Raw genomic sequence first — 69233 nt, 5'->3', positions numbered from 1 at the left:
TACACCACATTTTCTTACTAAATTCTTTATATCTACGAGTCAAAAATAGAGAAATATATTATTCTAGGCTATTGGATTGAATCAATTCTCCTTCATTTTGAATCTCTCATAACTTCTGCCACCAGTGGTTTGCTGATGGTCTCCATCCCATTGTAAATCCCAGGTACCTTCACCAAACTGGAAAGCCAAGCCCATATATCTGAGATGACTTGCATATCCACATGAATATAGTCTTTGTCAAGGTATTATCATCACAGTGAGTGTTTTGGATAACGTACTGGTGCAGTTAATGCAGATTTTCTGTGAATTTGACCTCAAGCTTTCTTCCATCAAAAGACTGCACTGAAGAGAGCTACATTAATGCAACATCAGGCTTGACATTTGCCATCTGTTCAACCAGGAGACCCTAAATTTAAGTTCACTATAAGATCCAGTGCTTGGCTGCTGTACAGTTGCTATCTGTAGTATTTTACACTACTGTTTATTCTATTAAATTTATGCCTTAGTGTGTAAAAATGTCCACCAACCATAAAAGCAAATGAGCAATGTGAGAGTTCTGTGTAGTAAGGACAATACCTTTAAAATTATCAGATTTTGTAGACGTAAAAATCTCAAGGCTTAAACTTACATAAGCTTTTGGTTTTTGAATTTAAGATATTCATGCTTAGTATTTGAAATCTTGCAATATCTTTATTTCTTCTGACTGCACTTTCAGCACTTTGGCTTAACTCTCATTTTAGACTAAGAAAGCACCATGTGTTTGAGAGCTCTTTGTTCAGAATAGATTATTCTCTCTGTTGTGGAAGATACTACTACTTGGTATTAATTGCTTCTATAGCTGTTTTTAGGTCAGCACAAAGTATACTGGAAAAAAAACATGCAATAAGATTTGGTTCTCAGCTCCATGTGCTCTCAATCTCAAATTCAACCATCATATGAACAAAGAAAAATGTTTGGGAAATGTACAGGGATGGAAAAATCTCTATATTTGATCATTTGGTGGTGACAATTAAAAAATAAAAATAAAAGTGAAATGACCTAATGTAAGAGGGAGCAAACTTTCGTTTGACTCATTTAATAAATGAATACTACAACGCATTTGCTTCCACAAAGATTTCTTTTCTGGTAGGTTGCAACTGAAGGATTTTTTCCCCTTGTCCACAACTTCCAGTGATTCATACCAAGCAAGGAGAGCTCTAAAAACCATAGATATGTCTCCTGCAGTAACAGAGATCAAATGAACAGACCCTTTAGAGCCAGCCCAGTGCCTCTGGGCCATGCCAGACCAACTGCTCGTGCCTTGTGCAGCTGGGCCGGAGACGTGCGACCAGTCGGGAACATCCCACGCCGCCTGAACCGGCTGCGCCCTCGCAGATCACCCACAGACAGGATGTCTGAGCCTTCCTGGAAGCTCGCGGCTCCCTGGGCGTGGGGCTGTCCCCAGACATGATCCCGGCTTTGCTCTATCTTACAGTGCAAGACCGAAATCGTGTGCAGCCCTGGCCAAGCCGTGGTGAAGCTGCACTGGCACGTCCTGGCAGCAGTTCAGGTAGGTAAGGCAGCTCTGCTGGCATACAAACGGTAGGGAAGAACGATCAGAAAGGATATGGAAAGCTGCTAGGATGAGACGATGCAGAACTGTCTAGAAAGGCTGCCGTAGCACCGTTGGCTGCTGTAGCACCATTGCTATTTCTCTTCTGGATCGAAAAAGAAATGTCAGTCTGACCCGTATGCTGGGATTCCTGCAGAACCCCCAAAGACCTGTATACCTGCTGGCAGAGAAATGCACATATGGTGTCTTCATTCAGTCACGGCAGTGCTGATAGGCAGCAGAACCACCTCGGGGAAGAATTGGGGCTGAGTAGATATTTTTAGTAAAACAGACTACGCTGAACTGTAAAAGAAAATAACCATTTTTTTACTGTACCATGGTTACTGCTAACTTTATTAATATTCATTTTCATTTGCACCAGTGCAAAGTCATTAAAGTGATAAGAGTGTTATCTTTATAACACTAAGTATTTATTAAATGTGTGTACAGTGACAACTGGTAATATGACAAAGCACTGCAAAGTAGAATGCAATGAATCCCTTAGGAAGAGTAATAAATATTCCTGAATCTTTTTATTCCTCCCAACAATTTTGCAGTATAAAAAAGGCAAGATAACAATGAAGGCTTGAACTCACTTAGCAGAATTTGCAAGTGCTGCAATTGTTTATCCTCAGCGAGAGCTTGAGGAGTCCATTTCTAGAAAATGATTATGGTCTGCCCTTTTAGCAAGAAAGTGCCTTGCTGTTTTTGTTTAATTAAACTGCCACTGTCAATTACGACCTGCAAGTAGCAGAGAAGTATTGACGCTGAACTTCGCGGGGCACTCTGCAGTCACCAGGGCATTGCGAACTCGCTCTGCACTCTGTGCACATTGCTTGAAGGCAGGAGTTGTGCTGCAAGATAAAACTCTCTGCTCCTCTCCATCTTCCACTTCTTTCAAGGAAACAACAATGATCCGTAGCTGATGTGACAACATTGATTGAAATATCGCCATTTCCGTCCCGAGTTGCAATATTTGCTTTCCTCTCCAACATTTCATGTTTGTCAGCCGTTTCCTGTTGTCATAGCAAGGGCTTCCTCCGGGGCTGCAGCAGGATGCTTCCTGCTCGCACTGGGCTGCCTGCGATGGGGACTTCCACCCACGGCTGGGTCAGCGCCCCGGGCACGTCCTGCCAAGATCAGGCGCTCCTCTTCCTCATTTCCAGTTTTGCAGCAAAATCTGGGTTTATCCCTGTTTGGTTTTTTTTTTCAGAAGTGGCTAGCTGTGTGCTCAGCTGCTTACCCAGCCTCCAGAGCCTGCAGCTATACAAAAGCATGGCGTTGCCAACACAAAGGAACACAAAGAGCTGTCCTGTCCTTTCCGCCGGGGCTGTCCGCAGCAGTGAGCGCACACCGTGTCCCCACGGCACGGCTGGAGACTTCCCACCGCCGGGCTGCCGCCGGGCCCGGCAGCTGCTGCTGCAGGTCACGCGGTGGGCTGGTTTCCTCTCCAACTGGCCACCGGCTGAGCCACGGCTCCTGGTGCTTTCTGCTGTAGGCAAGATATAAAGGTGAGCTCTGGTCAACTTTTGGGGCCAACACTGTCTTACACACGCTGCAACTAGGGGATGCAGCTGGGGGATGCAGCTTGGTTATTAGCTGCTCCAGATGTCACCTCTCTCTCTCAAAGTCTCCCCTTTTCTGGCCCAATGCTAGGAAAAAAAAAAAAAAAAAAAAAAAAAGCATGAGGACAAGTATTAGTCGCCCTAATTGGCCTTAATATGATCTTAGATTATTTGGATACAATCTCTGGCCAAAGTAGCTGAATTGTCAGGAAGATGCAAGCTCCACTGACCAGTCTTCAACTTTTTTGGAGCATAACTTTTCTGTAGGGAACCTTTTTCAGTGGAGTTGAAGGCTGTGTCCACTCTCCAGTGGACATTCATAACATCATTGCTCCCATTGTTCACAGAGGGTATTTTGGCAAGTGTTCACCAAAATACTCCTTTCTGCCGCTTCCTGCCCTGAGATGAGCAGTCCCCAGTGACACCTCGTGAGTGGGATATAGAGCTGGGAGGAGATGGGACGGTAAACACTCCTAAGGCTGCACTTGATATGGGACATGATGATATGGTCCTAGACACAGGGAGAGGCTCAGCCCAACCGGTTGGTCATAACTGCATTTCCAGCACTGCCATCCACACCATTTGCATATGTACCTTGAAAACACTGCTCCACTAAATATTTTCTAAATTATATTAACTGTACTTTTAAGGTTCTGAATAGCTTTTCTGGCCTTTTTGCCATTTCAGGTATTATGCTTATTTTAAATCTGAGATGTTATTTCAAATAATAAGAACATGAACACAATAAAACAGAGGTGAAAGAGCCACAGCTAAAATGACACGTTTATTTTGTGTCCCAGGTGCCTTCACTTTTTCCTTACTATTTGAATTCTCTCTTCTCTTCATATTACAGATTTAGCTTTCATCCATTCTGGCAGAATCAACAATCTTTTGTAAAAGTTCTTTTCAGAGTGAGCCATTTTTGTGATAAGAACTAAAATGGTATGGAGAGAGGATTTGGATTATATTTGTGTGTGACTAGACTATTGAACTCCCAGCCTAGAAAACGAAAAATATAATGAAATGAGTGTGATTTATAAACTTGACCAAGTGGAAGGGGGGTCAGGATGACGCCAAGCACAGGTCAAAAATGTATGTGATTCTGCAGGGACTCCAACCATCTCAGAAAATCAAGTTCAGGCATTTGTAGGACATAAATTCAGCTTCTTGAACTCACTGGAGACATGTTTTTCTACAGGGAACATTCTCAGCATTTGTAATTTACCTCACTGAGATCACCTACAAGATGGCACTGCATTCTGGCTTGCAAAGGGCAATTCCTGCCTTGAACACCTCCATCCATAGCCCTTGCTCCCCAAAACCCAGTTTTGTTTCCGACTTTTTGACCAGGCCCCTTCCCTCAAGGAGGGTGGAGGAGTCACGGCAGTTTCTGATCTGAACTTCATGTGAGCTGGGAATTTTTTCTTCCTTTTTCTACTCAAAAGCATCCTTCCTTCCTTAAGAATCTAATTAGTGGCCTAATTACTACCCCCATTTTATGCCCTAGCTGGCCTTTGCTGGCTCGTTCTCTGGGTCTGCCTTCCCTTGTCAATATAATTTTGTGCCTTGGGTCTGCAAGGTCTGCGCTACTTCCTCTGTGCATTGAAACATCTCCACCGTCTAGTCAATGGTTATTTTTATTCTGTACTCTGACAAAATTGAACTGTGAAAGGACTGTAAATTTTCAACCTCAAGAGGCTCTTCATTAAGCAACAAATAACTCTCGGCACCTACTTGATATTATCCTCCTGTTAGCTGTTTGTCACGCGATGTGCCTTCCTCCCTACCCAGCCTGGTGTGCCAGTTCCACTCAGCTGACGGAGCTGCTGCATGCCAAATAACTGTAAATTATATCATGTTTTCCAATCCTCTGACTTTAATATGACAGCAACAGCACTGTTCTTATCCTCGTTGAATTTGGTTCAAAGTCTTGTGCTATCTCATCATTTTCAGAAGTCAACAAGCGATGTTCCACAGGACCAAATCCCTATACTACCGTATAGGAATAGCTTTTAATGGCTTAAACACCACTGCTCTTGCTAATGGCATTTCCACACCAGGAGACGCTGTCCAAAATAATGAATTTCATTTGATGCTTGTGCTCATGCTCCACTTCTGATGTTGTCCCACCAGGATGTCCGCCAGCCAGGGTGCCCTGAGCCTTGGGATCTACCCAGTCAGTTTGAGCTCCAGCTCCACAAATCCTGCCTGCCCTTGTGGCAAGTGACTTCCGAGCTCTCTGATATGTGCATTATCAATTTTCAAGACACAGTGTGTCTAAAAGCCAACCACCACACTGGAAAGTATGTCATAAAACAAATATTCCTTTCCTGCTGAAATGCATTATTAAAGCCTCTACTCCATAAATCCCAAGTAGATAACACTCTCCATGGCACCTTGTAAAATAAGCAATTTTCTGCTACCAAGGAAACAAATTCTTTTTCTCAGTCATATCTAAACTCCACCAACATGGTGACAGACATAACATTGCTTCTGAGTTTGTTTTTGACAGCCTCATACATTTCTAACTCTGTCAGCAAGAACAAATGCATGAAGCTTTTCACGTAAAAGAGCTCTGAAGCAAAATGGGCTTTCTGGGACCTGTTTCACCCTTGTTGTTATCAGACATTATTCCCTAATGTTTCTCACCATTTCTACTACTGCTTCATTGCAAGAGCAAGGTAGAATTTAAGCGGCGAGATCACTTGCTTGCCAATGCAGAGAGAGCTGTATTTTGAACAAGGGAGTGAGGCTAGGATTAGAAAGTAGACACCCTAGGCTCCCAGAAATATGCTTTTTCTCTAATAGAACATCAGCATGAAGCTGACTGTGTATCATATCCCGCGGACACTGCTGGGGCAGAAACAAGGAACATCTGCCTGCTCTACCAAACAGCTTGTTCTTGCACGGGATACCGTGGCACAAGGGCTTTAAATACCAGCAGACCCAACAGTATTCACAGAAAATTCTCTTAAAAAATGCTGTTAATGCATGAGAAAAGCAAGCTGCAGGACACAGTCACAGCTGTGTGTAATGCAGCTATTACAGCCCTTGCTAAGACAGGCATGGAGCAGAACCTGGAGAACTGCAGTTTTGCAGCAGCAAGCTGAGATGGCATATCAATTTTTACTATACTTACTAGTTTCCTAATGAAACTGTCAATATTTTCAATATTTTATTTTAATAAGACGTTAGCCTCATTGTTTCTTTTTTTTTTTTACTACAGTACTATAGTACAGTTTCTTGATGATTATTGCATCAGCAAATGTTAACTTTTTATTCCAGTTTGAAGTGAGAAGAAATAAAGGAATTCCAACATTTGCCTAAAAAATGAAACTGCTATTTTCTAAATAGCTCTAATCGGCTACCAAGACATCTGAAAATAAAATCTTATTTTCACCCATTATGAGTCTATGCAGGTAAACAAATCCATTTCTCAGAGTGAGAGATCTTTGAGATCATTCATTTCAGAGAGCTATGTAATATCTCTCTCTTATGCTCATACCTAGCACAATCACGAGAGTTAACTTAGCAGTTCATTGTTATTCTTCTGTTCTTCAGTGCATAGAGTGTATCTCCCAGGTATTGAGCAGCTGCCAGCACAGTATTCAACATCAACAGACCTTACCGGGGTCCATATGTGACCACAGATTTTAAATACAGACATTTCCTTTTTCTTTTAAAGTTGAAGTTAAAATTCAAGAAACCCTTGTCTGCATTATCATGCATTCAAGAAGCAGCCTGAAGCCAAAAATGAATTTGTTTCATATTATGGGTGAAAAACAGCTTGTTCTACAGCTCAGCTAAGACAGATTGCTCAGCATAAATTCCCTATATTAAAGCCTCTGTTTCTTGCTACTGGTACAGAATTCTCAATAAGAGGAAAATATTCTTTCCTCTTCCTCCTCATTCCCACATTTCACACGAGGCGATGCCTAAGCATTTAAAAGCATTTCTATTTCAATATTCAAAAGGAAAGATTAAATGAATAGCTATTGCAGCAGGTTTCTGCAGTGGTGAAAATGCTGAACTAGAACCGCGCTGCTTAATTACACTTGGATATATTCACATCCTGCCCATCAGAGCTGTATAAATATTTGAGTAAGATCTTCAGTGAGTTGACCTAGCCACTGAGAGGGTGATGCCAAAGAGCTTATCACTGGTATATATCCATGGAGTATCTTCAGCCATGGGTCTGAAAAATCGTACAAGGGACTGCACTAACACCGAGATGAAAAGGAAGCTGTCTAAGTAGCTAGGGCAAGGCAATGAAGTATTCTAGGTCTCAGGATTGACCTCTCTTTAGTGCTGCTTTTCGTCTGATAAAACTTGCAACAGGTTACTTCCCCTGGGTCTAAAGATGAAGGAAACACAGGCCCAGTGCTCATGAGAAAGGACCTACAGTGTCACCGAGTCCTGTCATGAAAACCAATTAAAATTCCTTCATTGGGAAAACAACTTTGGGTTGTTGTGGCTTTGCTTTGTTTTTTTTTGTTTGTTTGTTTGTTTTTGTTTTGTTTTGTTTTAGAGTACTATTATAAATAAGAGCAAGGAAAAACAAAGTTTTTAATTTGTGCAAATGCTTTGACAAAGTTGTGCTTCATCTTTGTATAAATATTTTTGCTGTAACACTGCCAAGGAATGGCCTTGAGCGTCTGCAGCCAAAAAACCCAGACCAGCTCCCATCCAAGTCCACGAGACCTACAGATAATTCGTGTTTATGGCTGGCATTCCAGCTCTTCAAAAATTGTCTATGAGCGCTTCCTGACAGGGAACCCAAACTGCTGTTCCCTGACTTCTGTGTAGCATTTCAGGGGTGGCTAAGGCAAGTCTGGCAAGGAAAAGTACTTTCCTTAGACAAATTGACCAAGCTGGAGAGAAAGGACAAGCTTTCAAATGAGCAATTCCTTTCTGAACATTTGGCCTTGCGTGCCTGGGTGCTTATCTGTTCTTTTACAGTGATCCAATAGGAGATAAACTTTCTCCTTCTAAAAGCTATTGCCTCACTTAAACCCTAGATGATCATGGTTATAAAATACCATAGCTAACTGCAAAGATGATGACCAAGACAAGAAGGGAATGCGTTTAACCGAAGAGGACTAACTTTATACAGAATGATGAGAAATGCCATAGCTCTATCATATAACCTGGCTGTAGTCTTCATTTCCAGTTGGCTGCAGACTGCATTCAAGTGGTGGAGGGACAAAAGCTACAGGAAAAGTCCAGTTGGAGGTGGTATCTGTAGGAGGTGTCTCAACTTTGAAGTTTCCATTAGAGCTCTAGCCCTTGTATCTCATTCAATATGAACCCTCACTCATAGGCACAAGGCTTTTTCTGATGCTTCTGGAAATTCTTTGAGTGAGGGTTCAAGTAGCTCTCATGAAAGGTGATGTGAGAATAAACAAAAGTCAGATGGTGCTGGAAAATCACAGGCTGAAGCTTGAAAAGCTGTAGGCATTTTATGATTTTCCCATTTCATTACTCATGAGTTTTAGATTTGCAGATAAAATTACAGGTGGAGTTGAAATTAAAAATCCCATTGGACTAGCTCCTTGTTTTTGATGAAGTGTGAGCCCAGATGAGACTTTTCATTTCAAGCTAATGTTTAGTTACACTCTAATCTAAAATTTGGAAAGCTACACAAAGGGTGAACTGCCAAAGAACTACCTATTTTCCCAAGCAGGAGAACTACTTTCCTGTACACATCAGCAGGCCAAGGAGAAATCTCCAATAAAGCAAAAATATCTTCTAAGTGGGGCTCCTGAGTATGCAGTGTATGGTTTGGACAGTTCTCCAGCTTACCATTACATTTAAAAGCATGCTTTTGTACAGCAGATACATGCAAGCAGTTCATCACTCTTAGAGATATCTGCAGAGGGTTTTGTGATCATAAAATCTTGAACATAGGAAGTTTCTGAACATGCCTTCTGGTGCCAAGGAAGGTAAATGCTTGGGAGCACTGTCTGCCAAGGAATCTGTAGATGCTCTGTTATAGCCAGTGCTTTTAGTATATCTGTTAAATAAATCAATAGATGTTTTAATGAGCAGAGTTGGCATTACTGCATCCTCCTGCATAGAAAAGTCTGTAGGCTTGTAATGATGTGTTGTTTTGTTTTTGTTTGGTTTTATTTTGCTTGTTTGTTTTTGTTTTGTTTTGTTTTGTTTTGTTCTTTTCCAAATCTCTATTGTCCAGCTACAGGGAAAACAAAAAAAAAAAAAAAAAAGGAAAAACAGAGGAAAAAAACTGTTATGGCTCACTGTAACACTAGATGAAATACTCCTGAGTTATCTACAAATTCTTGTAGTCAAAACTAAAACAGGGAGAGAAAGAGGGGAGAGAGAGAACTATTTCTAGCTCTCAGGAAATCTGTAGCCCACAGGATATCTGTACTTACAAGAGAAAATATCTTAAAAGACAAGGTATGGTAGGTAAAATGTCCACCTATTTATTTGATTTCATATGCAACCCAGTCTCACTCATGAGTTCTGTGATATCCCAAACAATCACTCCCCAGAAACCAGGAAGGAAGGTTTCATAGCTATTGTCCTTGAACTTGTTTTCTGTGGTAGTCACCGATTTCTGCAATAGCAGGAGAGCATACACAGGGCTCATCCCACAATCACTTCCACGATTCACATGTATAATTTTCTGATGTCGGCTGCAGCTGGGGGAAATAAGAACTGTCAGGTTAAAGGAGTTAACTTTTCTCAGGTTAAAATGAGCAGTAAGTAAAGTCTGTACGAAGTGGAAATTCTTATCCATGTACAATAGACTAGGATGAGTAAGGATATAAAAGCCAGTTTGAGATCTGAGTCCTGTGCCTAATCCAAGCACTTCTGTGTCCCATCAATGGCTTTGCCGTTTAGACTTGCTCCTCACCATGCTCTGTAGGCACATTCTCCATCACTGGTAAAACTTGACACTCGTGGTGGATTGAGGTGACACAGAATACAGCAGTTTCACACAGAGAGGTGTGTTCTGGTGCCGGAGCCACACGACAGCGACATCTTTCTCTCAAGTCAAGTATTTAAAAAAGAAAAAAGATTGAAATTTTGGCAACATGAACAACAACGACAACAACAACAACAAAAAGGCCTGGATCACAGGTGTTTAGACACTGATATTGTATTTCTGAGCGTGTGAGGAACAGAGGCATGGGATTTTTCTCTGTCCTGTATGAGCATACCTTCCTCTGCAATCCTCAAGCACTGAGACAGCAGTTCTGTTCACACAAATGACTCGATGTACTACTACATGTCTGACATATATCTGCCATTAAAAGCATTTGCTGGTAAAAGCTAGAATTACCAGTGAGAGAGCCGTGCTGAAAAGCTTTAAGTGTGGGCAAGCTCTTAGCTCCAAGTTATCAGTAGACATCACTACGGTAAACCCATTGAAATAGTTAAATTATTCTGATTTTCAAGGTCAGGAAACGGTGAAACAGTGGAACTGTTGCAGGAAAGCATATTTTACATAATGCTCTTCTCAGCCCTGAACCAAAACCTCTCAGAATAGCCTGGAGGAGATCAGAGTCTTTCATCCGCTTCCAAGAGAGTCTGGAAACACTCACATTTAAATTTGCTAACCATCCTTTAACCTTTATTCCTGTTTCATTCCATCGACTGTGGTCTCTCCACATGCAATTCCTTCCTGTTTATTGGTTTTCTTTCTTTTAATAAAAGTTGGGGATGGCTGTGATGCCTTCCCCCGGACTCAGTCACTTGATAAAGGATTTGCTATGAGCCCAAGCACACCGCTGCTAGCTGCCACTGGTACTGCTCCTATTGACATAGGAACCTGCTACGCATTTCTCAGTAGGTGTGAAATCCTCTCATGTCACGCTTATTGCCTATATTAGTTATTGCTTATTGCCTATACCTGCTGCCCCGGGAGCACGATCCTCGCTTTGCCTCCTCTCTCCCTGCGCAGCCTCGGGCAGGACTCCTATTGCCTCAGAACAATAAAAACACAAAACTGACAAAACCTTCTGTCTTCATAAAGCCTTCATAAAGTCTCAGCTTTTGGTCCCTCATGCAATTTCAATTCCAGCCTTAAAAGTGGGGAAGGGAGCTGGTTTTAGAGCAGTATTGATCCTCCAGGGCAGGGGACAGGTCTGCAGTGGGACAGAGGTGACAAGCGCTGGCAGGTCCCCAGGGTGTCCCTACACCCAGAGGTGCCAACGCCACCTTCAACCTGTCTGCTCTGTTTGCCCATTTCACTGAAATGCCCTGAAATGGTTTTCCTCTCCTGCTTTGCAGCATCACAGCAATGGGGAGCATGACTCCAAAAACACGCCAATAATCACAGATTTCTCCCTGCAGTGTTGATGGGGAAACCAGTGGTAAGATCAAGAGAGGTACCCGGGTATCGGTAAAATAAAAGAGGAGCTGGTACATCTGTGAGCCACACAGCTAACCCAGGAGAGGGAATGATTTCAGAGCACTTCCCAAGTGAAAAAAAAATATTTTAATATGAGCGGTACATTTTTGACGCTTGACTGGTATTTGCAGTCTTTAAACCTTTTAATAGAAAAGTGCTTAATCTTCTTAATGAAGTCATTACTTGCTGAGACCCTAAGTTTACTACTGGAAAACAAGAAGATAGTGAAGAGAAAGTCTTGTCCTGTCCCCTCCCCAGGGTACGACCAGGCACCGAGGGGCGGCCGAGCTCCCATCCCCGCAGCTGGCACAGCGCTGGTCAGCAGTGTGCCCAGCTCACGAAGCAAGCTGCCAGGCAGCACGCCAGGAGGCATTCGGCTTGGTTTTCTTTCTCAGGTAGCACTGCCCTGCCAGGCTAACAGAAGTAAAAAATAATTAAAGGGCAGCGGGATATTTGATGGCTGAGCTGCCACTGAATGTGTACGAGGCGCATCGCTCTGCAGAAAGGGTTGCCACCTCTTAACACGGCTGCTGCTTCTGGTTAACCAGCTTTTCAAGCATGCTGGCACTGTTGCTGTTGCCAGTGCACTTCAGTTCCGCTCGTAATGTTTTGCACGTTCGCGCACACACAGGGACACTGCCCTGTGGTGCTCACCGCAGGAAAGGATGAAAGAAGGCAAGATGGTGACAGGGAGCGGGAGAAAGCGTTTCCTTGTGGAATCAGGCAAACAGCAGCAATGTCATGTACCCTGTAATTAGCAGCGCTCCCTCTCACTTGGGTGTGCTCGTCGGTTCTGCAGCCTGGGTTTGTCCAGCAGGTGGGAAAGCAAGAGTGAGGAAGGAAAGGGCAGGCAGGGTCCAGCTCAGACCCGCTGTGACCCAGCACCCATCAGCAGCCACGTCCCACGGCATGCAAAAAGAGGGGCACCCAGTTCAGGGAGCTCTGGGGCTGGGCTGGGAAAACCCAGCCTTATTTCAGTGCCTCTCCCCCGATCAGGCAGGGACTGCTGTTGTGTCCTGTGTTTGCCGTGGGAAGCTCTGGGAGCTGGATGTGCCCGTTGTAAGCTGTGTTTGCCATGGGAAGCTGAAAGCCAGGAGGGAACCAGCTCCAGCTCCTGCCCAGGCACTTTCCAAGGTCGCCCCAGGCAGCAGAGGCTTTGCTTTCAGTCGAGCCAAGCACACTGTCTGCAGGCTGACCTATAATTAAAGACCTGCAGTTTCCTACTTACCTACTCTTAAAACATCTGTAAGCATAATTACAGTGCACCATTTAAACAGCTTAATATGAGGCAGGCACTCTTCTTCACTGGGAGATGGCTTTTAAGGGCTGGCTGCAGGGTAGGCTCTGCAGAGAAGGCCAGGAGTGCACCCAATTATCTCTCTGCTGGCAGCTGCTGTACTTAAACTTACATTTTCATAGGGGGACACGAGGCTTTTTGTTTTGCTTCATGATGACTCCCATCCCTATTAATGCTTAATTCTCCATGCACCTCTTTAAAAACTAAGGATCCAGCCTTGAGCTTGGACTCCTGCTACCCAATTAACTGCGAATAATGCTACGGAGCCCAGTGCCGTCTCCTTACGTCTTCCCTCCTCATTACCTTGATGGGTGCTGACAGCACTCTGTGTTAGCTGAGAAGTATATTTAATATCTGTTTTGCAGGAATTACTCCACTTTTGCCAAAACACATGCTGTTTGCACTGATCATGGTGTCTGTGGTGTAGCAAAGGGTATTCAGAAAGAGACTGAGAGTGATTCCTGGCCAAAGCACAGCTCACATGTCCACAGCCTTCAGCTGTCCTGCGCCTTGCTGCACAGTGGTGGTGGGGGCTATGTGATGTCTGCGTTTGCCTGAGACACACTTCTCATTTGGGGGATTTTTCAGACTGGAAAAAGAGATTAAAAAATCAAATCAATGATGTCTAAAAATCTGAGCTGTTTCCCAGGGACTTTATGTTTTTAACTGGTTTTCTTTTTTTTTCTTTCCTGCTTGCCTGAATCAACACCCAATCTCAGCTATGCCTCTCCTGTGGTATTTGCAACCTCCAGAGGCAATCACGGCCTCTGATCTGTGGTGTCTTTGCAATGTAGTGCCCAAAACTGGGGACCCCATGTGGGGATCATTCTGGGGAGGAAGGAACCAAAGTTTCTCAAAATAGGAGTCCAGTTTGAATTCCAAATGGAAGGACTGGATAGCCCACTTATCTGTTGGATAGTCTGGGTGATCCCATGAAGGTTAGAGGCTCTGCAGTGTCCCCCATGTCCCCTTTTCCTAGAGAAGGCACCGAAGGCACTGATATACATGAAAGTAAAATGTGGAACTGAAAAGTTTTCTGCCATTACACACAGTCTGAGAGTTGTTTTTTTTTGTTGTTTTTTTTGTTTTTTTGGGGGGGGGGGAGGGGGTGGTGAGAAAAGAGAAGAGCAACTGCCTGAATAAGGAACTGGCTAGATGGCTAGGAAGAGCAATTTTTATGAACAAAGTATTGCCATGCAAGAAGAGGTCAAATCTGGGCTGGAGAAGAAGTACAGTGAGAATTAAGTTCAGAGATGTTAGATGCTAATATGCACGAGCATAAAAAGGAGAAGACACAGATGGGCAGAGGAGCGAGGCCGCTCACATTTCATGCTGCTCCTTCTCATTTGCCTGCTAGGCGGTGAGTGCTAGAGGAGCTAAACTTTGGGATTGCAGTTCTCCAAGCAGATGAGCACAACATATCCCCCTGCACCCAGGCAGCGTAGGAGCATTGGTTTGGATTTGTGGTTTTTTGTTCGTCTCTCACGATAACAACCCCCCCGGTAATAGCTTATCCCCTGGGGACTGCGCAGACTTCCTGTGATGAGCCCTCTCTTGCATCTGCTTCCCCACGTCACAGCCGAACCCTCATCATCACAAGAACAAATTGCGTAACCCAGTCCCCGGAAAAGTCATTTTTGTCCAGCTGCTCGCTCCTGGCTGCATGTGACCCGGGGATCTTATCGACTACGCACCCACCGCCCACACAACCTCCGCCACCGCAGTCACTGGCCCCGCTTTGAGCAAAGGTCCTGCTGGCACCATCCCCACCAAGTGAGTCATGCCTGAGGTGAGATGGCCTCCTTGCAGCTCTCTGTCGCTAAACCAGAGCCCTCACAGGACAGTATCAGGGATCCTGAGGCTTTCAGCACCTCTGCTCTTCTGCGTTTTCAATATACACGATGCCCCAGTGGGCCAGCTTTTGTTCTTAGTGAATCTTTGAGGTCTCATCCAGGCCACCTGCTACAGCACGGTGACATTCCATGGCATCAATGGTCAGGAAATTAAAAACTGGGCCAGACGGTCCTGGTGCTGGCTGTCCAGCCTCTCTTCATGCTCTTCTGCCCCTGGCAAGGACAAACTTCTCTCCCACTTCAGGTGACCAACACTCACCAAAGAGTTCAGGTTTAGGCTTCAGTGGGAGATAAGGATGGTGGAAACAGCCCAGGGGAGAAATTTCTCTCCTTCAATTGTATGGAGAGCTTAAAGCATGAGTTTAAATACAAATAAATGTTTCATATCTGAAGCTAAATTAGACATAGGTTGTTTGCAACCCATTATGTTTGCTTTGTCCCTACACACCAAAGCCTCAAAGCGTACGTTAAGGATGTCTTTGTCCCCTGGAGTTTGGAATATCAGAACTTTCATCCCAGTAGTATTACTAAGAATATTTCTGTATAGCCTTGCATTAAGTAAATGTAAATTTATTATATTGCACTGAAAGATTCAGACTATCAGAAATGACACTCTCCTGTGTCTGATGGTGAGCCACGTTTCAATGCATTCTTCCAAATAACAGAATATAGAGAGATTTTATTTTCATCCTAATCAAATTGGGACGCTTTTTCATCTAATTATTTTTTGCCTGTAAGACCTGCAAAGGCTAGAAAGCACCTACATACATTTATCTAAATAACTGAAGTAGCATTTTGTGTGGATTCTGTTTGGAAGCAGATGGTTAGGAAGACAGGACTTTGCAAGCATTTAAAAAGTATTTATTATAACAAATGACATATAAATAAGACATACTTAATCTCTTGCTGTATTCCTGCAAGATCTGAATTCTGTTGTGGTTCAAACTACAGGAAAACAAGATTTTTCAGAAGAAGACAGTGTGTCTTCTTCATCTCCTACTATGATTAGAGTCAGAAGCATTTTTTAAATCAACTTTTCATTTTACTAATTCGTTAAACATTAATTTTCTCTGAAAATATTTTTCTGTGTCAATTAGCCCATAATAAAACAGGATACCCTGCAGATATAATCCAGTTGCTGCTCCCAGGAAAGACATCTAACAGTTTCAATATAGGTTTGGACAACAAGTGGTCTGAATCTGCTCCTGTACCTGTTTCTGTCACACTGAGTGACCTTAGGTAAGTCAATCTCTGAAACTCAGACATCCTCCTTGAAAAATAAGGATAAATCCCTCCTACCTCACAGGTAAGTTACACCCTCCAACCAAATAAGGTGAGCAGATATCAGTTTGAAGAACAGCAAAGAAATACCCATAAAAGAGCAAATTCAATCCCTCAGACTCTGGAAAAAAATCAGTATTGATCTCAATATCTAAGAAAAGCAGAAGGGAACTTTGTAAAAGCAGAGAACTGCATAAACATCAGTAGCAATATATTTTCATAAAATGCTTTTTTTCAAAGATCTAAAGAGAACATCCTCTGCAGATTTTTTTGTTTTGTTTTGTTTTGTTCTATGATTCACGTTGTAAAAGGCTTATTTGCAAGCCTTAAAGAGCAACTTTGCTCTATTTGCATGGTTTCTTTCAGCTATATATGAAGAAAGAATTATCATCCACCAATCTTTTTTGGCCATCTTTAATCTGGGAGCTGCAGTGATCCACAGGGTGTGCCACCTACATTCTGCTGTAGTAGGAACAATGCTCAGTTTTGCTAGGGATCTGGGGGCTTCATCATTAAACAAGATAACATTAGCAAAAGGTTAATACTTTTAGCTTATCCAAGCACTGAGGGCAATTTCCTAATAAAGACATTCTGAGGCAAGGGTAAGACACCTGTGCCTGCCCATGAGAAGGGGCATTGAGAGTGATGAGACTGAGAGCACACAGGCAATGAGACCATGGGTGCACTGAACGTTCACAAGGGAGATTGTTGTGGCTCGTAGGAAACCGTGAGAAGAGAGGAACAAAAAGATGAGGAGAAGAGTGACTGAAAGCCTTGATGGTACAAACATACACAAAAAGACAAATTTCAGCAGTAGAACATATACAGAAGCAGCTAGATTAAGATGTGGATCAGTTTTGTTTAGGGAATGAGTTGGCCGTCAGATGGACTTTTAGCCTGTACATAGAAATCAGTTACTTTATGAAAAGGAAGCTGGAGAATAGGAATAATTTGGGAACAATTGCTTGAGGACTTTGAACTATCCAGGTTAATTGTAGCTCTAATAAATTTTTATGTTATTGTGCAACAGTTTATTACAAAAATCCTTCTATGTAGCTTTGAACATATGCAGAAACTGCTCAGTAGAATATTTTATCAAGAAAAAAAAAGATACTGAATATGAATTGTCTCTGAAATACAGATGTTATTAGAAGGGAAATCATATCATAATATGTGATTCTACCATGAACCAATGGATTAAGTTTCCCCAGCCAATGACCCCAACTGGGAAGTGATTAATACAGCTCACATGCATGGAGATCATTCACTCCAGCGCCTGGTGGCCAGAGGGTGAGCTCTGACACCAACAGCCACCACTTGTGGCATGGCTGGTTCCCTCAGCAGTTTGCTCAGGGCCAGCCTGATAATGTAGTAAAGATTTCTGAACATGGTAACTTCTTTCCTCTTGGCAGAGTTAAAGTCATTCCTCTTCCTGACCAGTCCAGAGAGATTTTATTCATGACCACACGTTTCACATTAAATATTGGAAGTTATTGGATTACAGCTCTGCAGTATGAAAGGTCAGCCACAGAGTGGACTCTGAGCAGTTCTGTTTTTGTTACATGTCCACATAAGGATGGGTAATCAGATAATTGCTATGTGTGCTGCTTTTCTACTGATTTCTACTCTTGCAGTTCAAAGTTATGTGTAGTTTACAGCCATATACCAGTGCTCTTGAGAAAACACTTAAAAAAACTTTCTCTAAAGTGAATCTAATATTTCCATTTTCCTTTGGGTCTGAAATGTTCTGTGGCTGTGGAGGTTTCCTTGGAAAGCCGAAGGGGAAAGTAAATTTAATTGGACTGTTTCTTAGTTACCTGACCTTTCACAGTCTGTGTGCATTTGGTCTTTCCAATACTCTAGAATCCTAATTAGCTTCTGCTCTCATAATTATCTTTTTTCTTCCTCGATCCTCCTGCAATCTGTTTGGTTGCTTTCTGAAAGCTAGAGCTGAGGTCCACAAAAAAAATCAAATGGGAGAAAATCTTCAGCCAGTGTAACTTGAACTGTCATTGTCGACTTCATTCTAGCCCAGTATTAAAACAAAAATTTGGAAAATTCAACTCAAAAACTGCAAGTATCATGATTTTTCCATATGTAGTCTTTTAAAGTCTTTGGTAGACAGAGATGTCCTATGCACTTCTTTTGTTTCTCAAAGTTACTGTTATTATGGAAACAGATCAAAAGGACAGTTTTTATTCTTATCTTTGTGTGCAGTAATAGTTTATCATATACTCCAATGGCCTTTCTGTTGTAGCTGGGGCTTAAGCTCTACAAAGGGCAAAACTCATTAATTTTTGACTTAACTGTGCCTTTTATCTTGCTAGTTTTCACAAGCTATTTGTTCCTTTCCAAGATAGCTTCCTCTGAGGAAGCAGATTTTTTTTTTCCTCAGAAATTAAACTCCAGTTCCAACTATAGATAGTTTTATTTCATATGCTAAATTGTCACAATCAAAGGCAGAATCTCTGCTGAACAGGTTTGAAAACATCTGTCTCTTTTCTTTTGACTTTTGAGTCTAATTATCTCACTGCAGATCGTGATTGCTAAGTACGAAATTAAGCTGCCCGACCTCAGCCATCTCGGAGAGCTTGGGGTTTTGTTTTTAGCCCCTTTGTAACTATTTTCCCCACAGCCTTAAATCATGCTGAAATGGAAACAGTAAAAATATGTACCCAGAGAGCAGTCCACATGTGCTGGCACTTTGAAACACCACCACAGGAATTTCTTGCTGTGTATTACAAGAACCGGCCTCTTTCTGCAGAAACCAAGGGCTGTGAAGGACTCTGGTATTTCGAAGAGCGATGGAAAAGTTACAGCCATGGGGAGACCTTTGGAAGCAGCCAGTCCGCACAGGCAAGGGATATAGGACTACCCGTGTCAGCCCATTTTTAACACTTAGGATCAAAAGGGTGTAGGAACAAAATACACAATGGACGATGGAAAAAGGATTAAAATGTTACGCAGATGCTAGCAGGGAGACGTGGAGCTCCCGGTGCTGCAGAAAGCTGCAGCTGAATGTTTATTCTGTAAAAGTCTGCCCCGTGATGAATGGAATATTTCTGATCTGCCACGTCTGTGGCAGTGGTCACAGGGACTTTGAAAGCCCAGGTCTGATTCCCTGCTCTCTGTCTTCAGCATGTCACCCACATCCAGGTCTGCAAAGCGATCCCCACAGGTCTCACAGGACGGATCTCTCTCTCTCTGCGATTCACTCCCCATCCATAAAACGAGGGCTAGGAGCTATGTGACGGGAAATATATTAGGAGCCTGTGAGTCTGAGGTAGCATGGATAGAGACTGAAGAACAAAAGGAGGTAGAAGGAGGTTTCTTTGTTAAACAGGGAGGGGGATGCCATGATCTCCAGTTTCCTCTGCCGATGAACCCATCACTCCTATCATTTTTGTTAGAGAGCGTTGCTTCACCTTGGCTGCCTGTTTTGAGGACAGGTGCTCTGCTTGGCAAGGTTATCCCCAGAAAGTTCAATGAGAATGGTTTGAAAACATGTCAATCTGAGACAACAGGCTTTTTATTTCTTCTCGCTTTTCTCCCATAGGACCAGAAGTATCTGAAGGGCAAGCCCCAGGAACGGACACTGTCCCTATACCGTGTACAGCGAGTTCCAGCCTGCTCCAGCTTCACACCCACAGCCCAACCCCTTCTCCTTCCTCGCCTGTCTCTGTGCCAGGTAATGTCTAACACGTACACCCACGCTGAGGAAGGAAAAAAAAAAAAAAAAAAAAAAAGAAAAGAAAATAACAACAGTGAATCACAGTGAACCAACCAATCTTTCCATAGAGATTGGAGAAGTCTAGAGGGACCGCTGTTATTTCTATTTCCAGACAGCTTGGTAAGGAGTGCAGATGGGGGTGGGGATGAGGACCAGGTGAGACTGAAGGTTCAGAAGACGGGAGGGAAATCCTGCAGGAGAAAAGGATTTGCTCCTTGCAGGCAATCCAACCAATGTCGTAGATGGAGGGTCAGTCAGGGCTGGGATTTCCAGGTGTTGGGCTCTGCAAAACTGCAGCAATATTTTCCAGATAAGTGCATTTCTCAGGTGAAGGCACATGGCAGCAACACTCCTTATTCCAGTCAACAGACAACTGACGTTTTTCTGTACTGCTTGATTTGTACATCCTGAACTGTGCCTTGGGAACCAGAAAAGACTTTCTGCCATGGAAAGAAAAAATAATAAATGCTAATAAAGGGTGAAGTCAGCTGAAAAACCAGCTTCCTCTGTAAGTGATGGATGGTTCTTGGTTGTAAAAGGTGAGGGGAGCCATTCATTAGTGCTACTTCTTATGTTGCGTTCTTTGTTTTAATTAAGTAAATTACAGACACTGCTGTATAAATGGAAATTTCTGGTATCATATCTTCAATACGTTAATAATGTGCACCACTGGTCTTTAGGATATTAAAGAGCCTGTGTCAGACGTACTTTATGGGAAAGCAGACCTGAGCATAAAGAAATGGCACAGCCCTGGTGAGACCTGGTGTGTCGGGGCATCGTGTTGCTTTCAGTTTGTAAATGAGATTTGCACATGCTCTACTTCTGATACATAACGCAGGAGTACATACACATAAACTTTTTCTAATCCCATGTGTGGTTTAAGGAAGTCACTAGCAGCATTACATGATGTCATCCATACCTTTTGAGTGAGTCTGGAGAGACTTTAGTGTTTTTACTAAACTTAGACTATTTGGGGGCCCCTCTGGAGACACTCAGGCAGGTCAGACTGCTTCGCTACAGCTCCACACCTCGAGGTGCGTGGGTCTCAGGTGCTGCACACAGCCTGCAAGCAGGAGTCAAAGCTTCTTTATCCCTTCCTCTCTCCAGCATGTCCCCCCAGAATCCCCAGGCATCCTCCTGTTTGCACAAAATGTCACTTCAGTCTCGGACAGCCTTCCCTTGGGCTCACATCATGGTGCTATGATCACACGTACAAGATGCAGGCTCTGCTGCTAGCCCTGCCTCTGAACAAATGCCTGGAGAGCTAACCACAGCCCTGGTTGTGATTTTGGGAAAGGAGATCCCATACTGTGTGTGGTTTAACATTGCTATGTTTAGCATTTTCTTTTAAGCTACGTAATTATAGACAAGCCCCATGATACTTTGGACTAGAGGTTTGGGATTTTCTTTTCAATGATCTTTTGGGCTCATCTTTACAGAGAAGTTGCTAATTTATATTTTAAACCAGAAGCTGTCTTCAACAGGTCTCAAGTACAAAATAGCAGTGTCTGCATGTCATTACGTGATCTTGCTTTGCAGATAAAACAAATCCTGCTTTAATGGAGTGCAGGGGTGATCAAACCCCACCTGCAGAGGATGAGGACAAGGATGAAGAGGAGGGTGAGGAGGGTTGCTTGGCAGCTGTTTCCCTGGCTGCAGGGAGCACGAGCCCCCACAAACATGATGCTCGAAAGAAAGGTGGGAAGAGCAGAGATGTAGCACGTGGCCCATCTCCAGCTGAGTCCCATCTCACCTCCAGGAGTTGCTGCTTCACAGGAAAGCAGGAATCTCCCAGGGGAGTTTAGCCTTCAGGGCGATGTGTGGCTCCACATCTGCCCTACCCTGGTACTTTCTCCATGCCAAGTGCCACAGCCACTGGCACGCTTACACAGCTGAGCTGAGAGGAGGGCTAAAAATAACAGGCAGGAGACCTATAGTATTTCAAAACACTTCAGTGACAATCACAAATTATGATTAATGATGTTCCTGCTGTGAAACAATTTCCAAAGATGAGTGTCTTAAATTACTGGACAGGCCAATGTTTGGATGTAGGCCTCTAACAGAAAGCCTCAAGTCAATAAAAGAAGCAACCTCACTACTCACCAATTAAAAATACAAATACCAATTTACCCTATGAGCAAGCCTTGGACATCCCATGTTAATTGTTTAAAATCCTCTTATTGCCTGCTCCTTTCTGTAGCTCTGCATTTCATAATTTAAGCTAGTTACAACATTAATTTAATGAAGTCATCACCTTTACTGCCATGGAGCTTCTGCCTAGCAAATAAAGCAATGTCCTCTCACTGATTATCCCTTACCACTTCCCTTCATTTTCCCCAGAAACCATAATCCCAGCTAGTTTAGGAGGGTAGTGTAAGTGAGCATTGGCCTAACAGAACCGCTTTCTGGAAGGAAGAGTGTAAAGGAAAATCAGCAGAGTGGTTTATAGCTTGCAGCCAAAGCCAGTGGCTTAACCAACTTATCTGCTCAGGTATCACAGAGAAAGTCAGGAGATTAAAGACTGAGAAGGCTAGAATAATTTTCTATAAAAATCGTCTAGGGATAACCAGAATTATTTAAGTGGAAGGGTAGTACAAGATGAAATGGATATATATATAGGTCTTGAATACATTTGAGGGTGGAATTGGGTTTCTAACCACTGTGCTGAAATTCTGAAACCCTCCCTCAGACCCCATGGTTGAGGAAGGAACCTAAACTGTTTAAAGATGGATCTTGGCAGCTCTCTGGGTGGCAGCTGGTAACAGAACAGAAGGAATCCTCAAGTTAGTAATTAAAGGCCCTGAAGGGTGGTTTTCCCTGTGAGAGGTTGAAAGGAGATTTGCTGAGTAACTGTTAATGAATTTGATTGCACCGTATTTATGCCATTAATTAATTCGGTTCTTCTGACCTCCCAGTGATTGCCTGACAGACCACAAGAACTTTTTGACTTGAGGGGTTTTTCTTGACTTCTTCCAAATCAGCAGAGGCTGCTCACACTTTGAGCTGGGACGCTGGGAGTGGTGAGATGCCACCCCCACTTGCATTCAGAAATCTCTTCAGGAAGCAGAAGGTGCAGTTTGCAGAAGATCAAAGTCATCCCAGCCACCAGACCTGAGCTCAGGAACGTGCACCCCTCCAGCACTGCCCTAGAGCCCTGCCAGGGAGGGAGGGAGGTCCATGCTGGTTGTCAAATGGGCATCGCACACCCCAACTGCTCAGCTGCTGCGGGCATCCTGGGACACAGACACGGGCTTCGTCCTCTTCCTTCAGGATGCTGGCTTTAAGGCCTGACCATAACAATTTTTACTGATCATAACAGGTTTTTTTTTTTCATAAAGCCTTAAGAAGCTCACAGAAAGTGTAATTTCCAGCTCCTCTGCATTCCACTGTAGGTGAATTGCTTCCAGCAGACTAGCCACTGGAAGACAAACATCTTAATTACATCAGTTTTATGATGTATTTTATTTAAAAGAGTCTTTCATTTTCACTTGGTATCCAGGAGTTTTACTATTATGTTGATCTTGCAAGAAATAAACAGTATTTACAGGACACAGGAACTTTAATTATCCATTGCCCTATAGTCAAGACTATCCCAGCATAGAAAAAATCCAAGGAGAAAAGGTGCAAAGAAATAGAAGGAACATAGTCTTACATTATTAAAATATAAAAAATAAAATAAAATATAAAAAATAAAAATAAAAACCTACTGTAGACATTATTTTATCCTTTTCCTTTGGAGCTATTAATCTCCGCGGAGCTGTATCACTTCACTAAGTTTCTGGGAGAGGACTTGGCAAATCTGAAATGAATTCCAGGCCTCAGATAATGAAAAAGGCTGCAGGAACATTTGCTTACAAAAAGTAATGTCCAAAATGCTGCTTAGAATTTTTTTGTTTTTTTTAAAAGCCACAGAGAAGTCAGACCTGCCCTGAGTGAGGTTAGACTGAAGACTATTTATAGAATTTCCATAAGACTTTGTAAGGGTTGCTGAAAGTTCATTGCAGGGAGTATCTGCTCTTTTCAGCTTCCAGCCTTCTTAACAATCCCAAGTTAATAAACTTTAGGAAAGTACGGGCTTTGCTTCCCTGTACAGCTTGTACTCTTCAAGCCTTGCATAGATGAAGCCTTAACATAAATTACAAACTACGTATATAAACTGACAGCTCACTGACATTACTAAACCATTATATTTTTATTAGATAAAATCTGAGAATGTTTCTTATTTTCTCAGATATTAAGATGTCTACAATTTGTTTAATATATAACAGAATTAAATCAATTAGTACCTTGCTGTGAGCAAAAAAATATAATCATCTGAACATGGGACGCAAGAGGATCAGTGTTACAAGATCAACATCTAAGAGCAGAAGCACGGTATTAGATATCCTGCCCCTGAAAATCTATTGAAAGTTGCTTTTCAAAACTCAGTATGAAAAGAATTGATCTTGAGGTGGACCAAAAGTGTAAGGAAAATATGAAAATTGATAAAAGTTTTTCTTTCATCCTTACTGTGCATACTTGGTAATTTTGTGTTCTCCTTCCATAATCTGTATTTACTCCATTTACATTCAAGGGTTCTTTGCTGGATTTTTGCTGCCAATTTCAGTATGTTAATGCAATTCACACAACTATTTTATTGGTTTTATTCTGCGCCATATGAAGGCCAGCAATTTGAACCCTCTAGGATTTATACTTGTCTTTTTAGGAGACTTCAGAGATGTGTGGTTTTTGATAAAAGATATCTTAGTTGTTATTTTCGCTTCTAATAAGATCTGTGCTTTCAAATTATATTTTCATTTTCACAACAGAGGCTCATTTTGGCTCTTGAGTTTTGATTACAACATGCCAGAAATCCTGTGTTTTCATAATACCAGATAAAAAAAACATACATTTTAAGCATTTTTCAGCAACCAAGTGTGAAAAGTTGAAGGAATCTGTTAACATATTGATTGCTTTGAGCACTGCTTTAAATTAGCTTTCTGTTCCTCTCCATATGGTTTCCCATTAAATTTAAATAAATTAAAGTTCAATTATCTGGAAGAGAGGTGCAGAGTCCTTCTCAAGCTGCCGGATGAATTATCTCCCAGCCTCCTCTGTCAGAAATTCATCAGGACTTCTGCCTTTGGGTATTGTGTATGCCACTACAACCAACCACCTTTAGCCAAGATTTCCACACTGGTGCCAAGCACACTTTCAGAAATAGCCCTGTGATTGGAAATGACTTTCTCTCTGCACTATTATGTGAGTCATCCCTGTAAGAAAAAAAAATAAATAAAAGAAAAAGTTCATCAACTGGAGAGGCTCTGCTTTGACACACACAACAGTTTTCAGTCTGCAGAGATACAGCAGACATAAACAGGGGGATACGCTGCAGATGGCGTCTTTCGTTCTGGAAATAAAACATGCAGCGTGTGCCTGCCGTCGGGTGCTCAGCACGCGGGGGGGTGGAGGACGATGAGTAGCACCCCTGCCATTCACACAATTAGGTTAAAAAAAAAAATCCATTTCCATCTGGTGCTTGTTTGGGACAAAGGTATTTTGCAGGGGCTTTAGAATAATGCCTGGAGGCTATGGGATGAGTGTTGGATGTCCTCTTTGAACACACAACGTGTCACCTGTTGGCTCCACGTCCTTGAACAGGGATTGCAGTTCCTGCCCACAGCACAGCACCCTGGCACCAGCCCCGCATGGGAAGCCTGGGAAGCCATCTGATCAAGGAAGGAAGGAGGAAACTCCGTGCCAGATTCGGTGCTCTCATTCTTTTTTACATTCTTCTTTACGCAGAGGAGCATAAAACATATCCATCCTGCAGTTTCTGTCAGTGGTAGAGATGAACCCTGAAGGCAAAAACTCCTCATTATAGTCACTGCCTGCAAAGTCACATTCTCCTTACCAAAAAAAAAAAAAATGTATCAAAAGTAAGAAGACCGTAATGGGGACATGATCAACAAGGAAAACCCAGCCTTGGTGAGCTGAAGAAGCTGGATGCCATGGTGGCTGCAAGCCCTGAGCTGGGGCATTGGGCTGGGGGCACACTGGGATAAAGCTGGGCCCAGCTGATGGGGAGAGCTATGACCTTCTAGAAGCCATCGGGAAAAGCATGGTTTTGAGTGTTTGGTCCTGGGCTGATGGAAAGCATCAATTTTCCTCTTTCCTCTGCTTAAATTGTGACTCTGTGCCTTAAAAGTCTGTGCCCTCCCATAAAACCTGACGTGCCACCACCTCCTGGAGACTTACCTCCAGTGGCCCCAGGCGGGTTGTTCCTTTTACTGAACGTGCCATTCATCCGTACCAAGGACTACACAGTTTTACTATGTGAAAATACATTAAATGACTGAATTATTTGTTTTCAAACAACTTGCTGTGCAATCACACAGCGGACAAGAGTCCATGGTGCTTTGCAATTTGCTCTGCACACGTGGCAGCTCAAAAGAAGCCCTCAGCAGACAGGGGTCAATGAACAAAACACCCCTTTTAGCCAGCCTTGGCATATTCACCCCCAAACAAATCAGGAGGGCTATTGTCTATTGTGTCAGGACTCAGTATTTGTTTAAGAGGGAAATTATTCATAGTAATGGGCCTATCCAGTTGATAGTCTCTATTTTTAAAATTCCCAGAGTATGCATTTAATTTGAAGAGATAAGACAATTACAGGGTTTTTATACTAGATTTTATAGCACTATTAAATTTCCCAACAGTGCTGTAAAAAATTAATAAAATCAACTGCTGATATTGTACAAAAATAAAATAAAATAAAACAAACACAGCTAGCATTAAGGGCTAGGGTTTTTTTTTTAAAGGTTTTCCTGCTGCTGCTGTTTCTGCACAGAGAGACAAATGATTTTTGTTCCCTCAAGTTGGTCTCACTTACAGGGCATGGCAGAAACCCAGATGCACTTGGATCCCTCAAAGCTCAGCAGTGAGCAAGGCCATGGGCTGTGAGGCAGGAGGAGAGAAACACATGAGCGATGAGCAATGACCAAAATGCCAGTGCTGCAACAGGCATTGAGCAGTCATTAAGCCACAACCAAATGACGCTCAACGTGGCCAAAGTAGAGCATTGCCTCTTCTGCCCATCACAAATTTAAATTGTGAAGGTGATTTGTCCAGCTGGCACCCACAAGGTCTTAGGATGTGAGAATCTCTGGGCTCACTGCTGCTCCCAAACATCAGTATTCATAGCTTCTCCTGCACCATGTAGATTTATTTAAATTGGGTGGATGGCTGTGCAGAGATGGATGCTGGTCTTTCTGTGTACTCCCGAAAATGAAATTTTCCGTTCTTGTAATATAGTGCTAAAAGTCTAACTCAGATGTGCAAAAGCACCTCCGAGGTAGAAGCTGTCTAAATCATGCATTGCAAATTCCCTGTTACATTACTGGGGGAAAAAATCCTTTCACATTGCCTCACTCAAGCTGCTTTAATCAATAGTTATCAGTCATTTCATTTCCCTTGATAAGTGCTTCTTCCCCTGAAACCTTACTGCTTTCTACAGATGAGATGTTTTCAACCTCTACTTGGAACAGAACTTATTCCCTCCAGTGTAATTTTCATTTTAACCTTTCCTCAATGGCCTAGAAATAATAAATTGCTAAAATTACTTTAATAGATTAGAAATTTAAACCTCTTAGAGATAACCACCTCAACAATGTTACGACTCAGTGATAAGGCAAAGAATAACAAATCTTAAAGGTTACTGAACTAAGACTTACATTTTAAGGCTGCTGAAACACCGGGCATTGTTACGGCACTGCAATTAAATAATGTTACCCAGTGTTATGGTTCCACGTGCTATTCAAAATCCTCCATTCTGAAATTGCCTTCTTAAATGGAAACTCCAAAGGCAGTAATTAGCAATGGAGGAAAACAAATACTTTCAATATTCCCCCTTGGCCTTCCCAATGGTGAAAGCATTCTGGTGTTCCCTCTGTAACCTTCTGGTCACTGGGGGAATGAGGGTTTTCAGCTTTAATCTTCAGGTCAATTACGTGTCTCCATCACTTGGCATTTTGAATGTGAACCGTGCTGACCTATTTAAAAATTCTTGCATCTTTGCTAATAACCAGAAAGTCTTTTGGGAAATGCTGGAAGTAGTGGGGTTTTCCTTGCCTCTGCAGGGACTGAAAGACTGTTTTCTACAGGATATTTTCAAGAGAATTGCCAGTTTTAACTCACAACATCCCATATGATCACCCCTTACTGTCTGCAGTAGGATCCCAGCAAGCTAATAGATTTTACTGAAGTGTTATCACACAGTCTTATCTTTGCAGCAGTCTATGCATAAATAAGTGCATAATTCATCACAAAAAGGTGGTGAATTTGGATGTTTGCCTTTAAATGACCAGCAAGACTGTGAACTTGGAGAGGACAAGCCCAGAGGCAGAAGAGTGGCTGGTCTCCAAAACTGCATCCTTTGATCATCAGCCGAGTAGGCTCTGCAGACCCCGACGTTGTGAGTGCGTATGAACTAACCCCTACTGAGACACAAATGTATTTGCAGACAGTAGAAAAACAAGAAAAGGAACACTGCAAAAAATGTGTTGGTTTTTTTTTTTTTCTGAAAATGAACAGAGCTACCAGACTGCTGGTATTCCCACCGGTGCGAAAAAAGCTGCATCAAACAAGATGCTGGGCATCTCTTGTCTTGGATTCTCCCCAGCCATAGACAGAGCCAGCACGGTTCCCCACCATCTGTATGAAAACTGCATGGGGATAGATATCAAGAGAGGCTCTTTGGGGAGAAAAGATCCAGTTCTGGTTAAGCCAAAGATGTTAAAATTCAGCATTTAACTCTGACATTCTGAAATGCTTTGAGGGTCATTTCTATAGATTTCATAGTTTCTTCTGAGCTTTTGTGGTAAGTGGAGCATATGGGTCTAGAATCAGAGGTGACCGTCGCGACTTCTCATTGCCCAAACTTCAGCCAGGGCATTCCCCAGAAGCATCCCTTGGATGCACATCTGATAACTTAGTCCCCTAAGAATAGGCTCAAGTCTGGCTTTGTTAGCTGGCATCATTGCAAATACCTTACTTCTAATGGGCTACTTGTGGTGCAAAATGCCTTCTAAAAATACTTGATAATTTCAGTAGTTGGGCTGAAACAGCATGGTGTTAAAACGTTGCCTCTATGTTGTGATTTTTCCTGTTGCAGCCCACAGTTACAAAGGCCCAGTAACAGCCTCCTGTAGTTAGCATCTCTGTATTTATCTGCATATGATTTATTTTTAACCTGTTTTTCTCAGATGCTAGCTGGGAGATACTTCATTGTGCTGTGTTTTCCTTATTTATCAGCCTTGAAATTGTGAAAAATCTCACTTCATTCAGTCTGTGTTCTCCTCCCATGTAAATGCTTTAGCATCGATATCCTAAGGTGGCTTCTTTTCAGGTTCAATGTGATATTTATGACAAACTATTTCCAAGATTTGTTGTCTTGATCAACAGTTGTCAAATGTTACTTTTCAACTCAGACAAAAAGAATGAGGAAAACGGTATGTTTTGGTTTAAAGGAAGTTATTTTCAGTTTCTTTCTTTTTATTTTTTTTTTTTTTGAGAACCTATGAACTTGAGGTCACTACTGGCTATCTCTTCCAAATTTCCTCCCTGCCACAAGATTAACAAAAAATATTGCACTAATTAACCTCAGGGGAGTTGCCGGAGAAGTAAAGACAAATTGTGCGCAGCTTTTAAAGCAATCACTTACAATCACACCAGAACAATTGTTTCTATCAGGGTGGGTTCCCACTTTCCCATTACTTTTGTCCATGCATGTCAAGCACAGAAAAGGTGCTGGATAGAACGTCCGTTCATCCTGCACCCAAAAAGAAAGTCTTGTGACTTTTTTCCCAACCCTAGAGGAGACAGCAGCCAGGGTAGGATGACTGAGAGTGGGGCTTCCCAATCCCGTGAAGTCCCCATGCCATGGGTGCCCCCTTACATCACCACATGAGAGCTGTGCAGCTGCCGAGCTCACCCACGTAGGTGGGGTTGTGGTGGCTCCTCGGCAAATAGTTAAGATGGTTGAATGAGTTCCAGAAACTAACTGCTGTGTCGTGGGTTGACCTCGGCAGAACTAAGCTGTGACTGAATGCATGATGCATACACCACATGGCATTAACTCATCACAGATGTGGTAGAAGGATGGGAATTTTGCAGCATGTTTTCTGCTCCCTGGACATCTTCAAGTTAATTAAAATGTCACTGAGACATTCATAACATGAGTTATATTTTTAAAGTGAGTTTCAATTCAGCGGGCCTGGATCCTGTTCAGGAGAAGGCTCAGCATTTACCTGTGCTCCTCCATCCCAATTTGGGATCAGCTCCCCCAGAGCTCACAGGACAGGCAGGCTGCCCTGGAACAGCCAGCACTGAGCCACCAGCACTCAGCTTATCCTGCAGGCTAGAGAAGAGCTGCCAAAGGGCTTTTCTGTGACAAAAAATCATGAAATCCCAGTTATTTGAATACACATCAGCAGTATCTGATGACATCAGCTTGACAAATCCAGCACACTGAGTATCTCACGCTTGACGACTTTACAAATATTTTTTCAGCTTGTGATAACAGAAGGCTGCCAGTCATAACTGCCTTACATGTTGTGCTCACAACAAATATTTGGTTTCAGCGTCAATAATAGGAAGTTATTTATTGCTCTGCTGTGATCTACCCCAAAATTGCACCAGAAATGTCACTGCTACTAAAGTGATTATCTGGGCACATTTGTAGTCCTCACAACATTTATTTTAACCTTCTCCTCAGAGCACAAAATTTACTAGCAATGCAAGGAGACTTTCCAGTAAGTAAATTCTAGTTCAAGGAAGGAAAAAAAAAATCATGTCTTGGGGCAGGATCCACCCACTCTCTGAGTTGCTCGTGAAACATCTTTCTCATCAAGTCTTGGCACATAACGCAAATCCCTGTACAATAGTTGCAGGATATCAGTCAGTAAGGCTAAACATTGGCAAAATTTCTCTTTTTCCTTCCAATATGTTTACCTCAGACATTAAAATAAATGCCTGCTGTGGAATATTGGAGATGTGTGGAAGGTAACAGAGACTCCCACTGCACCACTCAGCCGGAGGAGGATGCAGAGGGAAGAGTTTCCACTCTCACCCCTGCTCTCCTGTTTCTCCCTCAGCTTCGGGGAATGCTAACCCACTGCAAAGGCTGAGCTTTAAGGAGCCACACAGGTTCAACCGCAGGTGAATGTGCATCATCTAATGAGTCTGGCAGCAGATGAAGTGCTTCACCCAGGGAGAACATGTCAGAATCGTTAGGGAACGATGGTATGTCCCTAAAACAAGGCATGGACCCAGAGAGTGGAGACCATAAGGCTGAAATTCAGGCTTGGAGCTGTGAGCCCATAGACTCATTAGGAAAACTCATTAATTTCCACCTCAGATCTGCTGGCCCTTCTTGGAAAGGACCACTTTGTGTCTCAGCTTGGACTAACCACACACCGCAGCGATGCACAGAGGAATACTGCAATGCCATGGGCAAACACTACACAACGTTCAATTGCCGTGCCATTATTTTTCCAGAAACATGCTTTTCTTATTGAGAAAAGAGTTGCAGCTACGCAGTTTGCACTGGAGAGGGATGGCAGCAGTGGAAATATTGACCTTGCTTCCCTAAGTACGTAGTTCCTGCAAGTTCAATGAAATGTGGACTGCATGTGAAATATTTCTCCACTTCTCCTGCTGTGTGTAAATCTTGTCCTCAGACTTAGTGAATATTAAATTATTATTTTCATTTTGATGTACACCTTAGGATGCTGATGGAATTGAGTACTGTTATGTGTATGTATATAAGGATATAATGTTATCCTACATCTTATTTTTTACTTGCCAGACTAGAATCTTCTGACTCAATTCTACTGCCATTAAAAGAGAGGGGTGGAAGAATAATGGATTTTGTAGTTGGGTTTTGTTGTGATGGGTGGAATGGAAATGTTCAGTTCAAACCAGAAATGCATATGGACTTCAAACACTTGTAAACATTTCTCTTGTTTATTTTCAATAACAATGCAGGCTTCTTTTTTTTATATATATAAAAAGGAAATTATTCCAGAACAAAAAAACACCAAGAATTTTTGCTGAAACATGAACACATTTTGTTTGTTTTTGAAATCGGCTTAGTTTTGTTTCCGAACAAACAGTTCAGTAAATTTGACTTAAATTCTGCCAGGAATAAACCTAACATTTTGATCAGAAATATTTTTATGTGGGCAAGCAATCTGCAGTCGGGCAGTGAGTTTGGCCTCGTCTGATCTTATACAGACTAAAGCCTTGTATACACCAGTGCTTAAAATGCAATGCTTTGTGCCTGCAAGAAGCAGCACAAAGAGGATGAGAAACACTAGCCTTTGGCTGAGGTCTGGAGTAACACTCAGATTCAGATACCATCCTCTGTTTCCCTTCTTGTATCAGATGCATTCTTTTTTTTTTTTTTTTTTCCCAAGTTTTATATCACAGAGCTACAGATTTTGTCCTGACATTTATTTCTGCACATGTCTCTTTGCTGGAGTTAGTGCCTGATACACAGAGTGGGGAACTGATACTCATTCGGATATCTTCACAAACCAAACCCCAAAAGCTCTTAGCATTTCATTTAAGGCACTACAAAACTGTTGGTGGGTCCACGTTAGTATTTGGGCAAGACTGTGGGATTATATCCTTAACTCCTGTAGTTCATTTGTGAAAGATGCAGCGTTACCACTGCTGATGCAGCTTTACCACCAGTGCTTGGCATCATAACATCAAGGACCAGGCTAGGAGCTGCTGGTGGCTGTTGTTGCTGGGACCACCTTCATCAAGAAGATTTGGATGGCTCCCAGCACCAGCACCTGTGGGGGGCTGGCAATGGAGGATCTTCCTCCTCTGCCTGAAAGAGAGCAAACACCAACTTAAAGATGGAAGGCTAATTTCCTAACGACTTCCACATTCCATTTGGGGATTTTTATTTAATCTTATTTTCAACTGAGTTGGAAAGCCTTCCTCTTCCAATAAATCCATGATAGTAAAGTAAAGCTGGAAGCCTTTCTGTTCTGTCAGATTTTAATACCTTTAATTTATCACTTGTGGCCTTATGTCTAAGCCATGCTGCAGCTTCTGTATGATTTAGACAGAATTTAAATGTCTAAAGGTTACTGCATGCTGTCTTTAAAGAGAACAGATTGTAAGTCATGCTTAGAAGAGTTCTTGTTCAGGTTTATAAAGATTAACATGATTCTTTGTTACTCTGCAAGACAACATGCATGAGTTAAGGTTTCATTGCAGCCCAGTTATTCACGTGTCGTGAAATGAAACCTTCATCATCTTGAAGCTGAACATTTCTACTATTTGGGGTGATTTTTGTGAAAAAGGGAGAGCAAAATCTAGTGCGTCGTTCACGTACAAACCGAAAAAAGCGCCCTTGGGAAAACCGTGTGGCCAGGCAGGGCAGGACAAGGTACTGCACCGGGAGAGACTCGCACCTCTCTCTGGGCTGCTGTGACTGGGATGATGAGAACAACTGCCATGTGGAGCTGTAGCAGAACCCCCCAGCTCTGGCATGCCAACCATCACACCATGGCCCTTCTTCTGGCTGCCCTCCTTGTGGGTGCCTAGTCTCCAACGCTGCTCTTTCCTGTGCTGTAACAGGTGGAGGAAACTGCTTTAATATTCCTCTTCTGACAAACTCAGCATTTCCCAGGCACCACTAGTGTCTGTCCGTTTTCCTCGAAGTGCTCTCGTGACCTCCAGGTGCATAAATGTTTTACCTCTGTCCTCCCTGCTCCTTCCTCGCTCCCCAGGACTGGTTGCAGCTCCCAGCCGTGCAAGCACGATGTGACTCCCCACGCAGGACGGTGTCCTCAGCTCTTCTTGTGAATTGCGAGCGTGCCACTCTAAAACTCTCTGTAAAACTTAATTACAGAAAAATGATGTCTCTTAAATAAAAGCTGCCCCAGAGGAAAACAGAGCTGACAAGTTATTTTGCTTGTCTAGTGGGTTAGAACTGTTTGTCATAACCAGATGTGCACCGCAGATATTGCAGCACTGCTCAGAAATTAACTTGCATTAAGACTTTGGGCTTCAGCTTGTGCCTGCTTGCACAGGGAACCCCAGCACAGACTGACTTTCCACCTCCATTCAGCTGTGTCCGTGTTGGAGGTGGCTGTATGGCCGCAGGGGTCCCAGGCATGGGGATCTTTTTACTCGATCCATTTTATTTCTATGTGCACTCAAAGCAAAATCTATGTGCTTTTAGTAACATGAGGACCCACTTTGTGGAGTATAATTCCCCTTCAGAAAAGTCTGAGGTGTTGAAGAGAGCCAGATGCTTGCCGTCTCTGGCCGGGCATGTTACAGACATGTTTTATTTGAAATTCAGAACAAAACAGAACAAAACAAAAACAGCTCTTCATATTTTAAGAGCAGCAATAAGAAAGCTTAAAAAATTGAAGTGCTTTGGAACTGGTGCACGAGCCCCAGCCCAGCAGCACCTTGCGTCTGCAGGGCCGAGCCAGAAACTCAAGAGGACACGTTCACTGGGGTTAGTGCCAAATGCACCCAGCAGCAGCTGGGCCTTTCCCCGCTGCTCCTGCAGGCGCCTTACAAGACTTTGGAAAACTGCTGGCTTCCAACAGAAGGGACTTTTAATCTGAGAGTATCCTTACTGGCCTCTTCTCTGGGAAACAGCTCGGATGACAGCTTTCTGCCGCGTCGCTCAAGAGGACGGGGATTTTGGAGGTGACGGCAGCTTCACGGACCAGAGGCTGCTCCGCAGCATGACTGAGCCAGGCAGGAGTCCATGTAATCTAAGCCTTTTCCCTCCTCTCAGCTACCGAACAAAGCTTTCTCCTTCATGTCAAGTGCATTTCTTACATTCATCTTTTCTCCCCTTCCCACATGTCCCACCGTCCTCAGGAGAGCGCTCCCCCCACCCCGCAGCTCTGCCACCATGTACAGAAGGAGACTGCGAGCAGCTCGCAGGGGTTTCATCACACTCTCCTGCTCTCTTTGCATCAGATTCAATGATTTTCTCCTTCTGTTCTCCTTACACATGGAGTTTCCACTCTCTCCCCACTCCAAATGAGGTTCTGAATCTCTCCAAAGCACCGGCTCCAGCTCCTGCTCTCCCTTCAGTGCTCTCTGTGCTGAGCAGTGATTTTGCCTCCCAACATCGGATTCCCTCGTACGAACCCCCAGGCTCTCTCCTGCAGGTGGCTCTGAAGGCTGAAGCTCTCTTCCAAAGGCTGATTATCTCCTAGCTTATTTTACTGAAGCCTGATAGAATTTCATCCCTTGCAGATGAGATTATTTGACTCAGCCTACTTGAGGTACAGTAACCCCAGGTAAGAAAACAAACAAAGAGAATTAAACACTGTGAAATGTGTGTGAACAACATAACTCTGAAGCAAATCCACCTCCTCAGCCCTCCCCATCGGCTTTAGTATAGCTTTATGTGCATACAGACGACAACAGGGGAGGTACACCTCAGGAGGTACATTATTGATGTGCGTGGCTGCTTCTCCATGCAGCTTCAAGCAGAAAACTCACTTTTGCCTCCTGTAAGCCAAAGCACCCTGCAATGTAGCAGACCCATATCTTAGAAGTTAAGAAAATGAGACGCTGAGACCTCACGGTGAGATCGAATCAATGGGGAAGTGGAAATAAAGCATTGTTCTTCCATTCCCCGTTCCCTATCCAAGTCTCATCGACCAGAGTCACAATGAGCCTATCAAAATTTGCCTTTTTTCTCTGCTTAAATGCTCTCTAACTCTTGTTAACAAAGAGTACTGAACTGGAAGATGGAAAATCTCATTTATGGCAAAACTGAAAGTTTTCCAAGTAGATAATGCCAAGAAGAGCACATCTCCTGTGAGGTACATCAGGGTGCCGTCACTCCCAGATAAGCACACGCTGCAAACTGGTGAATGTTTTAGCTGCGTGTAGAAAAACCCCAGGAGTTGGTGTTGGAGGAGACCATGAAATTCTGTGAGATTAGTCCCATGAGTGAATTTCTCCGGTGAATTGAAAGCCCCATGTTTTCATGTGTCTTACAGCTTCCTCCCTAGTTCACCCTGCACACAACTCAAGGACTATTTATGTGTCCAGGTTTTGAGGCTCATCTAGCAGGGTTAATCAGGACTTCCATTAAAAGTCATAGAAGCAATGTTGATTTACACTAGATACAGGCTTCCATTTTTACATAGGAAAAGCCCTGTTCCCGTTTCCGAGGAAAGTAGCCCTTGGCATACAGGATGGGGTTTGGCCAACTCTTCTCCAGAGTCCAGGACCTTGCACGCAGCTCACGCTCACCCTTGACACTTCGTATGGGCATCAGCACACACCGGACAGTAGCACATGTTTACTTAAAAGAGAAATTCTCTAAAATCTCTTGCAGTGGTCCTGTGTGCCCTGAGTACATGTATACAGGTTTGGCAATGACTGTACGTTGGTGTCCAAGGTTTCTTGAGGAAGGAGAGCTGTGAGTGTTGCTTACCCCAGCTGCAGCACAGAGCAGAGCTCCGCACTCCAGAGTTCACCAGTAATACTTGAACTTTCCCACAAGAGGCTTCAAAACCTCCTCCTTTACATTCATTAGCTGTTCTGCAGAGGTAATTAGCTGACTACAAATTGAATTAAAAAAATTAAGGCACTTTCAGGTTATTCACAGAGAGAAACAAAACTGAGAAATGGCAAGTTACTTATGTCAAATAAAGCATTTTCCCTTTCCCCCAGCCCTCTGACATCACTGGGAACAGGGAGCTTGTGTGCTTAATTGGCTATAACTTTTTCTTCTTGTAGAAAATGGGGTATTTAATGCAATGTTCAATTTTTTCTGAAAAATCTTCTTTGGGATGTAGAAATGAATGTTAATATATGCAAGCCCATTACTGAGAATGGTACTGAAGAAGTCGTGGCCAATGGTTAAGCTGAAATTAAGCACGCTTCAGAAAACAAACACAACTCTTTTAGAATCCCCATTCAACATAAGTAACAGACTAGAAGTCCTAATAAAATGTTTTCCCTGAGAAGTAATAAATTCTGAAAACACAATTGTATTTACTTGGACCTTTAGCAATGAAAAACTTTTTTCTCAGAGAGGAAAACCGCTCTTTATAGGAAAACTCAATAACTCATTATGCAACTGTTTTCTCGAGACTTGTGCAAACATGTGCTGCTGCAAATGCTCCACAGGCCAAAGCGTGAGGACCCCAGTCCCACATCTACAGCTGCACTGAAGGTAGAAAAATTGTTCAAGCATTGAAAACACATATGTAGTCTATAAGTGTACCTCACTTATATAATTAAAGCTTTTCCAAGCCCTATGTAGAGAACCGAAAATAACTGATTCATATTTCACTGGAAACCACTTTGTTCATGACATAAATCTTCCTCTGTGAAATGTAACAACTTCCTGTTCCCAAATTCTTGAGAAATGCTACATATTATATTTTACTTATTTGGGAAAGAAAATAAATAGATTTAGATTTATGATTTAATCTGAAAAAAAAAAAGAATCATGTGCCATTACAACTGATATTTTAAGTGGATGCTGACCACCTAAATGCTCGTATTGTCACCTGAATTATTGTACAATATGCAATTCATGTAGACACCTGAGCCAAAGTGAGTTGTTTCAAAAAATGCACACTGGTGTCGCACTTCAAGTGCAGTGCTCGTGCCTAAATTTAAATGAGTTTTCAGTATTTGACTCCTACCACAGGAGCTTTCACTCCCCAGGCCTTGTAACCTGCATTGTGTTTCAGAAAGCTCAGAAGACATCAGATCATGATGATCGTTCTTTCCTTTGTGCCGAGCTTTGCTCAGGGCAATGAAAACCTTCACGTGGTTTTGGCAACTCTTTCTCTTGGCAATGCGAGCCCGCTGAGTGCTCCATGGCACCAGCTTTGCTGGCGTGCTCTCACCGGCAATACAAAGCCACATGAACACCTAACGTCTCAGCGTTAAGCCAACTTTATGGCTGCTTTGCATTACCAGCACAGTGCCAAGCAGCTGGAGAGCACCAGTGACTTTGATCCCGAGCTATACAGGAAATCCTGATTATTTAGCTACGTGACCCCCGGAGATCAGATGTTGCTTTAAGGACAGAAGAAAGCACCTTGTAAGGCATCCTCGCCCTGCTCCATCCACCACAGACCACGTTTCAGAAAAATCAGAGCTCATTTAAGCAGAAAACAAAGTTAACAGCCCTGGTGGTGCAACACTGTCCTCCTGGGCTCTCAGCTCTGAAGGCTTTGCAGGATTTCTCGCTTTGCCATTCTGCTCCGGACCACAATAAGCACGAGATCAAAGCATGGGCCACACGGGAAAACGTGACCTCAACCCCAGAGATGTCCCAGCTAGCAGGACTCACAGGATGGTAGCTGGCAGGATTTGGAGGACTTCTGAGGCTGTGACAGTCGAGGCGAGATGCTGGATCCCCCACAACCATCACTGAGGTGAAGAGAGGAAGCCACCGGTCCCTATGGGCTCACCGGTGCAGCCAGTCACACATGATGAGCTGTCACATGGTTTCTATCCATTCAATCTCCAAAGCATATTTTAGGGGAGGATAAATAATGTCACAAAGATGTTATTCAATATCTCTGCAGTGAATATCCTTTTCTCTTTTTTTCACCATGTTATATAAAAAAAAATCAGAGAAAATGTATTTGATTTTTGTGGCATTAAGATAAGTAAGTTTCAAAACATTACCCAAACATGGAGACATTTTCTTTGGGTTTTCTAGTTCAAAACTGAAACCAAATGAAGATAAGGCCAAGAGATGCCAACAGAAAATGCTCCATGGGACAATAACAAACTGGAATGGTGACACACTGTGCAACTCCTGTTAAAACTTTGGCTTGGAACATGATTTTCCATGCATATTTTATACCCCTACTTGTGTCTTTGAGAGTTAATTAGTTTCCTAACGATATTCAAAGAGGAATATTCAAATATTCAACCCCTGAGGCAATTTGCAACAAGCTTGGCAAAAAGTACCTGCATTACTTAAGGATGATGTTTTTACCCTGAATCTGAAATACTTTTATTCCTCTCCCAAACACTTAACTATCCAGGTAATCTCAGTGCCAGACTAGAAAATTATCTCTAAATACAAATGCTGGAAAATCCATCAGTTAAAGTGGTGGAAATATTTTGAAGTGTACTGTAGATCATAATAAAGTCGCAAAGACAGGATACTCATCGCCATGTCTCCTAACTCTGTAATTTCTTACATTGCATTAAGCTTTATCCTGAATCTTAATCTAGCCCAAATTAGCTCTAAGCAGAATGTGAAGTACATGAGCTGCTGATTTGTATCAGCTTGTATACTCACATCTGCCGAAAAGCGGACTGAAGGAATTATTTTATTGACTTCTTGTCTAATCTGTAAAAAGCAAAGGATGAAACTCCAAATTTACAAAGTATACTCAGCTATAAATATATCGGAAATCTACCTAGGTCCTTTAGAAGCTTTAATGCTACAGCAAGGCTTTGAAATTGATGCCAGCTATAGCGTAACTTACAGCAAAACCAGGCTGCAGCCTCCAAATGAGCTCTCTGTTTTCCCACGCCAACCTCCTGACAAAAGGTGATAGGATTTGTAAACATTTATTTGAAAAGTCCTTAAAAATAGAAAGCTTAGAGGGGAAAAACAGCTCCTTACTTCGCGCCATGAACAGAGCTGTTGCTGGATTTACTTCAATTTACTTCCATTTACTTCCATTTTTCTCTCAGAAGACTGGCTCTTGAGTAGTTGCACGGGCAGAGTACTGGCAGCAAACAAGCGGGCACATGCATGGGATGAACACCCCAAGACCAGCACCCATAGGCACTGTCTGGATTAGTGTTCATTTGCAGCTGGTGGTATGCCCACTGAGGGCTATTTTCATCGTCCAAGCTCACAAATGACCCCAAGGACAAGCAGAACCTCGTGTTCTTGTGCAGCTCCATGGGGTCTCCGTGGCAGAAAGGTTCTGGCTCTTGTCCACGAGCCAGAACAAATAACTGTGAGCCCTGGATTTGTCCTGAGGACGTGGGATGCTGATGCATTTGCTGGCAAAGCCTGCAACAGCCATAAAGCAGGCATTTGGGAAAGAGGGACCTCAAGAAAATAAAATCCCCAGAATCCCTTGAGATTCATTTAAATAAGAGAAACTTTCTCTTCCTGGACTACGGTACCCTTTCTTTGTCTCTCTGGCACCGTGTTGGTAATTCCTCCAAGGAATGCAATAGAGGTGTTCTGCCATGAAAACCAGCTCGCTGTGACAATTTGCACACCAGGATGCTCCAGGTACCTTTACCAGCATCCGTGTGTAAAGTAGTTGTACCTTCTCGCCCTAGCCAGGCCCTACAAGCAAGGCAAGAGGAGAGCTTCCAGTCATGCCCATGACAGCCACGTAATCTGCTTGTGACTGATCCGCTTTTGTTGGTAGGAACTTGCTGAGCAATGTGAGCAATGCATAAAACAAGCAGGGACCTGACTGCAGCCAGGGCTGGGCTGTCTCTGGAGAGCTGGAAGAGCTGGGCTGCAGGAAGCACGTCCTCCTCATCCCAGTCTGGGGGGGGCTGGATGCACCCCTTTTCCGGCCGGGATGTACTCAGCCTTCAGAGGCTTTTTTCACAGCAGAACCTGAATGCAAAGCAGGCAAGGCAGATCTCAGGGTCAGCCTGCAGATTTGCTCCGTCTCCAAAGTGATCACATGGACAATGGGAAATAAATAAATGAATAAATAAATAAATTATTCATTGTAAGATTAGCATAGTTCATATTTTTAGTTTTAATATTTTTAATTAATACCCTCAGGAAGGGAAAGGGTTTAACACACACGGTATCGGCACAAAGGAGAAAACGTGCATGTGGCTGAAATCTGAAATGTAAGAACCAGTGAAGCAGGAAAACAATAAAAAGTTGTTCCAGATGAAAAGAGATGAAGGAAGGAAAGATCTTTCTCCATCAGCCGTGGCAAGGTTGTTAGGAGGTGTGCAGGGAAAGACCCGGTAGCTTGGCAAGAGGGAGGAAAGGAAGCAGGGAGGCCAGCCTTGGTCTCATCCCCATCAAAAGGAACCATCCCAGCAGTTCCTACCAACAAGACTTCAGGCTATAAAGTCAGGAGCAGAGCTCTTACATCTGAAAGAAAGAATATTTGGGTTCAAAATCTGCACTTGAATCAGTTTATTAATCCCAAAGTTCAAATCAGCAGCAAAGAAGGGAGGAGAGGAGAAGACATGAGAACTGCAGAGAGCCCAGGACAAAAATAACACCATTAAACACTTCATTTCTTTTTGGACATTTTCCCAATGATTTTAAAACCTCCCTAGGTTTATAGAGAAAAAAAAAATAAAACAAAGTTTACATCTTTTACTGCTCCTTCATGTGCCATCCTTCAGAAGATGACCTCATGTGGTGCCGTGGTGTGGGGGAGTCCTAACTGTGGCTCTCCCATTCTTGGGTCTGGGGGGACCCCACCAGCACGTCCCAGTTGTGTCCCCAAAACCAGAGCATGAGGGAGGCTGAAAGTGGGTAAAATAAAGGACAGGAGAAATCCCGCTCTGAAATGACCCTAAGAGTGGTGTCGAATTGGGGATTATGGTAGATTTAGAAGTTAAAACAAAATGGAAGAGTAAGCAGTCTTTTGTCGATAAGGGGAAAAAATGCTTACCCAACACTTTTTTTCCACACTTTGACAGCTCTAGCTGGTGTACAGTGTATATAAGGAATATATGCAAATTTTCTCCCATTAAAAAAGCCTCTGCCATTAAACATTCATTACTTGACAACCTAAAATTCACTACCTGATTTTCATAGTCCTGCAAATCTCTGCGCTTTCATTATCTCTGTGTTTGCCAAATGTAAATTAACTTCTATTTGTCTCTTTTACTGAAATACAGCTAGAACTGTGTGCTATTGTGTTGTAAAATATAGTTGTTATTTTTCTGCATACAGAAGCAGATGTTATTTTCAATGTTGTAAGACATGCACAAAACAGGGCAGGAGAGGACTGAGGTGACCAAGATGTACATCGACAGCTGGGTGAAGTGAAAGCTCAACTTTTGCGCAAGAAGCTCTGCTGGAAAGATTAATCACTATTGTGAATCAGATTTCATACGGAGATGGCTAATAGCTTGGGCAAGGCAGGTTTTCTTGGGTGTCCTGGCAAAGCCCCTTTAATCTGGTTTCTCTAACCTGGAAGGCACTGGGCTGAAACACGGCTGGATGGCAGCAAGCAGGAGTGGGAGCCAGCACCCAAATCAGATTTGTGTAATCAGCTCGGGCAGCTCGAGCCTGTGAAAGCTTTTAAAGGCTCACATGATCCTAAATGGTTGACGTGGAAGTCTGAGTGTACATGTCCATAAAACACAGTTTATTTAAGTAGCTACCTCATAAATACAGTTAGGCTGGAAGGCTTGGATTGCGGAGGGCTGGTAATGGACTGGAGGGTCTTTTATTTATAGATCTGCCCCAGTTCAAATCCAGTTCAGGAGCTAAAAGCCGGGGTTTTTGCTGCGGCCTGCATGAGCTCAGCCCACGCCGTGAGCTGCCAGCCCACAAATGCCACCACGGGCAGGGGCTGGCAGGGAGGGAGCAAGAAGGGGCCGACAACGCAAAACCCTGACTATGCTTCACCTCTCCGAGGTTTTAGCTCGAGCTGCTGTTTGCAAAGTTTAAATAAACACGAAGCTGAGGATGTGGTTTAACACGGGAATGGGGCGGCTGCAGCTCCGTCCTCAGGTTGGCCTGGCACTGCCACGGCCATGCTGTGCAGGGCAGCTAAATCCACGCTCCTGCAGGGGCCAGGGCTCTCCAAAATTGCCATTCCAGCAAGCTGCAAGCAGAGACAAAAGAGAAAGCTAAATCTGTACTTGGCAAAGAGAAAAAAGAAAAAGAAGAAAGAGTTTAGCTCCTGATAATCACGAGCCAAATAATTGCAAGGCAAAGCAATACAGGAAGACGGAGCATCACGGGGGCTTGGTGCAAAGTGCAGGGCACAGTGACCAGGTAAGCATTTTAACACCTTCAAAATGTTTGGGAACAGTGATGGAGGAACTGGGATCTAAGGTGAGACCTCAGGGCAAAGCCCAGGATCACCGCCAAGTATTTGGTGGGGGGAAGAGGACTCAGATTCAGAGTGGAGAAACATGAAGAAAGCTGGAGGGCTGGTGGGGGGAATGAAACACAGGGAGGGTTCTTCTGCTCCCCCAGACCCCGAGCACACACATCCCTCGGTCTGCAGATACCCCACAAGTGCTAGACTGAGAAAGGCTGCAACAAAAATACAATTGCAGTTTTGCAGAGTAAACCCCCTGTGCTTCCATCCCTCACCCAGCTGTCGTCCCCTTCCAAGGCACCAGGGCTACCCTAACCATGGGGCACGGCTAAGGAAGGAGGCAGGGAATGGGCAGAGCAGGGGCAAAGAGAGGTGACCAGACTCCAGACAGCTACACATCCCTCAGGACAAACCCTCGGCTTGGCCGGAGCTGAGCAGACTGTCTGGTCACTGTATATATAGGATGGAGCAGAAGCTGGCAATTACATCCCAGTTATGTGGTTTCCATATAGCCGTGCTTTATAAGCTAGCACACATCAAGGCTCAGCAGTTCAGTGGGCTTTTTCCAGGGAGTTCTTATCTCCTCTTAGGAAATGAAAACACAGGCAAATTTGCTTTTCCAGGTTAAAGAAACCACAGAAATGTGAAAGACATTTGTGTAAATAACATCATGCACCAAATTCCACCATTCCTTTTTAATTCTGGCTTCAGCTGCATGAAGTGAAGTGTGTCTTATTGGAACAAATGCGTCTTTATTAAAAAAAAATAACCCCGAGGCAAATTTACAGCAATTCTCACTATCAATAAACAAACTAGCTGGAGCTCCAGGCTCCCAGTCTTGCCACAGCCAGGCACGATGGTCATGTCATTGGTGGCCAGATGGTTTGAATTAGGGTGGCTGTATTAGAGGAGCTGAGCTCCACCTCAGCCCTGCATAGACCGGGTGATGCCCACGAGTGCCTCGTGCTCCGAGGGCATGAAGGTTACTGCTGGACCCCAGGACGGTGCCTTAACAAAGGCTTCCTCAGCCCATGCCAACTGCAACTCAAATGTTCCTGTTTTCAAAGGACGCAAGACGTTTCCTAGCAAGGCTGGAAAACCAAACTAATAGTAGTTCTTCGAAGTGGAAAAGGCTTGCAGTTTGAATCAACAAAGAGAGGCGAGAAGATTGCCTTCACTCTATTAACACACCGCAGGGCTCCAGTTGCATCCATCTCCCAGTGGAAGAATGCGGCTTCCTCATTAGAAGTCGGAATAAATACAAATTACAAATAAGAGCAGCATGTGAGTATGAGCGTTTCATACAAAACAGGCTGCACCTTGGAGTTAGAGAGTTAGCTACATGACGCAACATCCATTATCCGCGTGGCTTTACACAACAATTTTTCAAACCAATGCAATGTGCCGTGGAGTGGTGGCTCCTGCACAGTGCAGCTTTTTCCACCAAAATAGTTCAATTAATTTTAGCAGAGAAATGAATGGTAACTTCCAGCTGGCTCCAAATAGAAAATTTAGCATGAAAAGTGCTCTTTTTCAAACAAAGCCTACAGAGGACTTTCTTTGTAAGACGTGAAAAGAAATGCAAGCTGAAGCGTAGAAAATTGGTTACCGGATCTTCTGTCAGGCCACTCAAGGAGGTAACAGATCAGGCCTTGTGATAAGAGCAGTCAGCTTGGCCTGACTCATTCTCAGACGAGTGTACAAAGAGAAGACTCCCTCACTGCAACTTTTCAATACTTAAAGGGGGCTTATAAAAAAGATGGAGAGCAACTTCTTACTCAGGCAGACAATGGCAGGACAAGGGGAATGGTTTTAAACTAAAAGAGGGGAGATTTAGATCAGATGTAAGGAGGAAATCCTTCGCTCAGAGGGTCGTGAGGCCCAGGCCCAGGCTGCCCAGAGAAGCCATGGCTGCCCCATCCCTGGAAGTGCCCAAGGCCAGCCTTTGGGCAGCCTGGTCTTCCAACCCAAGCCATTCGATGATTCTATGATATGATTCTATGAAACAGAATAGAACTGTTGAAATACCCGAAATTTGCCAAAGGATGCAGGCTAGAAAAGAGCCATATTGAGGGATCCCCACACACTGGGGCTGTGGTGCAGCTGCTGTTACACCAAAACAACTGCTGCATTAGAATGCTTCCTTAAAAATAATGTACCCTGCAATTGTACTTTTCTTCACAGTTCCACGTTAAAACAGGTCACATAGAGTCTGCTTCTCCCAGAGACAGCATCCTGGAAACTGTTCTGTCCACCCCTGGTCGTCACTTCTCCAGGCAAAACTTGGAGCTTTTTGGATTTCAGCACAGAAGACTGATCCCAGATATTCTCATCCAAACAGTCTGGAAGAAAATGGAGCCAAGACAGTTTAAAGACTTTTCAAATAGCACCTAAATTATAGACTTTATCTTAGCATCTTCAGAGAAACTTTTCAAAGCACAAAACATCATCAAGTTAAATTTTATATAAGAAGAAAATGAGAACTAAGCCTCCTAGTTCAGGAAAAAAATAGGGTAGAAAAGCTCTGATCTTACATAAAACACCACAAAAGATGCACCAGAGTCATATTGTAACAGGTGCACAGGAGTTTTCAAGCCTCTAGCAAAAGGAAATGCATTTTGCATACATGATAGCCATGGAGAGCTCACGGCTGCCGAAGCTGCGGCTCAGCCTTTTGAGATACTGAATCTCCAAAGAACCTGGAGCAATTACAGCTCATCCCTTCTGGAAGGGGAACCAGGGGGTGCAACCTGCAGCGAGAGCACCTGAATTAAATTGGAAGGAGCCATCAGCAGCAGCCGCGGGGACGGAGATGACGTGCCTTTTCTCAGAGCAACCAAAACTCACACAGACCTGGGATGGGAGCAGAAGACGTGTTATTAATTGGTCTGTGCTGCTGGGGGATGTCGTGCATGACAAAGATGTCCCAGGGCTGTGAGGAGTGTGCAGATGCTGGGAAATCATCAAAATCTAGATCTGAATACATCCATGTAGACCTGGAAGCCCAACATCATTGTGAAGCAATGGGTTTTTCTTTGACCTTGAGCCTGATGTAAGAGGCTACTTCAAAAAGCCAGTCTGAGAGAGGAGAGAAACCATAACCAAAGCAATATGACTGCCAGGGAGACAAAGGTTTGGGGTGACTGTGGTGATGGACATCCAATGAGGCTGGGGAGGGGTGAGGAAGAGAAAGACAGAGAGAGTGTGTGAATGAGATGGGAAGTGTGGTATGTGGATCACCAGAGTGACCAGAAACAGTGAGGGAACAAGCAGCTGAGGACACAGAAGCCAAAGAAGGACCTGGACATGGCTTGCTGCTCTTACAATGAGAGGTTTTTCATCCTCAAACCCATTGAACAGGCAAAGCTCCATGGAGGAAGGAAGGGCAGGGAAAGACAACGCCTAGATTACTTCTAACCGGATGGGAATCTCCACTACCCAAAATGTGAAGTCCATAAAGGAAACAAACCTAGTAAAAGTTCAAATGAACTAACATCAAATCCACAGCCTCCATAGCTATACCCCCCCACCATCACACCTATCGGGGGTGATGTCCTCTGTTCCTCAGGGCACCAGCTCCAGGAGTAGCCTCCAGGTAAGTCCCAACCTCAAGCACTCCTGGGCACCCTTCAGCACAAGCACCACGCACTCAGGATCCCTGCACTGAAGTCTCATCGCTGCAGCTTTCCTCCACCTCTGGAGCTACAGCGATTTGTGATAAATCACTGCTCCCGACAGGGCTGCTTCTGCTCACAGGACACTTTAATATTGCTCAGCTATCCCTCGGCTGTGCCAGAGTATGAGGAGATTTCAGCATGTAGAGTGCACGATAATTTTTCATCTGAATTACCCCGAGCTGCCAGCAAACAGCAACACTGCCTAAGAGAGACTTGGAGAATTGTTTTAACACATTGTTGGGTGTTTTGTATGCGGTGCCAGCTTCTTTTGCAATAAATCAGAGTTCCCTGACACACGCCTCTCGGGAGGCACACAATCACCTGGCTGGATGGGGATGCTGTAATTCTTCCTGAAGGTGCCTCAGCACCCCCGTGCGAGGCATGTGGGGTGAGACGGGGCTGCCCACCAGCTTCAGGCTCTGCCAGTGGGGTTGGCCAACGCTGACCCCGGAGAGGGGCCTCTCCAGAAATGGCTAACAACTGCTTTCATAGTGCTCGTAAAAGGGATGAGCTAAAGCCCGTTAAATAGCATGGAACGGCTCCCAGTCATTTTAATGGCTTTCATGCTAGTCTGCTGTCTCTTGGCTTCGTTTTATACCTAGAAAACTCCTTTTGTTCCTGGAAGAACAGTTGTCTGTCCTGCAGCAGCACACTGGGAGAACGCAGAAGGAACAGCCCAGGGAAAATAAACTTAATTAACCATTTAATTTTAGTGTTGGCATTTACACAGATCATTGATTATCTGGCTGCACAGACTCCTTCAACTATTTAAAATTGCAAAATGATCCGAATCTGTGATGTTCTTTGCCAAGACCAATGCTACAACAGCTTTAGTGCTGAAATAAAGCGAGCAAACAGGCCGCTCCAAGAAGACCACCACCTCATAAATCCATTCTACAAAATTTATAGAGTCCAAAGGTGGACAGAGGGGGGCCCAATCTTGAACTTCATTCTCACTCTTGCAAATCATATTTTTTAATTGCTCACTGGGACTATTTACATGCAAACTTACTCACACAGATAAAAATACCCTACGAGTTCCTCCTCTTTTTCTTACACTTTTATCTTTTGACCCTATCACCTATAAGATTAGGTCTTGCAAAATATTGCTCAACTGAATGAAGCTATCTTCTGTGGCCAAGTAGGTGATGCAAAACCCAGAGCTGCTATTTAGCAAGATCTGGCCTTTGGTTTCTGTGGGAACATGCTGTCTTGAGTCACAAATCTCCTTTTGTTAAGGAGAAAAGTTATTTTTAAATAAGTTATTCTTATATATTCTTAAGCCCAGATCCAGTGTCGCATTAGCTTGTGTCCTCTAAAAAAAAAAAAAAAAAACTGTTTTTAGCAGTACAGTTCACGTGGCAGTCAGAATACCCTGTTATGAAAATAGAGTTTCTAAGAGCTTGGTTTTCCTTTCCAGTGCTTTTCTGCTGGCTAAGAAAGGAAACACCCTGTGATCCCTGGCCTATTTAACCCTGCAGAATGACAAGTGCCATTGCAAAAGGTTTTATAATTGACTGTTTCCTTACTTCCCTTCCAAATTTTGTGTTACCTGCCATAAATGAGCTAAGACAATGCAGCAGTCCTTTCTTTTAACACACTACTTTGCAACTGAACGAGCTAAAATAATACCCTAGGAGCAAGAAGCCGCCTTAGCAGGAAAGAGGACGTGCAGCTGGGGCACTGAAATGCAGTGAGACTCACAGCAGAGACGTGTCCTCAAAGTCCTCACCATCCTGATGGTTTGCAAAGATTACACAAAAATAATGGGAATTTAATTTATTTTTTTTTGCTACCTCTCCATCTATGCCCATGTCAAGGAGAAGTAAAATCTTAATTACAGGGAAAAAAAAAAACAAAAAAAAAACAAAAAAAAAACAACTCTATTAGAGATTAGAGTCACTCAGACTAAAATTAGCCTCAAGTGACTGCACAGTAAGAGGCAGAATTGGTGGATTTTTCTATTAGTGTCCTCCCACAGTCCCAGGACACCTCTGGGAATGTGTCATTCCTCTGGTTTCTGCCCTCCAGCCCTGCAGCATCCCTGAAGGCACGCGGGACAGGCACAGCCCGGCGGACAGGATGCCAGAGGTGCTCGCCAAGTCATTTCGGCACACCTGAGTGCCCAGCTGAGCAGCCTTTTTGGTGCACCGCAGCGTGAAACGGCCGATTTGTCCTCCTTGCCCACACCACAGCAAGGTGGAAAATCCTGAAGGAGGAAAGCAGCCTTCTCGGTGGCCTTCGGGAGCCGGTGGCGAGCCAGCAGAGCGCTGTAAAATCTTCACCGAGAAGGCAAAAAATTCAGCAAGGCAGAACTCAGGGAAAATAATGAACCACCACGAAGCTCAGCATGATCCACACATGGCACAACAGTCCCCCTGCTCCACTATCTGCATAAAGATCCTCTTCCAGCCCCAGAAAGCCAGCGGTGATCCTACCCCCTGCCAGCACCATGGGTTTTTTCCTTCCACCCAAGCTTATTTTCTCAGCCTTCGCAATTTATTCTCTGTGGGAGGATTTCACAGCCCATAAAGGGAATTCTTGCGGATTTGTGGAAGATAAGGACTTGCAGAGTGGCCAACCACCACATCGCTGTGGTGGGGAGCCCCGGAGAAGTGCAAAAGAAGAGCACAGATAAGATACTTCTCTTTTCTTCCCTCCCACGTTGGTCTCCGGAAGGCTTTGCTCCCTGACATTAACCCAAGGAAAAAACATGCCATCGTTTTCAGACCAGACATGCATATGTGAGATTCATGCTCTAGCCACAAATCAAATTCCAGGCATTAAAGCAAATGAAAGTGGCATTTTGTAAGCTTAAAGTTTCCAGTTCAGAAGTGGGTATGAATCTCATTGCGGGTGTTTCAAGGGATGTTTGCAGAGCTTGCTGTACGGAGAAACTCGCATGTGGTTGGAATTACCCAGGGCATGGATTTGTACTTTAAAAAAAATAATCAATCATGGGTGTGGTGGAAACAACTGCTTTGTTGCAATAACCGTGACCAAGATTCAAAATCTGCTGCCCTTTCATAACTGCAGTGGCATGAAATTGCCACAAATGGTTTTCTCCCTTTATATGGAGGCTACAAGCAAAGAGCAGGCTTGGTGTGTCACAGCACGCACCCACCGTGGGAGGTGTCACAGGGGAGGGTTACAGACTTTATTCTTCGATTACAGCGGCCCAGCACTGCTACAGCATGCTTTGCAGTGGGATTATTCAGAGCTATACTTGTAACACACTCACACCCATTTTGAGAGCATAAATGCACACTTTGAAGTTATTTTAGGTAACAAGAAATGGGCCGAACTGCCTCAAATAACTCCTTGCCTGTAATTACGAGCTAGGAGTTGCTGCATACAATGTAAAGAACACATACCGACGGCAATGTGGAAAACATCCCTTCTAACTGCAGCAGAGGTGCTCAGAGCTTCCTTTGCTGAGCACATGCCCCCTCAGGAACAACCCCTGCATGTCACACGTGCGTCTGCATTGCTGCTTAAGGCAGGACCATGTGCAAATTCGGCCATTTGTTTGATCACACACAAGTCCAGAGGAAGAATTGGAGAACAGGCATTAATACAGCAACCAAAAAAAATACAGATAAATGCAATAATTTAGGAGTAAAATTGTTTGAGGGACTACTTGCGAATGGCATGAAATTTCTCGTTATATAAATTGTGCTTCAGTGATAAGGACAGGACATCAAACTTCAAGGTATTCACTGAAAGCATCTGTTATGCAGCAGCTGCCATAGAAAATTCACAGTAACAGCCTGATTCTCCTCCCCCTGCAATCTCAGGGCTGACTAATAGTGCATCATTTTGGTTCCTCCACTGCCATAGCCTGAACATTGCACAGGGCTGGCAAACACCGTGGATGGAAGCACAGAAAAGCTGGAGTTAGCTTCTGATGCTGCCGTGACCTGGGAATGGCTTTTGCATAAATAATTCAAACTCTTATCGGCTTCTTTTCCTATATAGAAAGTAGAAGTAACTTTTTTTTTTCTTTTATAAAGTGTTTTCATACCTAAAAGTGAGTATTTTATAAGTAGATAGTTGATCGTCATATTATTGTTGGAATCTGTCTCATTTATTCGCTACATTATGCAAAGTAATTACAACTCATGTAAAACAGAGACAAGCTGGTCCATAAGAAAAGTGCTGCAGAACACCTGAGCAGTAAAAAACAAACCTCCCTGGAACAGCTGAGCTTTGGTCTTGTGCATTTTTAGCCTTAAATCTTATTAAAACGGGTAATGTGCACAGAGAGCGAATCAGGCCTTTCCCACTGCACGGCTGTGGGTTTTAGCAGTGGGATTATCATTTGTACTGCACGTCGAATGTGTGTGTTTTCCATTACTGGGTAATACACTGCTAAAACATAAGCAGACCCAAATGTACACGTGCATCACATTACATCTGCACAAGGAAATTCTTCCCACAGCAAGCATCGCTTCCCAAATCCCCAATAATGCCTACTCTAAAGAGCCATTCCTAGGAGCACTCTTCACATAAGTATTATGGGAAGTGCATTAACGTCTGGAATTAAATGTTGCTTTTTTATTTTTATTATTTTTGTGATTACAAAACTCCTCCAAGCGTCAGCAGACACAGCCAAGCAGAACCTCGGGCACAGCAATCCTATAACCCACTTGATGTAAATTAGTCAGTCCTAACGACAAAGGTCTGTTCTGGTTGGTTGAAAAATAATAATAATAATAAAATGAACTGATTTTAAATAGGACAATAGTAATTAACAAGGCTAACGAGGATTTCCATGTGGGGTATCACTAAGCACAGGAGAGCATTACCATGTGGTGGAAAACAAGGAAAGTGGAGCTCTGTAATCTCAGGACATCACAAACATCCATGGTGGCAGGGGGAAATAAGCCAAAGCAGCAGAGATTGAGGGTTAATACCACCTGAAAGAGCAAGGGAGTTAAGGCAGAGAAACAAGCTCTCTTCCTTCTTCTGAAAATTTAGGCTCTGCCATTGCTGACGCTGAACCAAGCCATTGAGAAGATGGAGAATTTTCCATCAAGCGTCTCTGCTCCTCCTCTTCTCCACATACGCCCAGCTATTGCAGGGTCAGGCCAGACCTGGAATGCAAGAGTAACTTGTGCCACCAGAACATCTGCTAGGGGGTATTTCCAGCCCGCCCTGTCACAAGAAATATCTGAATCATGCGAGAAAACTGGTTCTCAAAATCTTCAGGCAAAATTTGCAGATAAGCTTAGGTAAGCATTATAATTACAGCTCAGATAGAAGAGCCAGGTCCTCAGCTGCGCTTCCTGGCATCCTTCCACTGAAGTAAATGGAGTTCTGCTGATCTGGCCCTGTATCTGGGGGGGCTGCCAACAGCCAGGCTGATGTGAAATACCACTGCTAGGAAGGATGGGAACGATAATTCTTTTAGATTGTATAGGAAAAAATTGGATTGTGGGGCTCTGATCCTTGCATGATTCATTGGGTAATTCAAAGGAAATTACTGCCCGTGTCTGTCTGACAAGTGACCTCCAGGTCCCCTCCTGGCCAAAGTCCCCAGCCAGGACCAAAGGGGCAGAGCGTGGGCACGTCCTGCCTGGACAGGCTGCAGGCACCTCCCGCCAGCTCTCCCAGCCCACCCCGCCTTGCAGCCACTCTCACCTTCCAAAAGCACGAGGGAGAGACAAAGCTTGCAGAAATGCATGGAAACATGCACTTTCTCTTATTTGTAAATCTTCTTTTGCAGAGTGAAATAAACGGCTTGAGCAAGCTTGCAAAGAACTGATGGTATTCATTTATGGTCTCTTGAATTTGAAGGCAGCGTGTTTGCACGGATTGGCAGTGTGTACACAAGGAAAAAGCTCATAGCTGCTCGCTGCTTTCTACAGGACAAATTTGGCATTTTCTGCCAAATGTCCCCAAAAATTACCCTTCAGGTAACAAGGTAGAGTCCAAAGCATGGCTCGGGGTGTTGGTTTTCACCTCTCCTTAGAGTTTCCTGAAAAGCTCTCTATTGGCACTGGGAGATTAAATGCAGCAAAAAAAAAAAAAAAAAAAAGGGCCACCTCAAATTCAGGTGGCCTAAAATTCACCCACATCCCTGCTGTGTTTTCTGCTGGGTTTATGTTTTGAATAGGAGTGAGCTACAGGTAAATTCTAGGTAGGAGGACTTGAGGTCATCTGCACCTGGCCATCAAGTTTCATTCCTGACAGCTGCAGTTGTTCATTCGCTATGGATCAGGAGGAAAGACTTGCACAGGATCAGCACTGGGAAAACACACAGGAGAAAAATAAAAGGCAGAACAACGTTGTCTGTAATTTTGGTGAATGCAGTGGTGACTAAGCCTGCTTTAAGAATGAAGAGTTTGCTACTGCTTTTGCAAATGGGATTAAAATTATCATTCCATGGGTCAATCTTAGATCTTAACTGCAGCACCTTCTCCAGCATGGGCAATGGTGGGGAAAGGACAAATTTCTAAATATAATATAAATATTAAATTTCTAAATATAATCTAAATATTTGGTTACACGCTTTTGGATTAAAGCCTGACTGTTATAAAACCAGAGAGAGTTACCCCAATGGTGGTCAGGTTTGCCATGCTTCTGTGCTCGAAGTACATTGATGTCAGAGTCAGATGGATTCAGGGAGGAAGAAAAACAAAATACCTCTATTTCTGTCAAAAATCTCTCCTGTCATTTCTTTTTATTCCCAGATAGTTTATCATATTTCAACAATTGTTTATACTTGGTAACAACTCTTCACAGATGCCCGTGCCCACATTGCAGTTATATCTACACCTCATCCCTTTGACATGAGCACCATTTCTGGTAGAGGCTGCAGCAAAGCAGACCTGGTTCTGAACAGCTCATGCTGTTCGGCTGATGAAACCAAGAAAAAAAATGTAGCCCTTGTTTATTGAGGAAACAAAGCTGCTTCCATAAATAAGCAGGAGGCACAAAAGCAAAGCAAAGATGAAATAGCACTCCAAGGGAGGTATTTCAATCATTTTAGAAGGACTACTGTGCAAGGAGACAACAGGAAAAGAGCTTCCTTCTCTAAAAAGAGAAAATGTTCATTTTTAGTACACTCAAATTTCAAATCCTTCTGGAGGAAGAAATATTAAAAGCAATCTCAGCTTTAAACAGTGGTAAGGAGCCAGCCTCCTTTCCACTGGGAATGGACTCATTCCCAAGGGAATTCTATTTAAAAAAAAAAAAAGAAAAAAAGAAAGAAAGAGAACCAGGAAGAGTATATAATAATTTCAGGGCTAAAAATTTGTTTCTGAAGCCATTCACAGCTCTCTGCTGCTGCAGAGCACTAATGTGTTGTCCTAAGCAGCAGAGGAGACACAGGGCCATGGTCAGTGCCAGGTGACATCAGGTTTCCCCAGCCAGATCAGGTTAGCAGCACGCGAGTATCCGCATGAACATCTCTGGGAACCTAGCGGAGGTCTTGGTTACCTCCATAGTCAGTGGCACCATGGAGCAACTCAGCTCACCAGGACCTGAAGCTCCTGAGATGAATCCCTGGAAAGAGTCAGGACCACGGGCAGAAAGAGGAGGGCTCCAGGTCTGCGGGCTGCCGGCTGGAAGCTTCCTCTGCACCAACACATGCAGTGAAGGCTGCACCTGCTGTGCTGTAGGTGCTCTTACAGGGCCTCAGAGAGCATTCAAAAGATTTTTGAGTTCTCCTTTCTCTGCTGGAGATGAGTGAAAAAACACCCAAAACCTGGAAGCTTACTCAGCCTATGTCCGTCTTTCCTTTTCTTTGATGAAAAATACAATTTTCCTATTTCTGGGTCGAGCAGTCAGCAGAACTGATGGAAAGCAAATCTAGCATCAGATGATACAAGTAACCACACAGATATTTTTTTCATCCTCCTCTGCTGACCCATGGCTCCATTTTTCCCTCCGTTTTCGTTACTATTTCCTATATCTTTCCGTCAGAAGTACCATCCTGATGAGGAGACCATCCATTTGTGTCCTATTCCTGCTGTATTTTGATCGATGCAATAGGAATGCTGTCACATTTGTCCAAAATGACTGGTAAAACAGAGAAGGGCTGGATTTTCAGTATCCAGAGCAGTGGATACTTACTGACAAAAAGTCAAATCAGCAGAGCAGTACACGAGCAAGTTCTCAGGTCATGCACCTAGGCCCGCAGGCATAGCCACATCGACATACATCAGGAACCTGGGCACCTATCCGGGCTACAGGAATCAGCTCCTAAGCATCCAGTGGGTTTCTGCGATGAACTGCTTCACAGCTCTGTAGTTAAAGAATTCAATTTCATCAATAGCACTGCTATATGTCTCACTTTAATATCATTTGCAAATGTTCCAATAAAACCCTCAGCCTCTCGGCAAGTCTTGCTCATAATTCCATATCATTGATTCGTTTAGGCAAGCTACAAATGGCAAGCTGTCTGACTCCGCTTGTTAATGCGGGCCTCTTCCCTCATCTGCTCTCTTCAGAATAACAATGAATGCTGCATTCTTCTGCTTGCCAAATCCACTTTAAGCTTATGAAATACTAGCTTCATGTCAAAAATAAGACCTGTGCAGGACCAGAGCTCAGCACGCAGACAAAAATATATTTGCGGCCTATTTAGAAAAGATGAATCTTAGCCTGAAATTTCAGGCCTAACCTGCCTTTTTGCAGGTTTTGGAAGGACAAATTTGGCTGAGGCCCGGCACAGTGAAAGAACTGATAAAGAGTTTTAAACTCCCCAGATCTGGCTCCCAAAATTCAGGGCTTTGGGATTCAGATCTGTCGGTGTCATTTCCAAGCCTCCAAAAAGAAAGGCTCCCCAGCGAAGGGAGCCTGGGCTGTGTATGCAGCAAATCCCCACTTCCAACGGAGTCCGCCGTGGCTAAAGACAGCAGGAACAGGCCCAAAGGCAAAACGAGCGAGGGAAGCGCCAAGTCCTGGGCAGCCTCTAGGGAATGCCATTGCCCACACATACTGTCCTGTCCTTAGCCAGATGGATCTTGTCTGGCCCTGCCTTTACCTTCCTCCCAATGGCAGCATTTTATTACTCTCCCAGGCTCCATCCACTACCATTATTGCAACAAAATGTGATGTAATCACATTTACATAGGATTTTCAACCATCAGTAAAAAAATGTTCAGACATCAGCTCCCTCCCAGTCTCATCCTGGGCTCCAGCCCACAGCGCTGGTACATCCTGCCTATTGTCTATGGCCATTCACAGAAAACTTCAAAGTAATCCTTCTTAAAGGCTCCTCCTGACCATCCTGCCCTGCTGCTGCTCTCCCAGGGAGGCACAGGATAACAGCAATTGAAGGCTTGCTCCTTTGTAGTGTATTGCCCGTCACCAGGACACCATCAATCACCAGTTTAGGTACTGTGAGGCACTGGACTAGCACAACAGTACAGATCGGGGATTTGTGGCTTCAATCAGTGGCACAACTAATGTAGAAGGAATAATGGCACCAATAATGGCACTTCCAGGATAATCACAGGCTTCTTCCAGACCCTGAAAGCTTTTATAGACTTCTTCCCTCAAAACTGTGTAATGAATGACAGTGCACAGTTAGCTAATGGTTGAAAAAATCCAATACCTGCTAATGTCCTGAGATAAGGATGGAGGAAAAGGTCTCTTTTACAAGCTTTATGCGGTGACATATGACATGGATTCCACACATGCATTGCTTGTGCTCTTTCCTTCTTTGTGTATATTTTCCTCATCAGAAACACCAGAGCTAGGTTTATTTATACCCTACTGCTTACGAAACGTTGTTCTGCAGCAAGTCAGATTTGAGGCACTTTATGTTCAAACATTTGTATTTATGACCTGTGGGATGAGAAATGTTTGTTCGTTGCTCTCCCTGTCGTGCCCTCACTGCTTGTTATTTTGCAACCAAATACCCCCAACCAGAAGAGTGTCTCCTACCAGGCTCACGTGGAGAAAGGCACAACCTGTGCTGAGGAGTGGTTACCTCAGAGCGGGTGCTCAGCAACCCAGACCCTGACTCACACTCTCTTTTATCCATCCCCTTGTGCCCAGGCCCTCTGCAACGTGCTCCCACGGGTGGCCGTGGCCCCACGTCACATCCATCCCCTCTACACAGGCAAACGCTCAGGTTGCACAGGGGTAGCTCAGCTTCACGGTTTGTTGCCTCAAGTGGTGAATGTGCACTTTCATAAGCACCCCTGCAGATTTGCTGACCCTTTTATGTACTACACACACTAGTAGATCTCACAATCGCCAACCCCTTCAGAAGATTAAGCAATAAAATCTTATTTTCTCAGGAAATTGTATCGCTCGTGTATCATAAAGAAATCGCTGCGGTTTGTTGTTTTACACTGCTGGAAGTATCAAGATCAAAGAATTAACACAAGATTCAAGATTAGATCTGGCTTTGCAAGCATGCAAGGCAGACTTTGTCTTTGATATGCAAACAAAGAATCATTAAGTAAATTTGATAACATCAAGCTTGTAAGAGGCTTCAAATACAAGCTGAGCAACCTCAAGATAGCTTGGCACAAGCATTTTGATAAAGCAACATTAAAAAAAAAACACTTTCAAAGTTTTAAGATAGGATTTATTTCAGGCGAATCAGAAAGTCTTAGGAGCTGTGTTTCAGTATTTTGTCTCCAGACACCTTACTCTAGGAAAATGTGGAAGCAGAGGTAGATCTGATGAGATCATTTGCCATATCATCATATCAGCAACTAGTTTTGTGGTTGTAGATCTATTAATATTTGGGGATGAACTCAATTGCATTAACTTCACCTTAACCAGAGAACTGTGAGACAAGCTTTTGAGGTGGTCTAGATGGCGTGTCAGCTTGGTTTTTCTTTAACCTATTAGCCTTTTGGAGGGGATCCAACTACCACAAGCTCTGAATAGATATATACCAAGAAAATGTGATTTGTTGTATAAAAAAAGCGTTACTGCTGATCAATAGCTGCAGTGCTCTAAGGAGAAAAAGAGAACTCTGCCTCAGTTTCTCTATCAGTGAATGAAAAATATTCACAAGGCCCAGTAGTTTATAGAGAGGCAATGGTGGTGCCTTACACCCAGCTCAAAGGGGGCTTTTTTTCAGCACAGTCACAACAAGTCAGAAGAGCTTTAGATTAAGTCTCTGGAATAAATGAAGTGTTCAGACTACTGCAGCCACACAAGCTGCCATGCAGGCGAGGCTGTAATCTATGGAGTTGTTTTTAAGACACAAATGAGCTTTCATTGTTTCAGGAGGGAGACACGGAGAAGAGGGAGACTGTCACCACAGTGTGGTGAGCCCATTCTGCTCCTAGCTTTTTTATGCAAAGGCTGCCAGAGCAAAGGCTGCCAGAGCTCAGCTGATAATTGGTGTTAAATCTATACCTGCCTCAGCGGCCAGACCCTGCGCAGAGCTGAGCAGAAAGGCTGGGTTCACCCCAGGCCAGCAGCAACAAAAGGCACAGCTATTCATCCAGCTCAGTGCAGTGAGAGGCTGGGCTGTTACAGACCTCAAGGGCAAGCAGGAGCAGAGCACAAATACAGAAAAAGCATGCCTGGTCTAACTTTCCCCTCCCATACCCAGCGCTGCAGGAACCACCAAGTGCTATTTTGCCTGGGAAGACTGAGGCAGCAGTATTTCTTGCCTCTTTAACGCAGCTCTTTATTGCACGCAATGCTTAGGAGTCTCCATTGCTCCTATGGCACAGCTGTAGGAACTGGGGCACAAATACACGTTGTGAGTGGCCCACGAGCAGACAAAACACTGCACATCACGCCAGGTCTCTGCCATTGCCTTGTATTTAAGGAGCTCTAACAAAGTAGCAGTGACAGAACCCAGGTAGGTAATTCATCAAATTCAACCACAGCGTTACATGCATACACTTTCTGCAATACATTATGGGAAAGACTACATCCCCCTTTTAATGCCCATATCATCATCGCTGGTCCAGAATTAATGTCCATGCCAAAAGCATTAATTACCCTCTTTGATATCTCACAGGGAAGAGGCAGGCATGCTTCAGAAGCACTGAAGCCCTGCAGTCCCTTATTACAGCACACTCTTCTTAAGCCCAGGAAAAACTGTGATAATCAATATTGATTGATCTCTGCATTTAGTCCCGCAGCTGCTTCTAAATCACAAAAAGCACTTCATCAGATAATGCATCTTTTTAAATTTACCAGCGAGGTAGTTATGCATTGGCTTCAGGGGCTAGACATGCAAGAGTGCACTGATGACTCCTAAAATAGATGGGAATAATTAAATGCCTAAAAACACAGCTCAAACCAGAGTGCTGACACAGATTCCACTTTGCCAGCTAAACAGCATGCCAAGGAGCACGGATAAAACACCTTCAAACAGCCGGGATTCCTGCCTGCCCCCCTCCATGGCCACGAACCACTCCTGCCTGGGGTGCAGGAGCAAGATGTGGCTTCTGGAAGAAAAGGCAGCACAGTTGGCTTCTGGACCAGCTAATTAGCATGTGGATGACCTGCATTTAAAAACCCTTTCTCCTTGACACATGGCATGAAATCTTTATCTCCCACCTCCCTCAAAAGAGCCCTAAAACACTAAAACTTTGGTGCAAAGCAGAGCTCAACCATAGACACCCACAGATGAGGGTGACAGCAATTAAGGCCAGCAAGACCCACTGACATTTCTTTGTAGGCACCTGACCCTAGGTGTCAGAGACACCTTAAAAATAAAGTCCAAGATCTCCAGTCATGCACAAACTTGCGTATGCATTGCACCTCATTAGCAGAAGTATTTATATTGTAAACCAGCCACAGAAATTTACCTAGCTTTCGAAGATGTTAGGAAGGCTTGATCCATATAGCTTGCAAATAGTCTCAGGTTATGTTGTCAGGTTATAAGTGGAAGTGAAAAGAAAATGCCAAAAAAATATGAAACTTTTTCAGCAACATTACCCTGAATGTTGTCATATGTAATCCAGCTGGTGGTCATATGCACTATAAAGAAGAACTCAGATTTATAACACCCATGTGCACTTTGGGTTCATGAAGGAGTATTAAATCATTTCTCAGAAAAATAAACTTCCTGACTAACACCCACGCAAGACCATACTTTAACTCTATGTTATTGCCAAAATGTGAGGTGGGCTGGCACTGCTGGAAAAAAAAAAATAATAATGAAGCCCACCTATTTTCCCCTGGCAGTTGCTTTTATACTTGATTGTAACCTGAGAAAGACAGATAGCACTTAGTTCATCAGGGGAACGAGTATTTTCCCTGGTAGCCAATGAAGCTGCCTACTCTCACCTGGTCTGCATCAATACATCTTCACTGAAGGCTGGGGAGCCCACCAATTCTCAGTGCTGGCATCTGCACTTTCAAGGGCATCGACTTGACACTATATAAATATTATATGCTTTTCTTTCACTTTGTAGTTCAGAATTGATTCATTCTAGAGTAGTTTCAGGGCTGAGCATAACATAATTCATCTCTAGTTGGCATTTGTTTCTGAATAACACCAAGCATCCCTGCACCCCGTGTGAAGCTTCTAGGAAAATGGTAATGCATCTTTTTCTTGCTCACAACACCACAACCCTACTTATGACTTGCCCTCAGACATCGCCTAGTCCAGCAACATCACCTATTCTTTGCCCTCTTCTCTCACTGCTTGTTTTTGTTTTCACCAGAAATTTCTTGATGTAAAAGCTGGTGCAGGCAGGAGAGAAGCATATAAATACCTCCCTTGGTAATGCTATACCTGGCTGGGAGAGAAAACTGCTTGCAGCAGGACAAGCAGATACCCAGCTGCATGCTGGCTGCAGGTGTGGGTCCAGCACCAAAAGAATAATCGATTGATGGCTGAGATAACAATGACTTTTTTTCCATGGAGAGCCAGGAGCTGGGATTTCAGTCTCCAACCTTGCTCAGGACAGAGCAGGATCTGCGGTGAGCTGGCTGAGCTACAAACCACAGGAGAGGTGGAAGCCTGCTGGGGAAATAGGGCAGAATGGCCATGGTGCTGCTGTGGAGCAGATGGAGCCACCCTACCAGTGCAGTGTATTTTACATGCTTATTTTTTACTTCCATGCAGTGTGGAAGGATCTAGAGTGCAATTACTGGCTGCTCTTCAACCTGATTAGTGAAGCATCCCTGGCCTGCCTATTGCTGAGCTGACCGCAGGGTGAGTCCCCCACTAGGCAGCGTACCGTGGGCAGGCCCAGACCTCTCCATGCTCCCAGGAGTCCTGCAGACCTCAGAGTTTGTGCAGACTTCAGCATCAGTAAGCCTGTATGTAGTTTGTGCTTGGCTAAAAATCTGGACTTAACAAAAATACAGGTTTAGCTGCTCCAAAACAGAGGGCATTTACTACAGGTCTCTGAAAGACTTTTCTTTTGATATTTCTAAATAATTCATTCTAAATTTAAACTCTGAAACTTCAAATCTACTGTTTGTCAGCTGATCAGCCTATGTGACTTCAAAAAATAGCACCATTCCTGACATAAAGCAGAAGTTATTTTATTGTACAAGAATGTGAGTATCATGAATACCTGCAAGATGCAGGTAGAAAGACACAACATTGCAAGAGAATTTGAGTTATTCTGGTAATAGCGTTTGCTACCCCTCACTGCTCTTCCCATTTCAAGCATTTAAGTGATATTGGGCTTCAGCTTTTATTTTTTTTTCCTTTTTTTTTTTTTAAATACAATACACTTTTTATAAGACTATCTCAAATCTCATGTGGTACCATTCAGGGTACATTCTGCTGGAAAATATTCTTGGCCAAGTGTTTAAGTTTATCCATCACATGTTCTTATTTCCTACTAATCCAGACTAAGAATTCTTGTTCTTGTTCCTAACACGTTGAGTTATTCTGAAAGTGGGGCTCAGCAAAACAATTTAGTTTTAGGGGGCTTTTTATTCATTATATTCTTTAGAGGATCATTCTGCATCGACACAATATAGAGAGTTTCTTCTCTCCAATTCTTGCCTTCTTGTTTTCTCAGATGATTTTTTATTTAAAAAAAAAATCCCCAACATGCCCTGGTGGAATGCTAACAATTGGTTTAACGCAAATGGCAAAACAGATTTAGTGCAGGAATGTGTTATGCAAGGCTTCCCCATGTCCTATCTACAGAACATTTTAATGCATTGCATTTGCAGTTCAGCTCATTATGACAGAGCTACTTTCAGTTAGACACAGAAATAACTAGATATAAAAGCAGAAAGTGTTCTAAAAACTTCTTAAAAACGCTACGCAACTTTCACATCACTTACAGTCTTAGAGCTTAAGCAAGAGCTCTTTCACCAGATAGTTTGGCTCTGAACTTCCTCTTACTGGCAATGAAAATTTTGACCCCCAGAATTCAGACTTCTTAGAAGTGATTATCTTCTATTCCCACCCCTTCTCACTCCTACTCCTTCCCCAAGGGACTCTCTGAAATAGCTTCCTCTCTTCCCTCAGAATTTCTCCCCAATCTTTCAGGTGCCAGTGGTTTCTGGCATCTTCCTCTGCTTGGCAAGGAAACCCCTCTTCCAGGGAAGGCCTCGGCCTGCCCTTGGCCCTGCTCCTCTCAGGGCCACCTCTCTTCAGGCCCCTCCAGGAGAGGCCCCAGTGACACCAAGCACCACAGGGCACTCATTCCTCAGTTTGCTCTTTCAGATGTCTTTTCTTCTCTTTATCAAGCACGAAGAGAGTGAGTGCCAACTAACCCCTACTGCTGGACTGAGTTTCCTCTTCCATCTCCAGTTATGATAGAAACTCTACACATACTGCCTAATAGCAAAGGTCAGCCTGTTTTTAAAATGCTAAAGAGTCATCTGTCATTTTTAATGTGTTAAATGAGGTGTGAATTGTAGAAGCTCATCTACAGATGCATGTTCAGGTCCCTGTTCTATTGCTACATATATTATAGAGGTCATAACTTGCAGATTTTTTTTCAGAGTTTGGCTTTACTCTGTCCTAAGGGATCAATAAAATACCTCATATTTCCTTTCTACTGCAACTTTGATGTTGAGAGTATCTTACCCTAGATAGTAAACTGCTGGCACCAAGTACTATATAGCCTATAGCTTTTAAAATAATAAAGAGTTCACGTACCATGAGCAAAACAAGTGCTGATTAAAATGCAATACAAGAAAATAGCGAAATTCTCATCAGATTGACACAAAATGTTAAAAAGTCTCCCTTTTCAAGAGTTTTCATGAAATTTGTCTTCTCTCTTCACACCAGAAAGTTGGAACAAGAACATACTGTTTCAGAGCATGACTAGTTTGAGGATCACTACTATAGGACTTCAATCTAAGCTCTCATTGACATATATTCAGTTCATAGAACTAGGCAGAATTTTCACAAGTCAGGATTGTTTTATTCAAGATGACCAGTTTTCTAACAGGGCTGCCTTGCAAGAGAGGTGTCTCATCCTTAATTACAGCAGAGAGGCTACTAGGAATGCCTTGGTGGTAGTTTACTTTTCTTCCTAGCACAGCTCTGAGGATTGACATCATACAGCCAGAGAAAAGGAAAAGGAGTGCCACAGAGTAAGACTACTACAGAAGTAGATGTTTGCTTTAATCCCATTCCCAGAGATGACTCACATTCTTTAACAGAACTTGAAAGTCAGTGTTCTACCCTTTAAGGCCTTCATCTTCTTGTAGCATTGGTCTCATAGCAATTTTCCACATAAACAGGAAAGTTTTAATTACATAATGGGTACTACTGTTGTTTTCATAAGAATTCCTTTAATCAGATGCAATGCTTAAAGAAAGACGTTCCTTATTCAAATAACAGATTGTTTAATATTAGGCAACATTGTTAAAAATAAGTGAAGTAATATTGCAGAACATGCTAGTTTAGTGTCAAAACCCACAACTCCAGGTAATGCCTGACCCATTCTATTGACCCTAGACAAGCTTATAAGACATGAGCAAGCTTAGCACTCCCTTTGCAACATACCTGCGTAAAGCTGCAGTACGAGTTCTGGTTACGACTGACCTAAGATACTTGCATCCAGTTAGCAGCAACAACCACCCCCATTAGCCACATGTACCTAGCTTTTAAAAAAAAAAAAAAAAAAAAAAGCTTAGACCACCATGAATTATTTCCATGCTTATATATACCCATAAGGTTAAAGCATGATGGGAGAAGGAGATGGAGACTTTCTTATAAAAGTGTCTACCATTTATACCTTCACTCTGTAAAGAAATGGTTGAGCTGTATAGGTAGTATTAGGACTCTAAGTTGTAGGGTCTTTTTCCTCAGCTCTTTCTTCTAATGATTTTTATGTTAGGATGAGTAGGAAAAGAATATCTTATATTAGGATATAAACATCTGCAGCAGTATTGTCTGTGTTTTTTCATGTTCTTTATTGCTATAGTACAAGGGGCAGAGGATGTTCTTAATAATTGGTAGCTGCTTCTTTCCTTTATAATCTGTATTTATCTCTCTTCCCTATTTTTTTTCCTTCATCAAATAATGAAAAAGCAATGGTATAATTTTTCCCCATGTTGTTTAGCTACATTAGCTAACAACTTAATTCCTGTTCTGAGCTACATCTCATATAAGCTTCTCAAATTTGTTCAGAATTTCCTCCACTACAATACTTGTCTCAGGGAGGGGCTTTTTGGAGAGGTTTTGTGCTAAGCTACTAGATCACTGTCATATAGCTGCATTTAAGGTTTAGGCTGATCAACATCCATACCTGTTACTCTTTTTTGTGTATCAGCTAAGTATGTGTGAAAAAGGACCAGGTGGTGCTTATTGGGGTCTCTAAAAGGCTATTGACAAACCCACTTGTGAAAGCTTTTGTGAAAGTGAGGGACAATAGGGTACACGTCAAAGGGCTGTCATGGCCCAGAAAAGATGAGAACAGAAGGAAAAAGTATAATTACACTTTCTTCTCCTAAAAGCTGACAGATCTGCCCCAGCCTGCTGTGACTATGCATTGACACGGTGTGTGATTCCAGGAGGAGGAAGGTGTCAATGTTTGTGAAGGACACTAAGAGTGGTAGGATACCTTTAGAGAAAATCAGGGGGAACTGGTAGACAATTGACAAAGTGCAGTTCAGCGGAGAGTTCAAGGCAATTACCCCTGACACAAATAGTACAAATATTTGGTGCATGTTACTGGCTGTTCAGTTGCACAAGAAGCGTGTGCTGATGTTGCTGCAGGCCACTTAATGAAACTCCGTAGCAGAATTAATAGAAACAAAAGGGTGTTATACCTTTAAATGAAATCTAATTTAGCCTGACCTGGTGTGTTGTTTTCTTCTGACCTTCCCACCTCAAAATCCTGTTAAGGACAGAAGAGGCTTTTGGTTCATTAGGTTAATAATAATGAACCAAAGTGGAAAGCTTCAGCTGTGGTGGTTGTGCCCCCATACCATGACAAAGGAACAGTAGAAGGACCTTGGGTACTGAGATGTGATCTTATCTCACAGAAATCAGTTCTCATCAGATATCAAGTGCTTCCTCTTTGCTGGTCTCTGGCAAAGCCCAGATACCTCTTGGGCCCCTCTGCTTTGGGTGCTCTAGGGGTTGAAGAGCAGGTGATAGGACATCAGCTGAAATGTGAGGCTGCTCGGGCCTGTGCACAGCGGGAGGCCTGGTCCCACAGGGCCTCTGCGCAGGACAACATCAGCAGCTTCTCCACCTCCTTCCTAGCTCTGTTTGCTGTAGATCCTCTCCCATGATATATTGGTGGTTTCATGTGCTCCCAGGGCAGCTGGTGTCACCACAGACCCCACCAGTCCTGCCTACAGCATCCTTCCTGGATTGACCTCGCACCGCAGGCCTGCTCCCAGTGCCGACAGAGCCAGCTTGTTAGCACCCTTGGCTGGGAGCGTGAAACAGCTCCTGCCATCTCTTCCACAAACAACACTGGCTCTTGTCCTACAGGCAGGATCCTGGGGCAGGCTGGTGAGGTTTTAGGATTCACTCCTGTCAATGAACTGCTGCCATCAGCTCACCCTTAGGTGAAGCCCTCACCCTGGACATATGGAGACATGCAGTATAGGGACTGAGAAGAGATTCTTGATGCTTGCTTCTTTCTCCTCAATGAAAACTAGGACTCTAATAAAAATTTGACACCTTTTTAATATAGTGGCTCGCTTTGGAAAATCTCACAACTCAGTCTGGCTCTAGTCCAATGTTTTTTCGTAGTATAGGCTGGGACGCGTAGCTTCAATTTGAACTAAAAGTCTAAAAACCCCCATAGGTGTAATATTGGATAGTCAACACTGCGATTTTCAGAGTTCTGTAAGTGCTCTGAGGGTGTCAGAACATTAAATTATGGCTGATTTGGTTTGTATCTTCAGATCACTTAACTTCTCTTGACTACCACTAATACAGATTAAATAGCTGATAATTTAAATGTAAAATATATGTAAGACTTAGCACTCAACATGAAAAAATAAGTTTGTTTATGAAACAGAAACAATACTTAAAAGGTGTAGAAGAGATCAGAATAGTGAATACCACCTGTTCCAAAAATGCACACTCAAAGGAAACATATTCCTAGCAGCTTTCCCCAAGCACACATCTCTGTCCCTACAGCTGTTGCAAAGCATTTATTTTACTAACTCCTTGTCTTCGTTCTTACCACATTTTCCCACTCTCTGTAAACAAAGAGTTTACTTATGTTAATTAACAATACAAAGTGATAATGTTAAATATCAACAGAGCTGTCTTCATCATCCTAATGCTGAAAGGATGCTGCAGCCTGTAGACTAGCATAATGTAAATAAAAGCAGTCTTTCACTGCTGCTTACAGTTATACCCTTAGCTTCAGGGCAAGCATGCTTGGAATATAAGGCAGAGAGTCAGTCTCCCCCTTTCAACCTATTGCTGCACCAGAGGCATCTATGAAATGTGTTGTTTAAAAAGCAAGTGTCTGTACACTTATATGTAACATCTATTGCTTTAGCAAAAATGTGTTCTCTGTTTTGTGATGTTTGCTCAGGAGAGTTTTCATGTTAATGAAACATTTAAGAATGCAGTTCAAAGAGGACAGCTAAGAGATGTGTATTTAATATTTTCCTGATGGTTATGTTTGCACTGAATCAACTGCCTTATTAGTAGCAACCTGGCGTAGGTATGATAACAGTTTAGTTCATTTAATTTAGAATGTTTATGAAGTTCTTTTTTAAAAAACTTCACACTGTCTGGGTGATTCATTGCTAGATAGAACAATCTCATCATATCGCAGGTGGCTTTTGCAGCCTGCAGGTGTCACTTGTTAATAAGGCAGAGGAGAGGGGTAGCCAGCCCACCTGCCCACATACCCCTTGTCAAATGTCGCACCTCTTTGGGTGATGTAGCAAAAAGCCAGCTCCTGGAAGCCTGTTATACACCTCCAGCAACAACATCTATCCATCATCAGCATAGTCATGAGATTTTCTGTCTCTCATGTCACGATGTGTTAATTAGGGTGGGTAATACATGACCTCTATAAGCTGTACCAATAATTTCTCTACACACACGATTTCTTCTTGCCTTCTTTATCAGAAATTGAAATTAGTCATTAATTTTCACTAGCAGCTGCCTCAACAAGTTAATAACACATATTATAAACAGCAATTTTCTTTTCAGTAGCCAGACTCTGAATCCTATTTTTCATCAGTAAATTAATAAAATTCTACTTGTAGTGAAATATAACACAAATTTATATGGAAGTAAGTATCGTTTAATAAATTTTCATTCTAGTGTGAAAGATCTAAAATGATAGATGTTTGAAATATATTTGCACCAAGTAAAAGGTTAAAAAATACACTATAGATATAGATGAGGTATAGTGAGCATATCAGTGAGGGATAGGATCCTAGTAGTGGTCACTGCAATCACAGAATGGCCAGGGTTGGAAGGGACCTCTAAAGATCATCTAGTCCAACCCCCTCTGCCGAGCAGGATCACCCACAACACATTGTGCAGGATGGCATCCAGGCGGGTTTTGAATATCTCCAGAGAAAGAGACTCCACAACCTCTCTGGGCAACTTGTTCCAGTGCTCTGTCACCCTAAAAGGCTTAATTTTTTTATTATTTTTTATTTTTTATGTAACAGAAAATACTTTTTCCACTGATTTCTGAAGGATATGGATGAACTTTCTGCTGTGGCTCATAAAATAGAACTTCATATTGTCGGGCTTGGCTTGTCATGATGTGGATTTCCTTACTCCAAGGAAATCAAACAGTTTAACCTCATCTAAATGATAGGTTTTATTTGTAGACGTTTGAGTAACAGAATCCAGAGCCAACTCCGTTCACAAGCATTACATTGTTCATTTTGTGAAGGGATCCAACCAGATGTGCTCTACTACTGCATAGGACAGCCCTCCCCAAAAGTCTTAGCTTTCAAACCTTCTTCTATCTGCCAATGAACTGTCTTGGCTTTTTGTTCTTCGTTTTCTTTGATTATTTGAGCTCTGCAAATGAATACTCTAAAGTTATTCACACCATTTTTGCATTAAAACTATCAGTGGAAATCCTTTTGCATATATGTGGCTGATTTCCCAACATAAGCCTCCTGGCATTCACAATTGTCTTCTTGCCTTTCTCCCAAAGGAAGTGTTTCTTTTCCACCAAAAGCCATGATTGCCAGCAGTTTGAGGAGTTCCAACTCTTTCCATTACAATAAACTGTTTTTAGTGTCAGTGTGATAGTTTAGCTGGATCTGCTCCATTATCCCAATGGGGAATATGAAATTCAGGGGAACTAACATTAGTAGACAATTTTGCAGTTTTTTCTGTAATATGAGTTCTCTGATGCCATTTCAATTTTTCAATATATTCCAAAGGGTGGATATATGATCTACCAAACATAAGCAATGAGTCACTTCTGGTACAAATTGGGAAAACCTAGATCCATACAACTCTACAAGTATCTGTATATGGCTAGTTCCTACTTATCCTGGTGTTAAATAATGATCTTACAAAGTAGCCTACAGAGTGAATTTGTAAAATAGACTGACACCTTGAGTTTCAGAGCAACCTAATGAGAAAGTATTTCTTAATAGCCATAGGATTCCTTATAAGAAAATTTTGAAAAGAACAAGCTTTCATTTAGCTTATAAAGCTCTGGAGTTGCCTTTTCTGTCTGACTTTTTTTTTTTTTTTAATATTGGGTGTCTTTTTTTGTCATGAATTAATCTTCAGACTGAAAACTTTTATTCTTTCCAAAAGTAAAATGGCAGTACAGTCTCCCAAATGCATCAGTGGGAATAATGAGACTTAAATGTTTTGAGATAGTTTGATAAGTGTATAGACAATAAATGATGGGGTAAGAGTAATCTTGGAATTTCATGCTTCTTCCTGTGATAAATTCATGAGCGTCTGAACTGTTGATAAATGCCTCATTTATTTGTCGATAATGTGTGTATTGTAGTTACATCGCACTAATCTCCTGTTTCAGGGCTTCTCGTGCTTACTTATAGGAGGCAGGATAAAACTTTCTCCTTTTTTTTTTTTTGAGAGGGTGGTGGAAGAGGCAGAAACCCTTTTTTCTCTGAGGCTGAGCAAAAGAGACACAGGATATGACATCTACTGAGTCTCCAGGTGGCTGGTTGGTGTTCTGCTCGGGGTCAAATTGCTCACCAGCTTGCACATCAGTCACTGGGAACCCCTTCCCCTCCCTGAGCTCTGCGTGGTCGCTGCATTCAGATGTGCAGGAACAGTGTATCTGACAGCACTTAAAGGTTTAATAAATGTTTGCTCTGCTTTGTGTTAGCATTCCCCATGTGCATGTATTGTAATTGTTGCATTTTACATGTTCTTGGCACTCTCCAGAGAGTAAAGTTTCTGTCGGTAATTCTTCGGTGAAGCATAAAAATGTCTGTTTAAAGATCTATTATAAACCAGACTGCATGTGTTTGTCCATTTTCACTCAACTGGCCAACAGTGTGTAATAATACTT

At 43.1% G+C, this 69233-nt stretch overlaps 1 long non-coding RNA gene across 1 annotated transcript; it reads left to right on the top strand.

Annotated features, from left to right (window-relative positions):
- The first annotated feature begins 13937 nt into the window (after positions 1-13937).
- Positions 13938-26345, top strand: LOC136791261 (uncharacterized). Its single transcript, XR_010832880.1, has 3 exons — positions 13938-14622; positions 19524-19655; positions 21237-26345. It is a non-coding gene; the product is annotated as an uncharacterized lncRNA (long non-coding RNA).
- Positions 26346-69233: the final 42888 nt, after the last annotated feature.

The sequence above is a fragment of the Anser cygnoides genome, chromosome 7 (genome assembly GCF_040182565.1).
Source record: "Anser cygnoides isolate HZ-2024a breed goose chromosome 7, Taihu_goose_T2T_genome, whole genome shotgun sequence".
Classification (NCBI taxonomy): Eukaryota; Metazoa; Chordata; class Aves; order Anseriformes; family Anatidae; genus Anser; species Anser cygnoides.
The sequence above is the reverse complement of the archived record's forward strand: the minus strand, read 5'-3'. Positions and strand labels throughout refer to the sequence as shown.